At 34.1% G+C, this 72089-nt stretch overlaps 1 protein-coding gene across 1 annotated transcript; it reads right to left on the reverse strand.

The window, feature by feature from the left end:
- Window positions 1-16201: 16201 nt before the first annotated feature.
- Window positions 16202-49256, reverse strand: LOC125102625 (60S ribosomal protein L27-like). The gene is made up of 4 exons (XM_047733968.1): window positions 49016-49256; window positions 40191-40430; window positions 38735-38862; window positions 16202-16728 (listed from the first exon to the last, which is right to left on the reverse strand). The coding sequence occupies exon 4, from the start codon at window positions 16705-16707 to the stop codon at window positions 16375-16377; it is 333 nt and encodes a 110-aa protein (XP_047589924.1). The 5' UTR covers window positions 16708-16728; window positions 38735-38862; window positions 40191-40430; window positions 49016-49256; the 3' UTR covers window positions 16202-16374.
- Window positions 49257-72089: the final 22833 nt, after the last annotated feature.

Raw genomic sequence — 72089 nt, forward strand, 5'->3', positions numbered from 1 at the left:
ATTGTTTTGAAAAGACGTTGCTGTGTGTAGCCCACGCTTAATGGAGTGAGGAGTTATGCTTCATGCTTAATGGAGTGAGGAGTTATGCTTTGTTGTCCAAATCATCTTAAAAACCTCATCACAAATTTCCCAGGAAGCTGTACAGCAAAATGGTAGCACCTCAGCACTAGCCATGACCTTTGACACAGAGGTAACAACACGTCCGCCAACACTGTCATATTTGAGTACTCTCCCAACTCCCCTCACATGGCTTCCAAGAACAGCTGTGACCTCAGGATCTGGGTCCAAAGAGACATGAATGTGCTGAATGAATCCATAAAACATAATAATAGATGCTTTCCTTTTGCTTAGCTTGCTAAATTTCCCCCCACTTATAAATTAAGTTCTGGTCATTCTCCCTCTTTCCACCATTCTTTTCTTACTCTGCCTTATTTCATAATTGTCTTCTTGCCAAATCTCCTTCTACAGGTCATTTATAATGACCCGGCAAAAAATTTAATCTGATAAACTTATGCAGCATCATGTTGACTGAGCTTTAGTCCCACATATTGCTAATCCCACACCTATCTCATAAGCTGGAGCTGAGATACTAAATTCCCTTGAGCAAAGAGCAAAACAGCAACTATTTCCATGGTGATACCATTACATAATAATTTTACCAAATGCACATTTTAATTGACTTAATTCCAATAAAAAGAGGGATTCTAGAAACCTTGATGACATTAGGCTTTCTTTCAAAAATATTCACGAGACATATACTATCCCCATGCTCTGAACCAGATTCTGAAGACAAAAAGAAATGGTTCCTGACATCAAGAAACTTGCGGACTAGGAGCCAGCATAAACTACGTACACGGTATAACTGAAAATTATCACCAAAACATAGTTTCTCTGAATTTACTCTGGAATTCCAATCATTACTGCAACCCTTATTGTAAAGGTTATATTAAAAGTGAATTAATACTAATTATTAGAGAATTATAAATGAAATAATAATGCATCTTTTTTTAAGCCTGATACACAGTGATTTAAAAGATTGAAAATATGTAATGTTGTTAGAGTGTTGTTTGATTATGAATTGATTGCTTATGTTCTGTGATGGTTTTTAATTAGGTCATTCATCTTTTTTGTGGGAGCTCTTTATCTATTTGGTTTACAGTTCTTTTATCTATCATAGATTTCAGATGTTTTCTGATGTTTGTTTTTATATAACATTTTTTCTATTTGAAGAATTTTAATTTTACACGGCCAATCTTATTAATATTTTCCTATAGGGCTCTTCCTTTTATATTCTTTTACATGTTTAATAAAAATATTAAGTAGCAAATATTAAGTTTAACACTATATATACAATTTGGATCTCAATTTTATAAAAATAAAATAAGCAGAAAGATAAGATGTAAGGAAATTATACTTCCCCAATTTTCCAAACTTTCTTTAGTTAACATGTATTATTCTTAAAATTATAATTAAGTTATAAATGTAACATGTTTTAACATACAGATGTATCTCAAAAAGAAAATGCCTGAACCCTCTAGCCCCATAAATTCAGTATGGAAGGGCCAATATCCCAGGAAACAAAGCCTAGGATAGGCATATTTAAAACAAATGACAAGAGAGAGCTCAGTTTTCCTCTTGGGACAGACATCCCTTCACTGCCAAGATTGATAAGGCTGGCATGGTCTGGATATAAGAGAAAGGATACTGAACAGCTGGGAAGCAAAAAGAACCAAGAAGAAAAAATGAAATGTTGAGTAAATGCCATATTGCTCCCTTTATTCATATTTGAATGAAGGCCTCTGTTCAGTTAGTAACTGAAATCTGTAAATAATTTGGGAAAGGCAATAGGGATTTGGAGATTATTCCCCTTTTCCTTAACAGACATTAAATGCCCGAGTCTATAAAATGCAGCCCTTTGGACCACAGGGATCAAAGAATATGTGAGAGTTTTAAAGCAGTCATTCAGCAAAAGATTGGAACTAGCAAAATGGGAAGAAAAGTACTGTCTATAAAGAAGAAAAGAAAAAAAAAAGAGATTCAAGAGAACTCTGACCAAGAACAGATTGTACCTAGGAGGCTTAGGAATTATCTGCAGACCAAGGGACACCTATGTGTATACTAAGCATGTGACTCTCTATTCAGCCAGAGGGGTCACCACGGCAATGAAGAGTTTGGCAACGGGACAGCAGATTAGCAGTGTTTGGGCTCTGAAGCCAGTCAGAGTGTGACCTTAAGCAAGTTGCTTAGCCTCTCCAAGCCACAGTGTCCTCATTTGGAAGCTGTGGATAACATCAGTGTTAGCACACAGACGACTGGGAGGAATGTTTGAGATGATGCCTCTAAGGAGTGCGGCTCAGCTCTTGCCTCACTGGCTAGACCGATATCAGACCTGGTGGTTCTCCATGAGTTACTGAACAAAGAACAGAAATCATCCAACAATTAGCTAAGATAAGCTACTATTTTAGGAAGGAGAGTAGCAGGTAAATGGTACAGACATAAGTTTTACATTTGCTAAAGGGAAGGACTACTGCTCTGAGTAAGTGTGGGATGGGGTATTGTAGTGGAAGAGCTAGGATTTGATGTGGCCCTTGATGAATAGGATCAATTTAAACAGATAAAGAACAAGAAAGAGAAGAGATTAAAAAAATAAGATGAGTAGAAGCATTTGGATGAAACTACACAAATCATTTATGCCTCAAACAAATGGAGAGTGTCAAGAAATAAGGTGGAAAATGTAGGAATGTTGTGTGGAGTACTGGGACCTAATACAGAATTAACAACACTCTATCATTTAAAGTTAGGTGGTAGATTCAGTGTATTTTTATCATTATCATTATTATTATGCTTTATAACTTACATTATGGTATGTGTATTTATTTTTTATATTAAATATTTTTTAAAAATTTATTTATTTGAGAGAGAACACATGCGTATGTGACTCAAGAGGAGGGCAGAGGAAGAGGGAGAGAGAGAATCTCAAGCAGACTCCACATTGAGCACAGATCCTGATACATGGCTCGATCTCACAACCCAGAGATCATGACCTGAGCCAAAACAAAGACCCAGATGCTTAGCCGATTGAGCCATCCAAGAGACCCCATTTCTATATATTAAATATTAACGTAAGTGTTTAAGGGCTGGAGAGGAAAGACTGTAAATCTGCCACATGGAAGATGCTTAAATTTATGTTTGATTTGAAGAAAAAATTCTTATCTCATGTTTCTGATGTTGCTATCTCCTCTATTTCTCTAATAATATTTTGCAACTGTCTTTGTGGACTTAAAAGGTAGCATACATTTATTTTCAAATGGGTTATTAATAAAGCTGCAAAAGAAGGGTATTGCTATATTTTCTATAATTTCCTTCATCTTAGAAATTCAAGATTCCCTCTTAACCAACTCCTTAGAGTATTTCTGGACATTATTCTTTACCACATGACTGAGTGTAACATGTAATTCACAACTAAAGTTGCCGAGAAAGTTACTTCAATGCACTATATATACTCTCTTCTGGTTTCCTGCTGTTTCACTGACATAATGCATTTTTGTTGGGAAACAACTTAAACTCGGCCTATCAGCATTTCCTTTTGATAATTTTAACATGTTAACTAATTAAAATGATATGATGCATAACGTCTAATCTCAAAATAATTTTGCATAGAGTTTCTCTAGAAGAATTAGGAGTTTGCTTAAGATGGAATGGAGGCTCTAATGGCCTCAGGGGAAGAGTTGGAAGAAGGCTAAATTGTGTTGGTGGGCAGAGGACAGGGCATGGGGCGGGGTGAAGGAAGTCAACAAGGTAGAGGAGTTCATGCTGAGACCAGCAGTTTTGGACAAAAGTGAAGAGAGAAATCTTTGAGTGGGCCTGGGGCCAATATTTGGGGAAGGGAAGGAAGAGCACTGCAGAGGCAGTTACAGGAAAGGCCAGAAAATTTTTAAACAAGAAACAGATTCACATTAAAGCAAAATGTGAACATTTGTGCCCACTAAGTGAAGGAAATTTGGATATGAGAGCTGACACAGATCCACCCTTCCTAAGTGCTGGCAAATCCACAGCAAACTGATATCAGGGCCATTAGTGCCTGGTCATTAAAACATAACAATAGCAATAATATCAACAAAAAATACTAGCTATGGTTTTTTTATTGCGAGGTTTCTGTGAGCCAAGACTGTGCTGACTGCATTACATACACTCCCTTCTTCTTCCAGCCACCTGTATGGTGGATGTGATTATACCCACTTTGTAGGTGAGGCAAGGGAGACCCAGAAAAGTTAAGTAACTTACCCAAATTCACAGGATGAGTGAGTCCCCTGGGAAGGTAGAAACTGCCAGGGACATCGGAGTTTTCTGTTTATATTTAGGGCACTCCCTACCACATCCTACAACTTTTACAAAGCCGTCTTCAAAATTTTGGCTTGCATTTCTCCTAAAGGAATTCTGAAAACACTTCTACCCCCTGGAACATTTATAAGTGAACAAAGTTTCCAAAGTTTAAGTGGTCATAAATGTGGTGATTTCTGATGCAGTTTAAATTAGAGATTTGAAAATAAAACACCATCACTTTAATTTATCCAATGTAACATATATTGTAGTGTTTTAATACTCATCTTTATACATTTTTTAAAAAACATGAGCAGGAGTGTCTGGGTGGCTCAGGGGGTTAAGTGTCTTGGTGTTGGCTCTAGTCATGATCTGAGAGGGTCGTGAGATGGAGTTCTGTGTCAGGCTCTGCTCACTGTGGAGTCAGCTTGAGATCTTCAGCTCTCAGCTCCCTTTGCCCCTCCCCCCAGCTCATTCATATACTCTCTCTCTCTCCCTTTCTCTAAAATAAATAAATAAATAAAATACATGAGCAAATTGTTTTCAGTTAGTTTGACTTCTTTCCTTTTCTCTTTGAATTTATATTTCCATTCTATTTCCCCTACATAATTATGTCCTATTTTGATAAATTGTTATCCTTAATATCACCTTAATGTACTTAGCTATATCAAATATCTATAAATCTATTTGAATGCTTTCTTTTTTTTTTTTAAGATTTTATTTATTTATTTGACAGAGAGAAATCACAAGTAGGCAGAGAGGCAGGCAGAGAGAGAGGAGGAAGCAGGCTCCCTGCTGAGCAGAGAGCCCGATGTGGGGCTTGAACCCAGGACCTGGGATCATGACCTGAGCCGAAGGCAGCGGCTTAACCCACTGAGCCACCCAGGCGCCCCTTGAATGCTTTCTATTTAACTTTTTTTTTCTATTTTAACTTTCTGTCACTGTAGGGTCTAAGCATAAAAACCGTTTCTTCAAACAGTATTTGTATATAATTGACCAAAACAATATAAATGTAATCCAAATGTTGATACTTACTACAATAAAATTATATTTTGAGAAATACATTGTTTAGTAACGTGGATGGAGCTTTTTCCCAACTGGTTGATGCACTTATGCATAGATAATACTTGGTGCTAGAATGGGTAAAGACTTTGTGAAAATAGCAAAAAGAAGATAAAGTATTCAAACACCTCAGAGTGTGGCTTACCAAAGGTGTTAGTCACTATTACTGAGCCTTACATGGCACACACTGTATTAAATTAATCAAAATGTAATATGAAAAAACAAAAAAAGTGGTGAGGAGTGATAGTGACAGAAGAATTTTGCCCTGTTAAGAAAAAATGGTAAAGAAATAGTTTTGCCTACAAGTGGAAAAAATATTAAAGAAAATATAGAATATTATTCTATGTTACAAATTTTAACTTTTATAAATTATTAATTTAACTAGTTTTTCTTTTACTTATAGATTTAACACTGGTACATCAGAATTAAATTTGAAACTTCTTTTTTAAGATTTTATTTATTTGACAGACAGAGATTACAAGTAGGCAGAGAGGCAGGCAGAGAGAGGGGGGAAGCAGGCTCCCTGCTGAGCAGAGAGCCCGATGTGGGGCTCAATCCCAGGACCCTGAGATCATGACCTGAACCGAAGGCAGAGGCTTTAACCCACTGAGCCACCCAGGCACCCTAAATTTGAAACGTTTTAATTCTCTTCCATGAAATATATATAACTGAGATACAGATGGTACCCTGGTAAAGAACACTTCCCAGACACTGATATTTTGAACTATTTCTTGGTCACCATAAAGTTGCCTTTTTTTTTTTTCTTCTTTAGCTCTCTGGGACAATATTCCATGGCAACATTAGGGATTAGGATATCTTTCTTTTTAAAGTGGAAGAATGGTAGATGTGAAAGGTAGAAAGTAGAACCCATATAATATCCCAACAAGAAAATGAGTACCTAAAACTCTCTATGCCAGTGAATTCCTTGGAAAGTCTTTGGAGACCTCAGGAGTACTCATTCCCAAGTTGGAAGGCTGCTGACATATGATATTAAACATTATGAAAAAAGGAGTAAAAAGAACACCGACTTTAGAATCAGTCAAATGTGGGCTTGACTCTTACTGTGGCTGCTCACAACTTGTACAATCTTAAGCACATTAAACTGTATCTTGAGTTTCTAATAGTAAAAATGAAAATCATAATTCTGAATACCTAGGATTGTTCAGAGGATAAATGAAACAGTGCATGCTAATCCCATAATGTAATGCCTGCAAAAATGCACTCAAGAAATATTAATTTATTCTTAATAAGTTTCTTCACTCCCTAATTAAAGGAAATAATGGTACTTACTCCACAGGACCTGTTGAGGATTTTAAAAAGATCATTTCAGTTTTGTTTTATTTTCCAGAGTGTCAGAAAATTTTTACCAAGAAGTTTGAATATTTAATTCAATAAATATTTGTTAAGTGTTTATCACTTACCAAATACTGTTCTAGGTGTGTGAGCTGCAAAACTAAGAAAAGGCATAGTTCCCGGACTCAAGCAGTTCACAACTGGCCACTGAAATGAATGTGCCTATTAGCTATATTATAATAAGTTAACTAAGTTATTATATGTAGGTTATCTTACTGACCTCTGAGAGAACAATTTCAGTAAGAAGATGAGAAAATATATTACATTTCTAATGGCATGAAGTATAAATAAGAAGTAAAAAAGTGGAGACAGAGTTTATGTACCACTTTACCAAGGTATTTAAATCAAAATGGAAGAGAATGATGAAGGTAATTGAGCAGATGGCAAAGTGAAGAAATGTGAGAGATGTTAGTACATTCACAGATCTAGCAAGGACTGTGCCTGAGATAATCTATACCATGGAGGAGGCAAAAGTGAAGGTGAATGATGTGTAGGTCCCAGAAGCGGTTGGAAACAAGGGCATTAAAGCAGAATCAGAAGACAGGAAGGAGGCTTGTGCTCATGTACTCTCTCTCTCTGTCAAATAAATAAAGTATATATAAAAAATAACAATAATAATCAAAATAACCTTTATTTAGATGGTGATGTCTGGATTGTAAGAAAAATGGAGATAACCCTGTCACTGAATTCTCACTTTTGATGTTGTGCATTAATTATGTAAAGGTAAGCTAAATGGAGGGAAATGACTTTATATTTAATAATAAAACAATAACTTGATATTAATTTCTGATGATTCTATAATTTGCACTAGACTAAATATTTAATATAAACCATACTATTTAATCTTCCCAACCATCCTGTTATGATCTCTACTTTATAGGGAAAAGGATTCTTAGAAAATACAAGTGATTTGTGCACAGTCAAAAGCTAGTAAGTGGCAGAACTAATTTTGACCCTCTGCAGCCTGAACTAGAGTCCAAACTCCATCACACTAAGCATTATTTTTTTAAATGTCCAGGAGGAAAGAATTACAGTTCATATATAGAACTCATCCATGGCGTGCACCAAAAAAACAATAATAATGTATAACAACAAGAACATGAATGTAGCAGCAACCACTTGATAAACTGATAGTACCTATTATATAGTTTGTGCTGCATAAAACCTCAGTTAAAACATTCTCACTGTGAGCCATAAAAACACTTTAGGTTGTACTCTGCAGCCAAATGGGTCATCATCAGCCTGTTTACAAAGAGCAGCCTCAGATTTGATGTAGCCTCATTAGGTTTCAGTAAATAAAGAGGTCAGGAGGAGACCGTTTCCATATAAGCAAAGAGGATTTGTTTCTAGAGTATGTCAATACCTTTCTTGGGAGTCTATAGGGTTTTTCATAAATTTTCAAAACTTTGAGGGGGAGAATGAAATAAATGCTAAAGAATACCCCAAAATCTCCAACTTTACACGGAACCTCTTGATTCACACATTCTTCGCAAAAGGACCTATTATTTGCTAAAAGCATGTCTTTTAGGGTTCCAGTGACCTGAATTGGACAGTTACACACAACTTTAAGAGATCAGAAAGCTAACATCCTGTGTTAATAGTTGAAATGGTATTTAATCCCCAAACTGACTATGCTCATCTACTACACCAGTTCCAGCCTGTGGGACACTCAGGAGGTACTTGTAGAAGAAGGGACTCTCTGGATAATATTAAAAGACAAGTAATCAAGAAAAAAAAAAATCACTACTACCAGTGATAAGGCAGAGCAGAGCAGAGTTAAATATACGTATGTGACTCATTCAAAGATTTGCAAAAAGCTGTAAAGGAGTTAGTGCTCACTTAACAGAGTAAAATGAAAGAAATGAGAGTGTAGTGAGAAGTGGGGACCTGGTCCTGAAGAGCTTTCCTTGTTGGCATATGCAGTTGTAATCTTGTCCTATGGACAGTGGGAAGCCATTGAAAGATTTCAAAGCAAATGAGTAGCATTATTAAATTTGCGTATTGGAAAGACTACTTTAAAAGCTAGTAGGGCTTCCCATGGCGTGCAGACAGGAAGGGAACCATAGTGAACATTCCAGGTTACAAATATCCCTCTCTCCCCCAAATTATCTGAAATGTATTCCAATCATATCCATGGGACTGATTTTTAAATATCACTTTCCTTCACATTCTTTTGCACTGAAAAATTTTTAGTCATCATAAATTGTCTTCAAGATTGAAATAATGAATATGAATGCTTTTTATCCACCATTTCATGGCTGACACAATCTTGTACTGAATTCTTATACAACATGAGCCCCGTAATAGAGACTATCAGTTCATCACGGGGTTGCTGCTTCCATTCTAGGTGCTCTAAGAACATGGTAGAAAGATGTTATAATTTGGAAATTATATTGTAGGATTAGAAAGGGAGGGCATTAAGTTGATATATCCTGTTGCTTACTCTACCATAGAGGGATTAAATAAAGAAGAAACTAAAGGTAGGAGACATGTAAGGAGTCCACTGAAGAAATTCAAATGAGAGATAATGAGGTCCTGAACCAAGGCAGGAGAAGAAATGGAGATGAAGTCTTGGCAAGTATGATGAAAAGTTAAGAAGTTATATATGTGGTCCTTAGATTTCTTTTTTTTTTTTAAGATTTTATTTATTTATTTGACAGAGATCACAAGTAGGCAAAGAGGCAGGTGGGGGCGGGGAGAAGCAGGCTCCCCAACTGAGTGGAGAACCCGATGCGGGGCTCGATCCCAGGATCCTGGGATCATGACCTGAGCTGAAAGCAGAGGCTTTAATCCACTGAACCACTCAGGTGCTCCAGTTCTTAGACTTCTTGTTTGTGTGTCAAGGACAATATACAAAACCGGAGAAAAAACAGGTTTGTGGGAGTAGAGGTTTCAAGGAGCAATGAGAAATGATCTTTGAGCAGTATATTTTCAAGTATCCTGTGCACTGTTGTGGGAATGTAAAATGATACAGCCACTGTGGAAAAAAGTATGGTGGTTCTTCAAAAAATTAAAAACAAAATAACCATATGATCCAGCAATTCTACTTCTGAGTATATATATCCAAAAGAACTACAAGCAGAATCTTAAAGAGATATTTGTAATCCTGTGTTCATAGAAGCATTATTCACAATAACTAAAACATAGAAACAATGCCAAGTGTCCATTGACAGAATGGGTAAGCAAAATGTGATATATACACACAACAGAATATTCTTTAGCCTTAGAAAGAAAGGAAATTGAAATAAACCATTACAAAAAGATGAATACTGTATGATTCCACTTATATGAGTTACCTAAAATAGTCAAAATTATGAAGACAGAAAGCAAGTTGGTTGTTATTAGGGGCTGTAGGGAGAGGAAACTCATAGTTGTAAAATATCAGTATGTCAAAAGTATTATAAAGTAGTAAAAAAAATTAAGAAAACATTTCCAAAAATATTGTAGAACAAGTTAAAGTTCATCTACTAATATCGAGATGTTAGACTATAGAGCATCATAATAAATTAAAAGACAAAATGGGTATTAAAGCACATCTTCCTGTTGATAGAGACAGAGAGAAAGAAATACAGAGACAAAGACAGAGACAGAAAGAGATAGAGACAAAGACAGGGATAGCTGTAGCTATGGCTGGGAAAAAGCATTACAAATTTAAAAAGAAAAACCCTTATATACGAAACTCAACATCTTTCTGGAGGATATACATATAAATGAGATTTCTATGTGCCAAATGAATGGTACTTACATTTTGTTTCAATGTATTATAATAAGCATAAGCAAAAACAAATTCTAAATAGCACTTCCAGTATGTTACATACTGTTTTAAGGGTTTTATATGTATTAACTCATTTAATCTTCATGACTACCTTCTAGTGTAAGCCAGGTAGTTATCTCATGTATAGAGAGGTTTAATAACTGTCCCAAATCCTCAGCTGATACCTGGTAGAACCAGAACTAGAACCCAAGAAGCCTGGCTCCAGCACCTGGGCCTTAACCACTAGACTGTACTGACTCTGTTTATGATTAAATTCATAACACAGGCTATTACTCTATTCTAGTGAAAGTATTAATCTGTTTTGTCATTCTGCAACATGAAAATACATTTTAAAACATTTTATTGGAAATTTTTTATTTTGTGTTTTCTGCAAAAAACAAAGCCATGGTATTTTGCCATGGGGTAAGTACATGCTTAAAGCCCACCCACTCAGGAGATTATGTCCATATTATAGTTATACAGAGCCCATTTATTTTGTTATTTTGAAAGAGTTTTCACTTCCATAATTTTCTAAATCATGCTTCATATGAAGATAAATTATTATATTCTAGAATTGCTTCAAAGAAAGCTTTAAAAGTCATAAAAATAAAGCATTTCCCTTATATTTGGATTTTCCATTTCTTGACACTTTTAATATGGTATGGATTAAAATAAAAGTATTTCACTAATATACAGAGCTTAATTAGCATAAGGCTAAAATCTCATAATCTAAGCTTTTTGTGGTGACATTTTCACTTCTTATGGTATGTCATAAAGAATTATTTTTAATAAGCCTTAATGATTATGTCATTCATTTACTTATTTTTAGCTATAAAATGAAATACTTTATTTTTTAATATGAATTTATTTATTTATTTTAGACCGAGAAAGAGGGAGAATGTGTGTGCATGTGGGAGATGGGGGAGAGGGAGAGAGAGTATCCCAATCAGACTCCCTGCTGAGCATGAAGCCTGAGGTGGGGCTTGACCCCAGGACCCATGAGATTGTGACCTGAACCAAATCACCAGTCTGTCACTTAACTGACAGCCACGCAGGGAGCAGTCCTTCCCCCCTTTTTTTCCCAAGATTTATTTATTGAAATAGATATTTTTTAAAAAGAGATTTCATTTATGTATATAAAGTATTTATCATCCAACAGTTAAGTATATTTGTGTGGAGGGAAGTGAATAATCTGTGCATAAATTTACAAAATTGATTTAGAAGAAATCTTTGCCTGTCCCTCTTATGAGGGTTGTGGGTTTTTGGGGGGTTTGTTTGTTTGTTTGTTTGTTTTGGTAATAAAACTGTGTTGTTATGAATTGTTGAAATAATGTTAAGAAAAGTGTTGAAAGAGATAAAAAGATCCAGTCCGGAAAAAGACAAAATACTCAAAAGAGATTCAAGGAAAAGAATAGGATACTTCGACATAGCCAACTGAAATGCAGTTTCTCACGGATAATAATCATTGGCTATTCAAGGGTATTATCCTAGCACCCAAGAGAGCACCTGTCAATATTCTAGAGAGGTTCATTCATCCTTCCATCAACCTTTGTTTATTTGTGTGCTTATTGGGCGGTTGTGTCCGCGCTAAGGAAAAAAATAAATGATATAAACTGTGAAAAAAAGGTGCTGAGGAGGCTCAAAATAGAGGCTCAGTTTAGAGGGAGAGGAAAATTATTCTGTTACCTACCCTGGAAGAGAACTGTAAGCCTCTGATCTTGGGCTGTGTAATTTGAATTACCATTGAATAATTGTTTCAAGTATATTTATTGACCCATTATTCCTATTCCTGATACTAAAATCCTATACTACTCGTATAATAAAGCATTCACATACACTGAAAATGTCATGTACTATATATTCTCTCTTTATGACATTGTGCCCTAAATATTCTGTGCTTGTTCTACTTTCTAAACTTCCTTCACAAAAACAATTCATTTTTCAAATCATTAGGGCATTCTTTCGCCTTTCTCTCCCTGTGGTCTGGGCTTGCTCACAGCATGGTAATACAAGAATAAGTATTCCAACAGGAACTATGAAGAGGCCTTATCAGACTTTATGACATAACCATGGAAGTCCCAAAGTGTCATTTCAACCATAGTCACAGACCTACCCAGATTAAAGGGGTAATAATGTAGACGCTTCCTCCTCAATATTGATGAGAAGAATATCAATATCACTCCATGAGAAGGTCTTGTTTATTAGGATATAACATCACATCACAGTATAACACAATATAATGTAATATCGCATCTCATCACAATGTAGTGCATTATAATATAATACAATATATGACATATAATACAAAATGTGTCCATTCGGAGAAACTACAGCTTGCCACAGTACACTCTCTAGCAACAGTCTACATCTCTCCCACATGGAAAAATACTCATCCCTTTTCCCAAGACCCAGAAACCTCATCTCATTACAACAAGCTCAAAATCCGGGGTCTTGTCAAGGTAAATCAAGCTGAAGTATGAAGGATGCTCAGATACAATTAATCCTTGAATACACTTCCTTGTACAACTCCTTGAATACACTTCCACTCAAATAAGGATTTTTGAAATAAAGAGACAAATTATCTACCCTATCCTCATATCCAACATGTAATGGTTAGATAGGTATAGGATAATCATTAGTCACATTTCCCATCAAAAAGGATAGAAGCCTGAGACTCACAGGAATTAATGATCCACAGCAATTCTGAAATTGAGCCTGTACATATTGCCAGCTCCCTGACTGGAGCTCAGTCCACTGTCTGGGAGGTATTTACTGTGGCTCTTGGCTTTGCCATCAAGGCTTTCATATTTACCCTTTCTTTTCTAAATTTAAATTTAAAATTAAAATTAAAGTTTAGCCCATATATGCAGTAGAATAAGGTTTTGGGTTTTAGGGTTTTAGGTCCATTTCCTACCCATGGAAGTTAAGGAACCCAAAGCTTTCCCCTTTTATACTCTCCCTGTTCTTTCAGTCTAAGCTGGCATAATTCTTAAAAACAAAATAAACAAAACAAAAAAAAATACTTCACAGGTTTTTGTGTGTGCATTTGTAATGGACTCCATTATAATCCACTCATTATCTCACAGTCTCTTCGAATAAATAATCTCTTTCAGAGATCTCTGTGAGCTTGCAGGAAGAACATCTCTAACACTCTCAGAAGCCCTAATGTTTACCAGCGAGGGTGTGCAAGGTGTTTCCTTAAGACACTTACAGGACCTTGTACTTATTTGGAAGGATCTGTGAGATGGTATCTCAAATCTCTCTGTCTTTACAACATGTTTTCTGTTTGGTTCTTTGAATTTGATCTTTGAACAGAAGCCCATTTCCTAATTTTGGAATCATTCACTATCTGAAGACGCTGAGAAAAAGAAACCAGTTTTAATTTTTCTTTTAATTTACAAGACTTGGCACCTTTATATTAAATTGTGTGTTTGTTACATTTATTTTCTGTCCATCTAGCTTTTTATTATGGAAAACAAGGAGTCAGATGATACTTTTAATATTCCTCATATTACTATGATATTCTCATTTATGTTAATTTCCATAGTCTCCTTTCTTTGATTAAATAGGCATACAAAAGTGATTCCTTTTTTCTATTTCATTCGTCCTTTTGAAAGCACATATTGGTTATTGAGTAAATGTAATTTCCCTGATTTTCTAAGTTATAATGAATATTTACTTATTTATTAATGATCATTTTACTTTTAATTTACTATCATATATATTTAACTGTTATTTTTCTAGTCAATTCAATTCTTTACCTTTGAGCAGTTAGAGTTGTAACATTTTAATTGAGAACCATTTTTGGCATATTCATTTTTATTTATTTTTAAATAGTTTGTAAATAGTTTTTTTTAATTTTTAAATTGCTTATGGCAGGTTTGAACTTTTATTTTTTTATGAGTATAGTTGACATGAAATGTTACATTAGTTTCAGTGACCAGCTTGGTGATTTGACAGGTTTATACATTATGCTATGTTCACCACAAAGGTAGCTACCATCTGCCGCCTCAGCATCATTCACTGTATTGCTTATGCTGTACCTTTTATTCCCATGACTTATTCATTCCATAACTGAAGACTTCTTTCTCCCTTCCCCCTTTACTTGTTTTGCTCAAGACCCTACTTCTCTCCCTAATGGCAACCACCAGTTTGTTCTCTGTATTTATAGGTTTAATTCTGCTTTTTGTTTATTCATTTTTTTTAGATTCCACTTATGAGTGGAATCATATGGTATTTGTCTTTCTCAGTCTCACTTATTTCGCTTAGCATAATACTCTCTACCCTCCATGTTGTTCTCAAATATCAGAATCTCATTCTATTTATGGCTGCATAATATTCTATTATGTATGTATGTATACATATTATATCTTCTTTATTCATTCATATATTGATGAATAAACATAGTGGTGTATATATCTTTTCAAATTACTGTTTTCACTTTCTTTGGGAAAATACCCAGTAGTGGAATTATTAATGTGGTATTTCTATTTTTAACTTTTTGAGGAAACTCCATACTGTATTCCACAGTGTCTATACCAATTTACATTCCCACCAACAGTGCAAGAGGATTCCCTTTTCTCCACATCCTTGTCAACACTTGTTAGTTCTTGTCATTTTGAATTTAGTATTTCTAACTGGTGTAAGATGATATATCATTGTGGTTTTGATTTGCATTTCCCTGATAATGAGTGATGTTGAGCATCTTTTCATGTGTCTGCTGGCCATCTGGATGTCTTTGGAAAAATGTCTATTCAGGTCCTCCACCCATTTTTTAATTGAATTGTTGGGGTTTTTTGGTGTTGTATAAGTTTTTTACATATTTTTATATTAACCCCTTATTGGATGTATCGTTTGCAAATATCTTCTCCCATTTAGTAGGGGTTTTTTGTTTGTTTTGTTGATGATTTCCTTTGATGTGCAAAAGCTTTTTATTTTGAGGTAGTTCCAATAGTTTATTTTTGCTTTCATTTCCTTTGGCTTAGGAGCCATATCTAGAACAATACTGCTATAGCTGATGTCAGAGAAATCACTGCCTGTGTTGTCTTCTAGGATTTTTATGGTTTCAAGTCTCATGTTTAGGTGTTTAACCCATTTTGAGTTTATTTCTGTGTATGGTGTTAGAAGGTAGTCCAGTTTCCTAAGAGTCAGTCAGCAGACACAGATTTCCCTTACCTTAGAGGCCATATCTAGAAAAATTTCCCTACTTTTATATATCATTTTTTATTGCATTGTTGTCAGAGAATGTGATCTGTATAAAATCTTACTTTTTCTCCTTAAAACTTCTTAAATTATCTTTTCAGTCTAATACTCTCAAAGACTATTCTATGTGTCTTTGAAAAAAAAAGTATGTTTACTACTTATGTATATATTTACATATATACAGTATATTACATCAAGCTCCTTAAGTGTAATATGCAGTATTTTCTAGTTTTGTTTTTTATTTATTATTTAGTCTCTTTAGTGTGTCTTTATGGGATATATTTTTTAATGTTCTCCCAATATGGAGCATGAACTCACAACCCTGAGATCAATACTTGAGCTGAAATCAAGAGTCAGAAGCTTAACCACCTGAGCCATGCAGGAGCCCCCTTTATTGAATATTTTTAAATCCAATCTAAGATTTTGTTTTTTTTTCCAAAAGGAGAATTTACCTCTTCAAACTTGTCCCCTACCACCCTCCCTGTGATCATATATATTAATTTTCTCTTTAAATTTACACAGTAATTTTTTTATTATGTACCATTATTCATTTTATTTTTTGAAACTTTTATATTTTTGGTATTTTTAAATTACTGAAACCAAGGAGAGCTAAAACCACAGCTTCTGGAAGAAGCACTTGCTCTTGCCAGTCTTGTACTCTCCTTGAACTTGAACTTTTCTTGTCAGGCCTTGGATTTAAGAGCAAGTTCTCTGAAGACATCCTTGTTGATGACAGTTTTGTCCAAGGGGATATTCACAGAGTACCTTGTGGGCATGAGGTGATTATAGTTATAAATTTTCACAAAAAACTTGATCTTTGACCTCTTGGCAATTTTCTTCTTGCCCATGGCAGCTGTCACTTTGCAGAGATAGTGGTCAATTCCAGCAACCACAGCATAGCTGTAGGGATGGTCTGAAATGCCATCATCAATGTTCTTCACAATGATCACTTTGCATCTGGAGCAGTGTCTGGCCAGGACCAGCACCACCTTCCCAGGTTCTGTGAACTTGCCCATCTCAACATCAGCCACTAGAGTCTACAGCAGAAAGGAAGAAACCACCTTTACTCATTTTAACTTGACACATTCTACTGATCCCTTTGCTTAGCACAGCTTCTTATTTCTTCCATATTTTTCTCTTTTAGATTTGTTTGCTGGATTATATTTTTTCCTTTTGCTGGATTATAACCTAGGGTACTTCTCTTATCCTCCAATCTACCTACCCATCTAATTCTAAATCCCGGTTTATTTCTTAGGGTAGTTTAGCTATTTATTTGTCCCATACCATATAAGAGGCAAATGAACAACAGCTTTATATTATTTAACATATGTGCCCATTTGAGTTCATTTGTAAACAAAGGTTTTTCTCTATTTGAGGAGAATTCAGTGGACAACTCTACAATTATCTTTTTTCCTTGTTTCATTTCTTTTAAAGCAAAATTATTAAAGACCACAAACAGCCAAAGCAATCTTGAGAAAGAACAAAGGTGGAGGCATCATGCATCCTGACTTCAAGCTATATTACAAAGCTATAGTAATTAAAAATTAAATTAATTAGTTTAAAAATTGAAACATTATTTTATTGGCATAAGAACAGAATGTAGATGAACGGAACAGAAGAGAACCCAGAAATAAAGCCATGCATATATGATCAATTAATTTATGACAAAACAGCCAAGAATATACAAGGGAAGTTAAGACAATCTCTTCATAAATGGTGCTGGGAAAACTGGACAGCCTATGCAAAACAAACAAACAAAAATGAAAAGAAAATAAAGAAATAAGAAAGAAAGCAGATCTTACACCGTACACAAAAACCAACTCAAAATGGATTAAAGACTTGAACATAGGATCTAGAATCATAAAACTCATAGCAGAAATCAGGAAGTGAGTTTCTTGACATCAATGTTGGTGATTATATTTTGGATCTGACTCCAAAATCAAAGGAAATAAAAGCAAAAGTAAACGAGCGAGACTACATCAAACTAAAAGGCTTCTGCACAGCAAACATCAACAAAATGAAAATGCAACATTCTGAATAGGAGAAAATATTTGCAAATCATATATACAATAAGGGGTTAATATCCATAATATCCAAGAACTCGTACAATTCATGAGTTTTTATTTTTAACAAAAACTAAAAAACAAAAAAATAAGCAATTCCATTAAGAGATGGGCAGAGGATTCGAATAGGTATTTTTCCAAAGAAGATATACAAATGGCAAACAGGTACATGAAAAGTTGCTCGACATCACTAATCATCACTGAACGTAAATCAAAACCATAATGAGATATCACTTCATAGCTGTCAGAATAGTTATTATCAAAAGACAAGGGGAAAAAAAAAAAAGAAAGAAATAACTAGTGTTGGCAAAGAAGTAAAGACAAGGAAAACTTTGTGCTCTCCTGCCATGCAAGCTAAGGGCTGTAAACTGGTGCAGCCAGTATAGAAAACCGTTGTGGAGATTCCTTAAAAAATTAAAATAGAGCTGTCATATGATTCAGCAATTTCACTTCTAGATATTTATCCAAATCCAAAGGAAGACAAAAACACTAACTCAAAAAGATATATGCACTCTCATTTTCTATGCAGCATTTTTAACAATAACCAAGACATGGAAGAAGCAAGTGTCTACAATGCTTGAATGGATAAAGACAACGTGGTATGTAAATACAACGGAATATTCAGCCACAAAAAGAAGAAAATTTGTCATTTGTGACATGGATGGACTTTGAAGGCATTATATTAAGTGAAGTAAGTCAGACAGAGAAAGACAAATATCATATGATTCCATATGGTATTATGAAAAGTATGTAAAGCACATGTAAAACCTGAAAACAAACAAACTATGAAGCTCATAGATACAGAGAACAGACTGGTGGTTGTCAGAAGCATGGGGTAGGAAGTGGACCAGATGCATGAGGTACAAAAGGTACAAACTTCCCGCTATAAAATAAATGTCATGGGGATGAAATGTATAGTATGGTGTATATAGTTAATAATACTATATTATACATTTGAGAGTTGCTAAGAGAGTAGTTCTCAAATGTTCTCATCACAAGAAAAAAATTAATATGGTGAACAATGTTAACTAGACTTACTGTGATAAGCTTTTCTAAATAGATACAAATATTGAATTGTATTGTACACCTGAAATTAATGTCATGTTACATGTTAATCATATTTCAATTAAAAATTAACCATAGAAGATATTATATGGTTCTATTTCTTTGAATAATTTAAAATACACACAAAAAATGCTAAACACATGGAAGACACATAAAAATTGATAGATTTGTTTAATGAGTTGCACTGAATTAAATTCTAGATAATGTCTCTTAAAAGCATGCAAATTTGAGTTCAGTCAGTAGTAGTTAAATTTCATTTCGACTTTTGTTAAATGAAAGCTTACATGAAAAATAAATAGGTAAGGGATAAAGGTGGAATTGTTCCAGTTGAAGCAGAGGATCCATATCATGAATGCCCACTGTGTCTCCACCTCTTAACCCAAATACCCCTCCACCACAAGAATCACTGGAGAAGTTCTATGAATGCCCTGAGGTTTATCGGAACACTTAAACATGAGTTTAGTCTCATTATGTACCTGAATAATTCTTTGTAAATGGAAGTCTTTGTGGCTTCTTAATTAACCAATGTTTTAATGGCCCTTCTCTTTGGGCTTTTATAAAGGAAAAATATGAATAATTCAATCTATAGATTCTAAAATCAGGAGCCATATGATAGCACAAAAACATTTCTCAAAATGTGATGAAAAATGCGCTCCGCATGATCAAAATGAATCAAAATCAAAACAACAAATAAAACCAAGAAAATTCTCTTCTCATCCAGACTTCTTAGGAGTCATGTAAATAACCAGCTATATACCCAAAGAGAAAAATCACCTTTGATCGGCATAATCACATGTCCCCGAATAATCTCTGCTCACTGATTCCGTCACTAGGAATGTTTGTATCATAATTCCACGTGGATATTATTTTTCTTCAGAAGCCTAGTTATGTGTCTCTGAATCAGACACACACCCATACTTCACACTAAATTTCCATGAAACAATTCTGTCTGCATTTACTCAGAATGTGACCTGAACAAGAAACTATTCAGGACTTGATTATAAATAGATTCTTCTGTTAGTTAAAAATCTGATTCCTTTCCTAACTGCTAAAATGCCTTTCGGAGATTCTAAATATTTATTTTACAAAGTCACCTAATCCCTAAAATAGTAGATTTGCCTTTTATAAATCATAAATTAAAGAATGGTCTAAAACCTAAATGTAATTATTTTGTAAAACAAAGTGTTGTGGAACTTATTTAAACCCAGACTTTAAAATACTGATTTTTTTTTACTTTTAATAATATATAACCATTCTAAATAATACTTATTTTCTCTAATGGCATATCCACATTGTGATTTAAGTAACAGTAGGAAGAATTTTACATAGCTGTCAAATCTCTCAGTCAACTAGATTTTATTTTTTTTAATTTTTTTTAAAGATTTTATTTATTTATTTGACAGAGAGAGATCACGAGTAGACGGAGAGGCAGGCAGAGAGAGAGAGAGAGAGGGAAGCAGGCTCCCCACTGAGCAGAGAGCCCGATGTGGGACTCGATCCCAGGACCCTGAGATCATGACCCGAGCCAAAGGCAGTGGCTTAACCCACTGAGCCACCCAGGCGCCCTCAGTCAACTAGATTTTAGATACACTTTCTCAGTTGTTTGAATAACCTATAATTTATAATGAGGTACATAAAATTTGTAAGTAAAGGTAAAATAGATTGTGAAAAATCTTAGATTATTTCTTCATAGACAATGTAAAATTTATGAAATACCAAGAGGTGCTTTAATATTCCATCTTCAAAATTCATTTTATACTTCTTTTATTGCTTGTATGGATTTACATTTGGTTTAAATGTACATATATTTCTGAGGGAAAGAAAACGGTATGTCCAAAGGAATATACAACAACATGTGATGCAGCAGTTTGAACATTATTTTGACATCTCTAATAAAACTTAGGACATACTTGAAAGTATACATCAAGAACTACTACTCATAAACCAGAGCAAATGAAATGGAAAATAATATTCTCAGCAATTTAATTTGGATTACATTTATCCTTGTTTACTTACTTCTGTACACTTAGACACACTAACACTAAAAAAAAAATGTTGGCAAGAGGAGCTATGCTAAAAACTTTTCCTAAGACATTAATTCCCTCTTATTTTTTTGGAATGCATAATCTGTAAATTTTACTGACACTGTGTATCAATCAAAAGTGCTTAGAATACCAATGAGTGTGTGCTTCATAGTTAATCCCATATGATAATGGGAAAGATGAAAAACATTACTGCATCACTGGTGTTGGTGGGAATGCTTATCTAATTACACAGTTCATCAGCTCCTGCCAACTAAAAGGGCAACAGCCAGGTGGAGCATCTTGATTTGCCATGCAGTTCTTTAACAGGAATGTTCAAAAATATTTTATTAAATTTAAAAGAGGTAAGCATCAAAAGATCACTTATTAAACCACTCCAAAAAATGTACTCTTTCATCCTTGTTTTTGGAGCAGTAACTTCAGCCATCAAATATGAAAACTTTTTTTTATGACAAACTGTTACTACTCAAGGGTAAACTTGAGCTATAATCTTTGACATTTGCAATAATTCTGAGTCTTTTCTTGTATGGCATAGTTTTTAATAAACCCAACTCTTACAGCATTGTATAATCAGTGGCACACCCAAAAGGGTACAGGTCCTCTTCACAAAAGAACAACTAATAAAGTTTTCAAAATAAAAATAAAATAAACAAAGCATATCTCCTTTATCAGTAACTGCAATTTATCAAGATCCATGAATGATAAGGCTACACCCTCACAAAGAATAGGCACCTACAGATTTAATTAAGCATAATTTCTGCAGTTCTAAAGTACCAATTTTCTTCATTAGAGTAAACCTTCGATAGAAGTCACCAGGAAATATGCCTTGTTGTTGTTCTGTTGTCTCCTGTTTTTGCTCATTTAGTTACCAGTAGGTCCTTCTCTTGTCCCATGGTTCCTCACCCTCCATGTTAGATTGTTTCCACACTCTGTGAGACATACCAGCCTCTGCAGATGTTAGGTATACATACTTTAAAATACAATACAATGTCTCAAACAACCATGTCCACATCAGTAGCTGTTAGTGTTTGTACTTTCTACTGAACAAATGATAGTTAATTATAGTAGCATCATGTAGTATTATTGTCCTCATTTCACTTTTTATAAAATGCTGTCTTCTCTGTTCCTTAGTATGAGAATAGGTTTTGTGGAACACTTTGGGTAAGCAGAACAATGGAGAAAAAGGAAAATAAAACCATTATTGAATATCCACCACATGCCAGACTGTTTGCTATACCATATAAATATTACACCTTCTCTGATCTAATTCTTAACTCCTTAAGGTAGATATTTTTATACTTAAATTAAAATTAAAGACATCAAGAAAGACTTCAGGGGCCAAAGATACATGCCCAGATCATACACTAGTTACTGATAAACCCAAATACGAATAATCTTTGGGCCTCAGTCTGTTTTATATTATGTTTCTAGACTCCAGGGAACCTAAAAAAAATTGCTGTCATTACTAGCGAGACCTGTGCTCTGTGGTTATTCTCTGCTTTGTACTATCACATTTCTTCCTAGTCTCTTCTCCTGCCTCATCTTATAAAGTAGTTGAGGTACAAACAATTGCTTGTAGTTCCAATGGAATTTTCTTTTTGACTATTTAATTACAGATGTATCAACAGAAGATTTAGCATTGACTATGCAAATGCCAAGATATTTACAATTGGTGATTCTCAAGTCATATTGTTCTAATATTGCTTAATATTATCTTTAGGAACTCAAAGATAGGAACAGAAGACATGTTTCTTCACTTTACAAGTGGGCAGCCTTGTATGCATGTTAACACAAATGTAATAGAGATCACTGCTCAGAACTCTTATAGATTAAAAACAATTCAAAGTTTGAGGTGAACTCAGTAAACTAAAAAGAAAAATAGATTAAATTTAATAAAATATATCTGCTCTCATAGTTTTTATTCTACATAGTGCTGGAAGTTGTAGCTATTCAATAACACAGAAAAGGAAATAAAAATAAGACAACTTGGAAAGAAAGAAATAAAATAGACCACATAGGCTGATGACATCACTGTTTACACAGAAAATTCCAATAACACACAAAACACCTTCTAGAATTAACAAATGAGTTGTGTAAGATTTCAAGATACAATATAAGCACACAAAAATCAATTGTATTTCTACATAGTAGAAATTTCTACATAGTACTAATAAACATATGGACACTAAAATATTAAATGCAATACCACTAATAATCATTCAAAAATTTAAATGCCTAAGTATAAATCTAACAAAAAATATAGGATGTATATGCTGAAAACTAAAACCAATGATGAAATAAAGTCAAAGAAGTTTATAACTTTTGATTGATCACCGTCATCCATTTCACCCATCAATAAAAGGATAACTTTTCAATAAATGGTGCCAAACAAGCAGAAAAAAAAAACCAAAATCCTCTAAGTGTCACACTAATTCCAAAAAGCAAAAAGTGATAAGTTGGCCTTCATCAAATTCAAAGATATTTGATCTGTGAAATACCCTGTTAATATTATAAAAAGCTAGCTATTGAGTGGGACAAAATATTTGCAAACCACATATCTAACAAGACTAGTATCTGTAATACACAAAGAGCCTTCAAAATCCAGCAGATAAAATATAAATAATTGAAATAGAAACTGGACCAAAAAAATTAAACAGACATGTCACTAAAAAATATATTTAGTGAATAAATACATTAAAAGATGTTCAGTATCATTACCCTTTAGGGAAATGCAAATTAAAACCAAAAAGAGATATCACTACACACTTATCAAAATGGCCAAAATTTTAAAATAGTGGTAACACCAAATGTTGACAAATATGTAGAGAAACTGAATTAGTGTACATTGCTATTAGAAATGTAAAACAGTACAACTACTCTGAAAAGAAGCTTGAAAGGTTTTTTTGAAAAGGTTTTAAGAACTAAATATGCAACTACCAGTCAACTTAGCAATTGTACTCCTGGTTATTTATCTTAGAAAAATGAAAACTCAGGTTCATGTTCCTAGAATGTTCCTAGAAGCTTAATATGTAATAACCAACAACTAGAAATTGTCCAAATATGGTTTGGTTAAATTAAGGGTTAATGGTTAAAGATTAATGGTTAAAGGAGTTATGGTACATGAAACATAGAATACTACCCAGCTATAAAAAGAACTTTCTTTTAAAATGCCAGAAGAGGGACGCCTGGGTGGCTCAGTTGGTTGGACGACTGCCTTTGGCTCAGGTCATGATCCCGGAGTCCCGGGATCGAGTCCCACATCGGGCTCCCAGCTCCATGGGGAGTCTGCTTCTCACTCTGACCTTCTCCTAGCTCGTGCTCTCTCTCACTGTCTCTCTCTCTCAAATAAATAAATAAAATCTTTTAAAAAAATGCCAGAAGAGTTAACATACAGTGTTATATTAGTTTCAGGTGTACAATATACTGATTCAGCAATTCCATACATTACTCAGTGCTCATCAAAATAGGTGTACTCCTTAAACCCTTCACCTATTTCACCCATCACCTCTGGTAACAGTTTGTTCTGTACAGTTAAGAGGCTGTGTTTTTTTTTTTTTGTTTTATGTATTTTTTTCTGTTTTGTTTCTTAAATTTCATATATAAGTGAAATAATATGGTATTTCTCTGATTTATTTCACATAGCATTATACTTTCTAAATCCATCCATGTTGTTGCAAATGACAAGACTTCACTCTTTTTTTTTAATGGCTGAGTAACATTCCATTATACATATATACCACATCTTCTTTACCCATTCATCTATTGATGAACACTTGAGCTGCTTCCATAACTTGGCTACTGTAATAATGCTGCAATAACCATAGGGGTGCATATATTTTTTGAATTAGTGCTTTCATATTCTTTGGGTAAATGTCTAGTAGTGGAATTACTGGAACATACAGTAGTTCTATTTTTAATTCTTTGAGGAAACTTCATACCATTTTCCACAGTGCCTACACCAGTTTGCATTCCTACCAACAGTGCATGAGGGTTCCTTTTTCTCCACATCCTCACCAACACATACTGTTTCTTTTGTTTTGGATTTTAGCCATTCCAAAAGGTGTAAGTGATATCTCATTGCAGTTTTGATTTGCACAAAAAGAACTTTTGATAAATACAAGAACCTAGATGAATATTCAGAGAACTTAATGAATAGGAAAAGCCAATTTCAAAAATGTGACAGTCATAAAATGACAAAATTGTAGATTTAGAGAGGGATTAGTGGGTACAGGGATTAAGGAACAAAAAGAGAAGTGAATGTGGCTATAAAAGGGCAACATAAGGAATCTTTTTGATGCCATGTTTTGTATCTTGACTGTATTAATATCAATATCTTGGTTATGAAATGGTACTATAGTTTTGTAGTATGTTACTACTGGAAAAAACAGTAAAGAGTACATGGGATCTCTCTTTATTTTTAAGATTTACTGATGTATTTAAGAGAGAGAGAGAAATGGAGAAAGAGAGAGCAGGGGGAAGGGCAGAAGGAGAAGCAGACTCTCCACTGAGCAGGGAGCCTGACATGGGGCTCCATCCCAGGACCCTGAAATTATGACCTGAGCCAAAATCAAGAGTCAGAAGCTTAACTGACGAGCCACTAGGCGCCCCCATGGGATCTCTTTGTATAATTTCTTATAACTGTATATGCATCTATAATTATCTCAAAATCAACAGTTAAATTAAAAATATTTGAAGATTGAAGTAAACTTAATGAACTACAGAGAGAAACAATTAAATAAAATAAAGTATAAATTCATCCTTAAAGAAATTGGACCAGAAACAATTTAAAATTATTTTTTCATTAATTTATTAAAAGCATTTAAGGAAATGTCATTCATTCTTGTTTTGTTCAAGAATAAATAAATGTACTTCATTTATTTATTCAACTGAATATTTTCAAATATTAACTATGAACTTTGAAGACACTGTCCTTTTCAAAACACTTACAATTGTGTACTTCATTGATTATGTGATTTTTCATGGACCTTAAACATTGACTTAAAATATCTCTCTAATACTACTTTATTGTATACAAACACATAACTACGGATTAGGTTTGCATACTTATAGTTCTCTTTTATCAATAAAATAAGTGCTGAAATCTGGCAGTGCCTGGTTTTAATCAGATCCAGATGATCCTAATGATCCAGAAAGTGCCTAATATACATATGAAAATACAAAATGTTCAAATATTAAAACACAAACATAACATTTTTAGGGGTAATATGTAGACTTTCAGGGTCCATAGGCTTTGTGTGGGAAAGATTTTAGGAGTTTATATGCAAACAAATTAAAACTAAAATCTAATAGGGCAATAACCAAAATCAAAATGACTTAATTTCAGAGTTTAAAAGGGATCACATAATAGTGCACATACACATTCACTATATTAAATATATAGTAAATACAAAATATATATTAAACACAAAATATAATACATATCTATAAATATGTATTTTATATGTTATATATTATATATATATAAGATATTATTTTATTATCTATAATATATATGTGTATATATATATTTTTAAATCTGGTCCACAAAGAAGTGTTTGTGACAAGAAGTGATGTAGGAAATATCAATTTTTTACCCAAAAGTAAACTAAAAATAGAATTTTAAAACTGAAAAATAAATGAAAAAGAGAAAGCTGAATTGCACTAAACTACTTGGGTTAAAAACAAAAGATCCTGAGTAGTGACTCAATAAGTTTCCAAGGGCAGATTCTATACTTAAACAGAAGCATAGAGAGTTTAAATTTCAGTTTGAAATAATGCAAGAATGATATGACCTGTCATTGTGTTGTGAGATTTTCTAGATACACTTTTTTTTATTGTATATATGTATTTTTAAATTTTCTTTTATTTTTTCAGTGTTCCAAGATTCATTGTTTATACACCACACCCAGTGCTCCATGAAATACGTGCCTTCCTTAGTATCCACCATGAGGCTCACCTACTCCCCTACCCCCTCCCATTCAAAACCCTCAGTTTGTTTCTCAGAGTCCACAGTCTCTCATGTTTCATCTCCCCTCCGATTTCCCCCAATTCGCTTTTCCTTTCCTTCTCCTAATGTCCTCATGCTCCATTAGTAAGTGAAACCATATGATAATTGACTCTCTCTGCTTGACTTATTTCACTCAGCATAATCTCCTTCAGTCTTGTCCATGTTGATACACAAGTTGGGTATTCATCATTTCTGATGGAGGCATAATACTCCATTGTATATATGGAGCATATCTTCTTTATACATTCATCCATTGAAGGGCATCTTGGTTCTTTCCAGTTTGGCGACTGTGGCCATTGTTGCTATGAAACTGGGGTACAGATGGCCCTTCTTTTCACTACATCTGTATCTTTGTGCTAAATACCCAGTAGTGCAATGGCAGGGTCATAGGGATGCTCTATTTTTAACTTTTTGAGGAATCTCCATACTGTTTTCCAGAGTGGCTGCACCAGCATGCATTCCCAACAATGTAAAAGGGTTGCCCTTTCTCCACATCTTCTCCAACTCCTGTTGTCTACTGTCTTGTTAATTTTGGCCATTCTAACTGGTGTAAAGTGGTATCTCAGTGTGGTTTTAATTTGAATCTCCCTGATGGCTAATGATGATGAACATTTTTTCATGTGTCTGTTAGTCATTTGTATGTCTTCCTTGGAGAAGTGTCCGTTTACATCTTCTGCCCATTTTTTTTTTAATTTTATTTTTTTTATAAACATATATTTTTATCCCCAGGGGTACAGGTCTGTGAATCGCCAGGTTTACACACTTCACAGCATTCACCATAGCACATACCCTCCCCAATATCCATAACCCCATCCCCCCTCTCCCAACCCCCTCCCCCCATCAACCCTCAATTTGTTTTGTGAGATTAAGAGTCACTTATGGTTTGTCTCCCTCCCAATCCCATCTTGTTACATTTATTCTTCTCCTACCCCCTTAACCCCCCATGTTGCATCTCCTCTCCCTCATATCAGGGAGATCATATGATAGTTGTCTTTCTCCGATTGACTTATTTCGCTAAGCATGATACCCTCTAGTTCCATCCACGTGGTCGCAAATTTCTGCCCATTTTTTTGACATGATTATCTGTTTTGTGTGTGTTGAGTTTGAGGAGCTTTTTAGAGATTGGATATCAGCCCTTTGTAGTGTCATTTGCAAATATCTTTTAGATAAACTTATAAACCTTTACAAATTGCTCACTTTAACAAAAGGTTAAGAGAGTGATTATTATTTCAGCTAAATTTAAAGTCAGTTAGTGTAATTTTGTATTTCCATGCATGTTAATTCATATAATAGTACAAAATATTCACTTCAGTACTTACCAAAGGAGAGTAAAAAAGTGTTTTGGCACTGTGATTTTGAAGAAATCTAAGTTTAGTCAGATCTCTCCATGAACTCATATTTAGAAAACTTACATGTAAATAATCTATCAAGTAGACTTTAATATGCAATTTATTTGAAGATATTCAGCAAGATATAAAACAAAAATGTCAGTGACTGAGGCACTTGCTTTCTAGTAATTGTTTAGAAACAAAGGCATATCAAAATTTTTCCACTTCTTGTTTCATTTTAAGTATTAGAGCAAGAATTGGACATGGTTAAGAAGAAAGGCATGTGATATCAACTCTTGCAAAAGCCATCATAAAAGTTTTACTGAGTAAGGGGCTTGAATAAATTTCAGGTGTTAATATACTTATTATCATCTTTAAAGGACTATATGTCTCTTGGACTATTCTGATGAAATATTTGTATATTTCTTCTCAAGTTAACTTCTTAAATTTCTTTTAAGTCTGGAAATTCAACCATCTCAAGAAATATTTACCTAAAAGGGAATCTTGGTGTTTGAAATAGTAAAATTATAATGCAAATACTAAATTTAAGTATAAATATGTTCTTCAAAGGACAAGTAATTTGGCAATAGATACCTTTGAGAAAAATATCATTAACATTCCTACTACTGGTAATCAAACTAATTCACCCTTCTAATGAACTTGGCTTCTTCATTTACTTGAATGTGTTGATGTTCTTAATTAAGCAACAAAATGGATCTGGCCCAGTTACTTAACATAAGATGGAACATACTGGAAACTATCAGGGCTGTTCAAGGCCTACTTAACACGGCTGGGGCAAGCAAGAGCAAAGAAAGAGGATAGACACAGCCACAGATGAAATGTAAGGAACCAAAGTCCAATGTGATAGCGTTGGTGACCAGGAATTAAGTAATAGGTTTTATTTTGGCAAGTGGGCAAGATAGAAGTTTAGTTGTTCTAAACAGGTAAGAGGTAATAACAATAGGGAATTTAATTGAGACAGAGGATTACATCTCCTAAGTCCAAGCAGGATGTAAAACGGTGACATCAGGAAGTCTGACAAATGGTAATGAGAACTTAGTCCACTTAGCTGAGGTTCTAGAGCAAAGTAGTAACAACATCTGACACATATTTTAAGAGGGAACTCCAGATGCTGACAAGGTCAGTTAGGAGACTATTACAATCACCCAGATAACAGATGATGCTGTCTTGAATCAGTATGAAACAACAGATATGTGAAGAGTGGTTTAATTCTGTATATTTTTTACAGTGAGGCCCATGGGATTTGCTGATAAACTACAGGTAAGATTTGGAAGAAAGAAAGGCAGTATAGACATCCCTTGGGAGACTTAAAGAAGGTATTTTGAAAGTTCAAGAGAATGCTATTAATAATTATTCTGAGAAAAGGAAAACAGGGGTATCTGGATATAATGAGTTGGAAGACTATAGGAGGAGCTGAATTAGGGATGAGGAGTGTTGAATATTAGGAACTAAGTTCTGGATATATTGAGTTTAATAGACCTATGAGATAGCTTAAGGAGCAATTGTATATAGGTCACTGGACATATGTTTCTGGGTTCAGAAGAGAGATCTGGATAGGAGATAAAAATGTTGGTGTCATCAGCACATTAATACTATTTTATGTCTTGAGACTAGGTAAGAAAAGAGACCACTGGAGACTGAATCTTGAGCCACTGATATTTAGAAGACAGAAGCATGGAGATGAGCCAAGAAATAAAGAATGCAGGAAGAACTTTGACTCATTTCAGGATAAATTTCTGCCTTATATAGGTTTAACTCATAAGAATATTCCTCTAACTTGTTTTTAAAAGTTAATAGTTGAGGGGTTTTTTTTAATAGTAAAATATTGGTTGACTTCTCAAATACAGAAGAAAATGGTAAATCTTAAACCACTTTTTGAAATCTAATCAAATTCTATTTACTCACACAGCTAAAGGAACTCCTACCTTCCATTAAACAGTCTTACAATACTCTCATAAACTTTCTGCTAATGTCTCACAAATGAATTTTTAAATAGAATACTTCACAGCCTGTGTGCTGACTCAACTCAAGCTAAATATTCTAATCACTAACAGAGGGTTGCCAAAACCAAGTTCCCATGGGAGGTGGTAAGAAACAAAGTAAACCTTTGTAAAATTATTTGTATAAAATTCACCAGGACAATGTCAAGATGGATCACTAGCCAGAGTATGGACAGTATCATTATCCATCAAGCAGCTTCTTGGTAAAGCAAAAATAGAAATCTTTTGGCACAAAATCAAAGACCATATTTTGAAATAAAAAAGATCAACAGAAGAACAATAAAGTCTTTGCATTTTAAATTCCCAACTTAAAATCTCCTTCAAAAGAAATTTCATTGTTTCTTTAACTTTTCCTCTTTTACAATTAAGAATAATTATTACTCCCACTAAATATCTACCAGATTTTTATCACTTTGTCCTGTGATAGAAAGCATTTCACAACAGACAAGAGAAAAGCCAAACTGAAAGTATTTAAAACTTAGTTTTGAAGAAATTGGGAGAGACTCATTTTTCCTCAAGTCACTAATGTCCAAAGGTTTTTATAAGATGCATAAAATTTAAAAAAATTAAATGCTACCATTAAACTTCAGAATTTTTTATAGCTAATCTGAGAATAACCAAAAGAGAAAAGTCTTTCAATCTAAGACCAAACTGCATCTCTAAAATCTAATTGCTTACAAGACATTTTGTTTTAAATATGTAAAAAGACAATTTTTCCACAATAAAGAACAAATTTGCCATCTTCTACCTCAGAGTGACAACTATTGCCAGTATTTCCAGCTTTATAATAAACCCCTCTGCTCCAGGCTCTAGTTTAAAATATTTATTAAAATACCCAATCTTTTTTCATCATCCTTTATCTAAGCAAACAGTATTATTTTGAAAATATTTTTTCACAGTGTAACTCTGCATATGAAACTCTATTTAAAATACTGCGTTCTCCAGGGCCTGGGTAGCTGAGCTGGTCAGGCAAATGCCTTTGGCTCAGGTCATGATCCTGGAGTCCCAGAATATACTCCACATCAGGCTCCCACATCAGGCTCCTTCATGCTCTCTCTCACTCAAAGAAATAAAATCTAAAAAAATAAATAAAATACTGTGTTTTCTTTTCAAGAATCCTAGAGAACCATGTCATTAATACCAATGGACAAGCTCATTAAATTTTTTCTTTTTTTTTTCATCCTATTAGCAGTGAACAAAACGTACGAAAGCCACACCTACATGAAGCTTGTATTCTGTTTGGAGAGACAAGAAACACCTCAGAAAATTATAGTAGATTAGAAGTACTAACTTCTGAAAAGAAAAATAAAGAGCAAGGGCTACTGAGTGTTGGGGAAGGGAAGAAATTTTAAACAAGGTGGGTCTCAGAGGGTTTGATATGTCAGCTAAGGTCTGAAAAAGGTGAGAGAGAAGCTGTGATGATACCTGGGGGAGGAGATTCCAGGTAAAAAAAATAGCTAATCCAAAGACCCAGACTTCTGAACAACAGAGAAGAGACCAGCATGGCTACAAGCAGAGTGAGTAAGAAAATAAGGATGAGATAAGAAAGTAATGGGCCAGGGGGAAGGGGTGGGGGTGCAGAACTAGCCAAACCTTGTGGGAACTTTTAAGAATTTTGGATTTTACTCTGAGGGGATGGACAGGCATGGAAGATTCTCACCAAAGAATGACAAGATCTGGTTTACTTCTGGCCACTATGCTGAATACGGCTCAAGGATGCAAGCAGGAGACCAGTAATCTAGGAGAGGGATGATGATAAGGGCTCGGAATATAATGAGAGCAATAAAGGTGGTGAGAAGTGAAGCAATTTTAGATCCATCCTAAGAGTAGAGCCGACAGGATTTAACACTAATAGATGACATGGATGTGACAAAAAGAGGAAGGGTAGAACCATTAACTGAGATGGGGACGTTTGAGAGTACAACAGAAAGGAATAAGATCTGGTTCAGATGTGGACATATTAAATTTGAGATTTCTATTAATTATTTAAATTCAGGTGTTGAAGGAATCTGAGGTTTAGGTTAGAGAGGTCATTAAGACCATGAGATGTCAGATCTGAAACAGTAAAACTCCAAACAGAAAACACAGGGAGTAAACTCTTGGACATTGAGCTTAACAAAATTTTCCTAGATATGTCTCTTCAGGCAAGAGAAACAAAAACAAATTGGAAATACACCAAAATAAAAAAGGTTTCCACAGCAAAGAAAACCATCAACAAAACAAAAGGTCAGTCTACTGAATGGGAGAAGATATTTGCAAGCCACATATATAATAAGGAGTCAATATCCAAAGTATATAAAGAACTTACACAACTCAACACCAAACAACACAACACAAAACAAACAAACAATAAAAAAAAACTAAATAATCTGATTAAAGATGGGCAGAGGACCTGAACAGACATTTTTCCAAAGACATGCAGATGAAAAACAAGACACATGGAAAGGTGTTCAACATCACTCATCATCAGGGAAATGCAAATCAAAACTATAGTGAGATATCACCTCACACCTATCAGAGAGGCTAGTATCAAAAAGACATGAAACAACAAATGTTGGAGAGGATGTGGAGAAAAGGGAACACTTGTGCACTGTTGTTGAGAATGTAAACTGGCACAGCCACTGGGGAAAACATATGGAGTTTCCTCAAGAAATAATAAAATAGAAATACCATATGAGCTAGTAATTCCACCACTGGGTATTTACCTAAAGAAAATGAAAACACTAATTTGAAAAGATATATGCACCCTATGTTTACTTCAACATTATTTACAGTAGTCAAGATATAGAAGCAACCTAAGTGTGTATCAATATACAAATGAATAAAGATGTGGTATATAATATGTACAATAGGATATTACTCGGCCATAAAAAAAGAATGAAGTCTTGTCATTTATGACAATATGGATGTACCTAGAGGGTTATGTACTAAGTAAGATAAGTTGGAGAAAGACAATTACCATATGATTTCACTCATATGTAGAATTAAAAAAAAATTCAAATGAGCAAACAAAACCAGAAAGACTCATAAATAGAGAGAACAGACTGGTGGTTACCAGAGGAGGGGGAATGGAGGATGAGCAAAATTGGTAAAGGGGCTAGAAAGATATAAAATTCCAGTTATAAAATAAGTAAGTCATAGAGATAAAAAGTACAGCATAGGAAATATAGTCAATAATACTTTAGTAACAATATATGGTGACAGACACTTACTGTGATAAGTACTTTTTAATGTATAGAATTGTTGAATCACTCCGTTATACACCTGAAATAATATAACATTGCATGTAAACTATAATAATAATTTCTTAAAAAGAGCATGAGGGAATACAGAAGAGAACTGAGGGCTAAGCCTTGAGGGTCTCTAATATTAAGACATCTCTGGGAAACAAAGGAAACATTTTTAGAATTTCTATTTTATTCTTTGTCAAATGAGTCTGTTCTTCATGCTTGCTGTTGTTCACTCTTTATGTTTTGATCCTTATATTCTGATGTTGAGTCACTCTAAAAATATATTTTTATATTATCTTGCACCTAATTTTCCTAATATCAAAAGTTCCTGAAAATAGTAGAGCTAAGCAGCTCTACAATGGCAGAGTCCTTCCAAAATGGGTAGGATATTTGCTTCTGCCAAATGGCCCAAACAAATTTTTTTTTAAGTTGATTTCTCTTTTGGGGGATCTCAAACCTCAAATTCATAGGTAAAATAGTCCAGGATTTTTATTTTCCTCAGGGAAGGCTCCTGAGCCCAGACAGAAACATACAAGACTCCTATGAAATTGTTTTATTTTTGAATTTTATCTGTTAACATAAAACCTTTGTAGAAACTAGGCTTTTCTCCTCAGTTTTATTGAGGCATGATTGACATAAATTATATACATTTAAGGTGAACAACATAAAGTTCTGATATGTGTATATATTGCAAAATGATTACCACAATCAATGTAATTAACATAGTCATATATCCATCTCCTCACATAGTTACGCTTCCCTCCACCCCACCAGCATGATGGGAACTCTCTTAGCAAATTTCAAGCGTACAACACACTACTATTAATTATAGCTAATATGCTGTACGTTGGGTCTCCAGAACTTACTCATCTTATATTAAAAGTATGTACTCTTTGACCAACATCTCTCCAATAGGCCCACTCCAACCCCTGTAACCAGAATTCTACTCTGGTTGAGTTTGGCTTTTTTTAGATTTTAGATGTAAGTGAAATCTTATGGTATGTGTCTTTCTTGTCTAGCTTTTTTCACTTGACGTATTTCCTCCAAGTTCTTGCAAATGCATGTTCTTGCAAATGACATGATATCCTCTTTTTAAAAGGCTGAATGGGGGCGCCTGGGTGGCTCAGTGGGTTAAGCCTCTGCCTTCAGCTCAGGTCATGATCTCAGGGTCCTGGGATCGAGTCCCACATTGGGCTCTCTGCTCAGCAAGAAGCCTGCTTCCCTCTCTCTCTCTCTGCCTTCCTCTCCGTCTACTTGTGATCTCTCTCTGTCAAATAAATAAATAAAATCTTTAAAAAAAATAAATAAAATAAAAAAATTTTAAAAAAGGCTGAATGATATTTCATTACACACACACACACACACACACACTTACCATTTTCTTTAACCACTCTTCCATCAACATTTAGGTTGTTTCTGAATCTTGGCTAAGATGAATAATGCTTCAATGAACTCTGAGATAATGATTTTATTTCCTTTCGATATACACCCAGAAATGGACTTACTGGATCATATGGTAGTTTTACTTTCTTGAGGAAGCTCTATGCTATTTTCCATAATGACTGTACTCATTTACATTCCCACCAACAGTATAAAAAAATTCCCATTTCTTCATATCTTTGCTAACACCTGCTGTTTTTTGACTTTTTGATAACAACCATCCTAATACACTTGAGGTGAATATTTCATAGTGGCTTTGATTTGCATTTCCCTCATGATTTGCATTGTTGAGCAACTTTTCACTATGTCTTCTTTGGAAAAAATATCTATTCAAGTCTTTGCCCACTTTTTAATCAGGTCATTTGGTTTTTTACTACTGAGTTGAACGAGTCCTTTATATATTTGGATATTAATCCCTATTAGATATGTGATTTGCAAATATTTTCTCCCATTCTATGGTTTGCCTTTTCATTTTGTTCATTGTTTCCTTTGCTGTGCAGAAATTTTTTTTAGTTTGATGTATATAATCTATGCTTTAGTAGATTTTTATTCAAATATCTTGTTTCCTAGGAAGATTCAAAGCCTGATCTCCAATCCTCCCATGGACATTTAATACAATCCCCATATCAGTGGAATCTCCCACCACTCCAGGGCAATAGCACATGACTATCTCTGAATAGTGGAAAAAAGGGGCTTGTAAGTGATTTTTACATTCTTCTTCTCTATGTGCTGAATTTTTATGATAAAAATAAAATTTTTAGGGGCGCCTGGGTGGCTCAGTGGGTTAAGCCGCTGCCTTTGGCTCAGGTCATGATCTTGGAGTTCTGGGATCGAGTCCCGTATCGGCTCTCTGCTCGGCGGGGAGCCTGCTTCCTCCTGTCTCTCTGCCTGCCTCTCTGCCTGCTTGTGATCTCTCTCTGTCAAATAAATAAATAAAATCTTTAAAAAAATAAAAAATAAATAAAAAATAAAAAAAATAAAATTTTTATAATTATAAGAAAGACAAAGCAAATATGAATTTGTAAGTATTCCCTGCAAATAAGATACAAATAATATGCATGTTTTACTCTATATGACACAAAACCACCCATATGTCTGAAAGAAATAAAAGATGTATTTTCTGTTTGGATAAGAATTGGAAATATAGACATGACTTGTTCTCAGTGGTATAGAAATTTCTCTGGGAATATGAAAGAAACCTAACGGATCTTTCAATTTTACCTTTCTACCCAATTGTCTGAATAATAAGTTATGTCCCAATTTTATTTCAATATGATGCTAAATATATTAATAATAATGGAGTATTTCTTAGCCATCTGAATCTTTGGTCTACATGACACAAACTTGCAGATTTTTAAAAAGTAGCTGGGTTGATTAGATTTTCTCAATCTGTTTGTTGAATGTAGCCATCCTACAAAGAATATTTCCCTTCTTCCATTCCATTTTTAAGGTGTCTGAGAACTTATTAGACCAAAAAAAAAAAAAAATGGAAATAAAGGAAGCTGTTGTAAGAATGTTTCCACTTAAAGAGGTCTTCCTAGTTGATATATATTTCTGTGTAAAGCTGGGGGTCTTTCATCTCTGTCATATCTTTGTTCCTGACAAAAAGAAACATGCCAGAAGAGGCCATGAAAGGAACACTTTTAGGAAGTTCTCTTTTTTGAAGATGGTTAAATGTTGATAACTTGCCCCTCCATTATACCTGTCCTTGAATCTTAATATGGTTTACTCCACACTTACCAAAATAAAAATACAGGTAAATAAGACCTATGTAGGTTGCCTGGGTAGCTTAGTTGGTCAAGCAACTGTGTTTGGCCCAGGGTGCTGGAATTAGTCTTTGCATAAGCTTCCTTCTTTAGCGGGGGTCTGCTTCTCCCTCTTTCTATCTGTCCCACCCCTGCTCATGCTCTCTCTCTCTCTCAAATAAATAAATAAAATCTTTAAAAAATATAAGACCTATGTATTAAGTTGAGTAAATTCAATGTAAAATAAAATTTCAAATTGCTACATTCAGAAATGCAGCTACAGAAAAATGAAAATTTCATTCTATTCCATTTCATTCCAGAGGGGAGAAAGAGGAGAAAGGAGAAGAAGAAAAGCTTGCTAAGGCTATATTTCCAAAGGCAAAATAAATTAGAAAGTTAAAATACTCTCTGGGGAAACTGGTTTCTCTGAAATGGTACAGCAGCCATGCAATTCCTTCCTCCCCTCTCCACCCTACCCCCAGGGTCCTTTTTTCCTTTATACTCATCTCTTTCATGTCAGTGACATGTCAAAGGTTATTTTCATGCAGACATGCCCAATATCCATTTTTACAGTTTCCAAAGAAACTTGAACAGAATCACATAAATGTTATTAATTCCCAACTATAATTTCTCTATATAGACTCAGAGAAAGGGTGTGAAACCCTGTCCTTCAGCTTCTGTCAGCAGATGACAAGTTCTATTCTTTTCAGAAAAGACTAGTCTGTTTGGAATTCATCCTGGTATATGTTAGAAAAGTCTAGAAAAATAAACTTAGATGGTCTTAATTCTCCCAAGATTTGTTTAAAAACAACTTTAATTTCTTGAATCACTACAGACACAGAAGGAGGTGGTATGATTCAAACTGTGCTTCTCAGAGTTATATTCTCGAAGGGTGGGGGTGTGTATAGCTACAGATGGTGTGAGAAATCAGCACATCACATTCCTGTCTTCTCTCAGGTCTCCTCTACCAGTAAAGAAAAATATTTCAAACTTTCTTAAAAAGTAACAAACACAGAAGTTTCCAATTGGACCTTAATTATTACTCATCTGGTCCTGAGTTTGCTTTCCTTTGGGGTCAGAACTGAAAAAGAGTTTACTAGTAAAACTAATGTAACCCTGTAATTATGAAGTGCATTAAATATTTCCATTTCCATTTTTTTCTATATTTCTATTTTCCCTCTGTATGCTATACTTTCCAGGAAAGAGACATAGCATTTGTATGTGGGGGCAAAGGGAAGATAGACAGTATTTCATGTGTGCATCAGTAATTGGTTTTAAAAGTTCCTTGGTAAAAAATTATTTTTGGTTTCCACAATAAATAAAATTATGCTAAGGAATTAAAATATACTCCCTACTAAACTACAAAGAAGACAAAATTTTCTTGCACATTTCTGATTACTGATCTCTATTGTTCTTTTATAAATTCAACAGATATATTTTAAGAAGAAAAGTGATTAGTAGTGGAAATTGTCAACACATTTTTTTAAATGAAGCACTTTAGAAACTTAAATTTCTAAAGATCTAATTTAAACAGAAAAAAGTTAACTGCTAGAATTGACAAACTACAATGATTTAGTGGGAAGATACCATACATTTGTAGAGAACTTTTCCTAAGATGCTTAAGATTTTTAAAAAATTTTTAAATTATGATTTCCTGTAAAGAAAGTAGGAGTTGTGCATTCTATTTTACAGGTTACAGTCCAGAATTCTAAAGCAAAGAGAGATTTAATAAACTGATAAAGGTCGTTGGCAAGTTCTTTACACCATGGAAACTGACACATTTTGTTTTCATTAGAGTATGTATGATTAATTTCGATATGGACAAATCTTGGACTCAAACTATATTTATAGAAACAATTAATAGACTTGACCTTAAATGTTCACAAAGTAAGAAAAATAGCATCTGTTAGACAAATATGGTAGTGGCTAGGTGGGTGTGCTACTGATTTTACCAACAGACTCTTCCCTGAAACATTGCATCACCATTCTGGAACACATGCTTTTGCCCTCTTTAATTATGTGTTTGGATGGCAAGCTACTTTCTGGAATTAGAGAAATAGCAGTTCAGCATGTAGCCTCTGAATTGAACTGGATGACCTTACCTTATAAAGGAAAGGCAAAAAAGGCACTGACCACAGGCCTGTCTGCTGGGTCCAAAGATATGTTTGTGGGCAACAGTGCTGGATACTCTTGAGAAATATGTGTCCTTTATAATCATCTTTTTAAAGTTCTGAAAATAGGAGAAGAGGAGAGAATAAATAAAAGGCATGGATTGATGTTGTCGATTGTGAGAATGATGATTTTATCTTTGGAAATTCATCAAGCTACAGTGAGGGCCTGGTAATAAATGAAGAGAAGAGAGGCAAGATGGCTCTCAGGAGAGATTCAGAAACGCAGATTAGCCAGACACTCCTATTGAGGTCAGTCTAATCAAGCCTGTAATTTGTCAAGTATGTAAATTTTAAAGTGTATTAAATACATTCAAATAGCATGCACCTGTGTCCCATGTTGGAGAATCTTAATAGATTAAATTGTAACCATATTGTTTTTTATTTTGTGCCAACATAACTGAATCTCAAAACAATGCAATAGGAAATTGCTAATATGATCAAAAGTCATTAATATGGCATATAGTTATCTTTCTTGTCAAGATTGATATAGGGTTTCTATATTTTTCCAAAACCAGTTTCAGCCTCACTTCCCTTAGTGGTTTTGAAAATGCAAACAGAGCAAGCTGAGATGGTGTATTGCCTCCAACTCTATTCCCACAGGTGAACTTAAGTTAGTGCTACACAGTCCAAACTGTTAAAAAAAAATTGGCAGCTGTAATACTGCAGTCTGAAGTTCATTCCAGCAATTTTAAGAGAGAGCAACATAGCAAGATTTTTTTTAAGAATGTGGATTCCTTTATTAATAGTTCAGAGTTGTATGTGTAGGAAGGATCTTACACAATCATTTCACCTGATAAGGGAGCTGTGTGCCAATGGGTTGTCTGATTTGTCCAAGGACACATAGTTAATATGCAGAGTTAGAAGGCCAAGAACTCTGGTTTCTTGGCTAATAGGTGTCTGTAATGGTAGCTTTGTGTAGTTGTTGTTTTGCTTTATGATGTGTTTAGTTGTGATATTCTTTCCCTGGTAACTACATAAAGTTCATCTCAATGTTCTTGGTGGGAAGTAAAAAGAGGACATGGGCTTTGGAAATATTAGAGTGCAAATGTCGACAGGCTTAAAACAGAAGTGGACTAACTAAGCAGTCTCAGAAAACTTAGAGATTTTGTCCTTCTTTCAGCTCTTTCTTAATAGTTGTGGACTGCAGTTTGCTTCACCTCTTAGAGTCTATTTTCTCGTTTTAAAAGTAAGAACCACAATCTTTGCCTTGTCTACCTTAATGGGTGGTGAGAAACCTGAAAATCAATCATTTCAATTAAAACATTTATAAACTATAAAGTGCCTCAAGTGTAGGGCATCATCACAGAATGCCATTCAGCTTTTTGAAGATCTCCAAACTGGCTCTTAATTGATTAGATATAATAACACTAGATAGAGAGAGGCTTACCATGAAGCCACTGGTTAGAAGCAGCAAATTTGACCCAAAGTGCTGTATGCCCAGGAGTTGCAGAATCCAAATGGTTAACACACCCAGGCAGGACCTTCACGCAAGCATATTCTTTTACAAATGGAGAACTTTTTGCCTTTTTCAGCCTAAAGTGAAGCGTTGATTGAGATAACTGCTATTATTCACTTGACCATCAATTTCCAAAATAGTGAAGGCATTATTTCTGGCGACCTTCATTACCTGAGAGAAAAAGAGGTGGTGTTACATCTTATACTATAAAATATTATTTGGGCCTCAAGCCCAAAAAAGTAACATTTTTATAATGTAATATTTTATTTTATTATTTTTTTAAAGATTTTATTTATTTGACAGAGAGAGACATAGCGAGAGAGAGAACACAAGCAGGGGGAGTGGGAGAGGGAAAAGCAGGCTCCCCTCCTCCAGCAGGAAGCCAGATGCAGGGCTGGATCCCAGGACCCTGGGATCATGACCTGAGCCTAAGGCAGACACTTAACGACTGAGCCACCCAGGCACCCCTAATGCGATATTTTAAAATAGCATTTATTTTATACTCTTTACAAGTTCTATAATGTTGTCTAAACAATGATAATATTTAGTGTTTAAAATCCTTTAAAAGGAATAATAATTTTCAGTTGTTATTCTACTTCAAATTCTATACCTTTTCTTGATAAACTTTTTATATTAATGAAGATATTTTCAAAGTCTGGTATGAGATTTAGATTCAGTTTTTCTATGCCAGATGAGTTTTTTTTGGAGTGACAGATTAAATTAATTATGGAAAGAAAGAAAAGAAGGAAGGAAGGAAGGGAGGGAAGGAGGGAGGAAGGAAGGAAGGAAGAAGACAAGAAACTCTTAGAATGAAGTTTTCAGGGGCACCTAGGTGGCTTATATGGTTAAGTGTCTACCTTTGGCTCAGGTCATGACCCCAGGGTCCTGGGATCAAGTCCCCAGTCTGGCTCCCTGCTTGGTGGGGAGTCTCTTCTCTCCCCCTCACTCTCCCCCTGCTTGTGATCTATCTTTCTCTCTCTCTGTGTCAAATGAATAAATAAAATCTTTTTAAAAAGGAAAGAAATATTCAATAGCTATTCATTTGTTCATGTTTTTTAAAATTATTTTAAATATACTTTTAATATTTTGTAGTTTTTTGGATACAACTTACAGTGGTTTATCAGTACTGTTTGAGAATTGAAATATTTAGAGAGGAAGTAATATTTATATATAATGAAAATAACATTTATCCTCTTTTACTCCAAAGTATCTGCACCTTCTAAGGGCATCATATCTTCTTTGCCTGGTAAATATTATTGTTCATTCTATTCCTACATTATTTCCATCTCTTCAGTTTGTATCTAGTAGAGTATAACATTTATAACCTTTTACAAACTTACAATTCAAGAGAACTTTGCCTAATTTACCTAATTACTCCCATTTTATTGCTTTAGAACAGAGGCCAATAAAGTATTGCCTGGGGGTCTAATCCAGCCCTCCACTTTTTATTTGTAAATAAAGTTTTATTGGAACACAACTATGCTCATTTCTTTCTATTTTGCCCATGGCTACTTTTGCTCTGACTGGCAGAACCAAATGGTTGTGACAGAAACTGTGTGGCACACAAATCCTAAAATATTCATTATCTGGCCCTTCACAGAAAAAAAGTTTGGTAATCTCTGCTCTATAGGATCATTGTCTACTCAGTCTTATTAATTGTGAGGGCCTGAGTACTTCCTTTCCCAGCCCTTTCTTCTTCTAGATCCCTAGAAAATAACATGCCCCTCAGAAATTCCACAATAAGCAATGTAACTGTATCCATGTCCACACTGCTCTTTTCTTCTCAGTGGAATTCCACATGGCACCCTGGTGATTAGAAAGTAGCTATTCATCCTTATGTCACTGCACATCATTAATACTGAGTTAGTGATTCATGATGTACAAAGTTACCATTAAAATGTCACTATCTTCCTTTCTAGACATCTCACCTTCCATGCTATTACATCCTGACTCAATTTTCAAGATAAGTGCCAAAGTGTCTTCTTTGTCCATTATTTAATGAGATCACCCTATTTTTAGAATTCTGCTCTAAAACCTTTTTCTAAAGTGGTTCATAATCTCTCACTTCCCTTTCTCTTCCTATTCATATGTCCCTTTATATCCATATACTCTTATATCATATTGGCCCAGTCTTTATTCCCATTCTCACCTCCAAGTGTTTGTTCTCTTAGACCACACACTCTGTCTAGAACACACTTAGATATGAGCCAGCTTCTACCACATGGGTAAGGCCAACATGATAGAAAGTGATAGAGCAAGATAAAAAACAAAACAAAACAAAACTGGGTTCCTGGATGATCCACTGGGGCAGAACCAACTACCTATTGTTTCTTCCACCTAGCTTTGAACGATTAAGTGAGGATGAACTAAATCTCCCTTGTGTCTGAGCCACTATATTATTTGCATATTTGTTATATCAGATTAGTCTGTTTTCTAACTAATACAAAACTAATTTCATTTATATAGTCCCAGATTCCGAGTAAGTATGTTTTTGGTGTAGTTTTACTGGCAATAGTAAGTAAGGTATAGAAGTCAGAATAAAGAATAACTTCTTTTGTCTTTTCCCATTTATTTCCTTAGTCCTCATGTAACTTTAAAACATAAAATTAAAACATTTCTTCCATTTTGGATTAATTTAATTCCTGTTTAGAATAGCTATACATATTATATTTTTGGTTAAAGTCCAGAGGTCTTCCTGTACGGTGAAATGAATCTTTGATGCATTTTCTAAGGCAAGTGAAAGCTCTGTATCTTAATGATTCTGATTCACTAACTAGAGATTGGAGAACTATCTGTGCCCTGATGGCTGTTTAAGTTCAGACAAAAAGATGCTACTAAAATAACTTGGGTTATATTTAAGTTGAGTTGCATTACATATCTTGATGAATGTTGATAAACAAATATTCTCCAGGCTAAGAATTTTTTTTCATTTATTTTGAATATACTTGCTTTCACACTACATTAGCCATACTGACTCCTTATGCCTAATATCAAAGTGAAATGCAGAATGAGGGTGTTTATTTACACAGTAGAGAAAAGTTGACTTGGATAGGGTCAATTAAATGGTTGTAGACTTTTAAATTCTGGCCATGTATTTAACCTTCTGATTAAAAAATATATATACTGAAGCACATAAAGGGAAAAATCTTAACACAATTATAAAACTCTAGGAAGTATATGTATCAAACATGGAAATCTTTTGAGAAAACAGTTCCTGTAGAAAATAAAAACATATTATAAAATATAAAAATAAAGCCTCTCCCACAAAGGCCCACTGATGACCTTAGAAGAAATTAAATAGTGACCAGTAGGGAGTGTAGGATCAGCATGAGCAACTTTGATAAACAGATTGAAAATCTGTAAATTAGAGTTGTTTTAATTCATCATTAAGCCAATTTTCCTTTAAAAAACTAATAATCCTGAAAAAGCAAACCTGTTTAAAATGCTTGGGTTTGATTTATGTTCACATTGATTTTACTTATAAGTTTTAAATTTTCCAAAAGGATGACAACTGTAAGATAAATCTTATATACATCAGGGATTTTTTCTTTTTTTTTGGCTGACACGTGAAAACAATATACTCCTCAATGGCAAATAGGAATGTGATCAATCACAAGGAAGGAAATACAATTCTTTATATTCAAAGTGCTAAGGATTTTAATGCCTTCTTGGTGAAGAATACTTAGAATAAGCTATGCCATAAACTTCAGAATTTTGTCAGCCTTTAATACCCCCACGCATGAGGACTGTAATACTGTTTTAAGACAGGTAATGTCTGTAGTAATCCATTTCAGAAGGGGAAAGAAGAGTAAAGGAAAATACCTTAAAAAATAATGGGGTCAAAATAACAAGAAACAGACTTAAGCTACCAGAAGCTTTCATGGGCCAGTAAAAAATGTCACTTTTTCTCTGATGGGCTCAAAAGTACCACATTTTTCAGACTTCAAACAACTTTTATGTGACTTCTTCCTAATTTATTTCCCAACAATGAACTATATTTTTAGCTTGTTAAATATCATAGTAAAGATGTGCTGGAAAAACACTTAAACCTTAAGTCTTTGTGAAGCCTCGGTCAAGGAAATTGAACTAGTATTTTTTTTAATTGAAATAGGAACCAGCCAAATGCCAAAGTTAGGTATTCAGGAATGTTGGAGTATCACTAGTTTTAGTAGTTTGAATTTTCAATCACATTATCATATTATATTTCAAATAAATTTCAGACTACTGAGAGATATAAGGATTTCAAGCTTTATGTTCTCTTCTTTGAGAATTGTGCTCTTTTATTTGGGGAGGAGTATTTCTTTGTAACTGTCTTGGACTTTGATCAGAAGAAAGAAGAAAAGATAAAGTACTTATTAAAGTGTGTGGGGTTTTTTTCCCCCACATGGAAAAGGAGAAGAGGAAAAAAAAATATATATATTACTAAAGGGTTTTCGGGTTTTTAGGATAAAACCTTATTTTTATCAGCATGTTTTGAGTAATTTCTCCCTATGAACCTTAAGTACTCCAAAAGTCAAAACAATTTTTTTTCAATTTTTTCAAAGAGTTTATTTAACAGACAGAGATCACAAGTAGGCAGAGAGGCAGGCAGGGTGGGGGATGAGGGCAAGCAGGCTCCCTGCTGAACAGAGAGCCTGATGTGGGCTCCATCCCAGGACCCTGAGATCATGACCTGAGCCAAAGGCAGAGGCTTTAGCCCACTGAGCCACCCACGCATCCTGTCAAAACAATTTTAGGGGCACCTGGGTGGCTCAGTTGGTTAAGCCTCTGCCTTTGGCTCAGGTCATGATCTCAGAGTCCTGGGATCCAGCCCCACATCAGGCACTCTGCTCAGTGGGGAGACTGCTTCTTCCTCTCTCTCTGCCTGCCTCTCTGCCTACTTGTGTTCTCTCTCTCTCTCTCTGTCAAATATATAAATAAAATCTTAAAAAAAAATTTTTTAATGGCATTTCCCCCCAACACTAGCAAGTATGTTTAGGCCTCTGACAAAAACATTTTCTAAATCTATTCTAAACGTCCTTCACTGGTGTTGACAGTATCTGGGAAAGTTTCGAAAAGCCCAGCACAAAGTATCGATAAGCTAATAGAAGGGGAAAAAAAGGGAAAGATTAATAAAAATTTTTGCAATGAACTTCTAGTTATAAAAATAAAAATTTAAAAATCCTTAATCATTTTTATTAAACATATTTACTAAGCCACATAATCAGTTGGGATGATTAGAGAAGTAAGCTGGAAGGTGCGCTGATATAGTTATTAAAGGAAATTTTTTTCTATCTGGGGTTATGTCATGGATACATTGGCTTACATTGGTTTGGGACCCTTACAGAAGAAAGGGTTTTTCAGATGACAACTACTCAGATAGCTTCTCTACCTCAAAAACAGACAAACAAAAAACAAACAATAACAACAAAACTTCACAACAACACACACACACGTAAACCTAACCAAAACGAAACAAGAATTAAATTCCAGAACTAATTAGCTAAGTTGATTGATGTAAATATAGAACATTTGTTCAATCAGGATACCTAAGAGAATTCCATAAGTAACAAGAGTAGGCTTCATAGAGAGCCAGATTTGAGTCTTGGCTCTGTTTATTGAGTGGTGGTAGGGAGGCGATTGTAGGTGAGAGGAAACTTAGACAAGTGAGTTCATGCATTCAGCATATTTTTGCTGAGGAGTTACCATGCATTTATCTATGAGAGAGAGAGAACAATTCCCACATCATAACATTATTGTGAGGGTCAAATGAACTAGTGAATATAAAATACTTAACAGAGTGCAGGTATACATTAATAGCATAATGTAGGGCAGTGACTGTCATTATAATAAGTGTAAAATAACTAATAAGAAGCTTACCTTCAGGGATCTATTGTCCAAAATACATATGTAAACAACAATAGACAAAAAGTTAGTTTACACAGAGATTTTACTTTAAGGTTTATAAGAAAAGCTTCTTAAATTATCTCTAGATATTTGTTGCTTGCTCATATTGTATCCCCAAAGTAATATCTAACAAATAAAATAATATGCTATTTATTAAAGAATTAATTTTTAGTAGAAAAGGCATTATTAAATGTGTACATATGTACCTATTCTTATTGCTGTAGGCCAGAGATTGTCAAAGTATGGTCCATGGAAACCTGGGATCATCCAAGACACTTTAAGAAAACTACTTCCATAATAATGCTATGCTATTATTTGTCTTTTTCAATTTGTTGACATTTGCACCAATGGTGCAAAAGAAATAGTGGGGAAAATTGCTGGTGTCTTAGCATGACCAAACCCCAGTAGTGGCCATCATATTCTGCACCATCACTAACAGCAAAGGGAAAAAAATGCCAGTGTCATTTAAGAATATCATTAATAAAGCAGTAGAAATATTAATTTTATTAAATCTAAACCCAGCTACACACAGCTTTTCACTGTTCTGTGTGACAGATAAAGCAATTCAGCTACATACCAAAGTATAATGGTAGTCTAGAGGAAAAGCACCTGTGCAGTTGTTTGAGTTGTAAGAAGACCTAGCCACATTTTTCATGGGACTGTTCATATTTGAAATAATGACTGACAGACAAGGGATGGTTAATCAAACTTGGGTGTTTGGAAGGCATGTTGTCAAATACAAATAAAATGAGCTTGTAATTTTAAGGAAAACAACTGACACTATGTATTACCAGTAATAAAGAATTTAAGCTTTCATACAAAATTGAGAATGTTGAGAAACCAGTTGCATGCCACAGTGAATTTCATGAATTCCAAATAGCAGATGTTGAAAGACTTATCTGAAATCAGTGATAATATTAATAAGTGGGTTTTTTACATAATATAATGAAATGTATTAATCTTTGGAAGATTTGTATAACTCCATGAATTGAGTCTTCTGATTACCAAAGCATGATGTTACCACTATATACATATATATACTATATATGTACACACACACACACACATACACACACACACACACACACATAAAAGATCTAAATATCCATTCAAATTCAAGGTATGTCAGTAGATTTTAATATGAGAGAATATTAAAAGTTAATAGACATGGTTTCAGATTCTACACAATTAACTCTTAAAAAACTTCACTTGTTGAGTTTTGGGGTAGTATTAAAGGAGAATGACCACATTTATCTGAAGAAGCTTTTAAAATAAATCCTTTTTTTTCCAACTATACATTTGTGTGAGGCTGAATTTTCTTCATAAACTCCAATAAAAACAGTATATTTCAATAGACTGAATACAAAAACAGGAAAGAGAATCCAGTTGTTTTCTATAAAGCTAGACACTATATGTTAAGAGTTTTGTAGAAATTTAAAGTAATGCCACTTCTCATTAATATTTTTGATTTGAAAGTTATTTTTCATAAATATTACCTTGTTAACATGTAATAGGTTTATTATTGCCATTTGACATAAAACATTTGCTTTAACTTTTATATGATATATAACATTAATTGTTATAATTCACAAAAACTCTTTGGGGTTTTCCATAGTTTTTTAAAAATGCAAATTAGTCTTGAGAACAAAAGGTTTAAGACTCTCTAAAAATCAATGTTCTGAGATTCCTTAAGAAGTCAGGGAAAAAAAAAAAAGAACAAGGTAAACCCCAAATAGGTTGACATAAGGCAATAATATAGATAATAAAAACAAACAGCAGGAAAATTAATAAGGCCGAAAGATAGTTCTTTGTAAAGGTCAACAGAATTAATAAGCCCCTAGCTCGAGTGATCAACAAAAAAGGTGGAAGAACATAAATTACCAGAATCAAGGATGAAAAGGATTCATCACAACAGATTCTATAAACCCTAAAAGAAAGGGAAATTTCATAGATCTGTAAGGTAGTATTGAATGCCCATCTGAAAGATACTGTGAATTTAAAGTGAAACCAGTTACCTAAGTGGTGTATTTCTTTTCTAGTAATGTTCAATTATTTTAACTTACTTAGGAGTAATTGGATAGTTAATCAGGGTTGTGGGGAGTGTCAGAACAAACAAATTTGAGACCATGAAAGAGAGCAGGGGAGTTACGGGGTTTGTACAACCATCCACTCTCCCTAACAACATAATCAGAGTGAAACAATTCCCAGGGAGCTTTCCCTTCAAATCTGCTGCTAAACATCATATGAAGAGGACTCATTTTTCTAGCAGTCCTGGCCATTTGTTCATGACCTCCATGGTGTTCAGTGGAAGAAGGAAATAGTAGAGGCCCACTGCTCTGATAACTCTACCTGGCATTTTTTAAAAATTTATGATTTTTTTTCAAGTATAATTAACAGACAGTCTTAGATTAGCTTCAAGTATACAATATTTAACAATTCCATACATTTCTCAGTGCTCATCAAGAAAAGTATACTCCTTTAATCCCCTTCACCTATTTCACCCATTCCCATACCTCTCTCCCTCCTGGTAACCACCAGTTTGTTCTCTGTATTTAAGCAAAATTAAACTGCTCGGACTACACCAAAATAAAAAGCTTTTGCACAATGAAGGAAATCATCAAGAAAACCTACTGAATAAAAGAAGATACTTGCAAATGATATATCTAATAAGGAGTTAATATTGAAAATATATAAAAAAAAACTTCTACAGCTCAATAACAATAAAGCAAGTAATCCATTTAAAAATGAGCAGAGGGCCTGAAAAGATATTTTTCAAAGCAAACATACAGATGAAAAACAGACACATGAAAACATGCCCAACATCAATAATCATCAGGGAAATGCAATTTAAAGTTTTAATGAGATCTCACTTTACATCTGCCCAGCTTTCAGCTTCTGCCTCCCTGTATTTTCAGCAGTCATTCAACCATGAATGCTCCTAGTTCAGGTATCTCATCCTTAGTGGGATATTGAAAACTTCTCTCTCATTCTGTTCAAATGAAAACTTGGTTATTACGTATGTCTTGAGCCTCACACGGTTCTTTACGTGAGAGTAGGCCCCTTTTTCCTGGTGACAGGAATCAGTGTGACAAAATTTCAGACACCAAAGATTTGATAGAAGTTAGAACATCATTTCCAACAAAGTCAGTAACATTGTCCTCATGCAATCTTACTTATCCTCAAAAGGCTCACTGTAGGGTCATTACACTTTTGATCTGTAAGCCAGCAAGAGATCAATTCTACACAGGCTGATGATCTATCTTTAGAGCTTGCTGGAGTTCTTGGCTCTTCTAAAGTTCATCATGTGAAATGTTTCAGCATCTTTGACAATGTTATCATCCAACAAGCACATGAGCTTACTCAACACTACTGGTCTGTCCTAAAATATAGTACTGGGCTCTGTTGCTCTAGACAGAAAATCTACTTAAAAAAAAAAAAACAACACAGATGTGCATATCTAATTCATTTCCTTCACAGTGTCATTTGGTATTAATAATTATAAGTAACTGTATTTATAATAGCTAACATTGGTTGAGTGTAATTCAAAATGTATTGTGTGGATTAACTCATTTAATCCTCCCAGCATTTTTATGAGATGAGTACTATTAACATTCCTGTTTTAAAGGTAAGGCAACTGAGTCACGATGGAGTAAGTAACCTGCTCAAGGTGAAAGTAATGTGCATCAGAGCTGAACCCTTTGAACCCTTCCCTCCTGGCTCTAAATGCTAGTAATAACCTGATATTGCCCCTATAATTAACTGGGTTTAAATAAAAGAGATATTTTTAAATAGATTTTTCATCCTGTTTCTCCTAAAATTTTATTTTAGATTACCCTATATTTAAAATATTATAGATATGATCATTTAGCTTGAGGGAGTTATGTTTGCATGAAAAAGAATCCAATGGCCTGAATAATGGAATTCTCTAAATCCTCCTTCCTGTATTATAGTCAGAAAAACAAAATGTAAGTTTAATCCATATGAAATTGCTACCATTTAACCTTTTCAACTAAAAAAATAGCAACTTTGTGTGGCTCAGTTTAATATAATGGGGAAGCTACAAGTCCATATTTAGTCTAACTCTCTGCTTTATTTCAGTACTATGATGATTTTCACTGTCATTCATAATCTTTTTTATGGCCTCCCTTCTGTTGGGAATAAACACTATTTCTTGGTGAGAGAGCAAGTCAGGGCCAGAGGCATGGATTATAACTGAGGGAGAGAATAATTTCTTACAAAATGGCACTTGGCCCATGATGTCTGAAGCCTGCTGACCTTGGCCTCATTTGCCCTATGAGCTCCTCAGTCCTAGTGCCCAGTAATGTGAGATGTGATTTGCCTCAGAAAGTAGATTCAATCTAAGCTTTTATTATTTTACTATTTTTCCAAAGAAACTCCTCTTGAAATCCAACAGCAAAATCACTTTTTCTGATTAAAAAATTAATTATAATGGTTCTGAGAATAGTATCACATGCTCAGGAATCATAATACCTACAATGTGCTAAATTCCTCATTTCTCCCACAGGATTTTTCAATGCTAAAAACAGCATTGATGCCCATTTTCCTGGCAGAGGCACTGCTAATTGACAATCAGACGAACCCAGCTAATGTGTTTACTGAGTGTGAACAAGAAAGGATGTCATATCCAGAAGTTCCAAAATAGTTTTCTTTCTTTAGAAAATGCATATCTCCCAGGACAAGCAGCAGTTCTCACGTGTTTTAGTCCGTCATTGGCCACCACTAAATCAGAACAGAGGCGACTTCTGGGCTTTTGCAAGTGCCATTTTCTGTACTTGACAAGTGTAGCAGTCTGGATATCCTCACCACATGAGAAAATTGACACAATGGTCATTTTTAGATTTCCACAGCAAGGCTGCAGAAGGTATGAGGGTATGAGAGGTGGCACCCAGAAGATAAATAGTGGGGTCAGGGAAGAAGAACATTGTTGTTACTGCTGACATAGACCATTCTTCCTGTCAGCAAGATATCACCAACATGTCTTTCACTGTGAGGTGATATGTTTCAGAGATACAAATAAGAGAATATAATTTCTTGCCACTTCAGAAAGAGATAAGTATGAACACCTAAAAATGACACATCAATATAAAGCGCACTGTAGAATAACTGATGACTCTTGGTTTTAAAATCTCCTCCCCCAAAATTTCTAAAAACAGCTAACAAACTGACTGCCATTAGATAGGAAGATGTATAATCTTATAAGTATTTTGGAAGCCACCTCAATTAGCCATCACATATTAATGTACCATGCTGGAAAGTTGTCTACAATAAGAGTGATGAAAAGGAAGAAGAATACAAGCTACTAATAGCTGGGGGGGTGGATATATAAGAATTTTATTCATAATAGAGAAATAATCCTGCTCTTGGCAGGAACTTAGATACCGTATAATCCAATTGTCTTCTCTTTACAAATAAGGAAACTAAACCCAGAAAAGCTAAGCAATATGTATTTTTAAAAAGAATTTTATTAAAACTCAGTATAACCTTCAACTTTCCTTTATAAATTTTTTTTAATTTTATTTCTGTCAAGATTACAGAATGTCTGAGCTACTAAAGATTGACTGAAAATTGAAGACTGCCAGCTTTGTTTCATACTTGGAAACCAGTGAGGTATATTCTGTGCTATTCTTAGGAAAAGAGAGAATATGTTTATCCTTTATGTCTCCTTCTTCAGATATCCCAATTAACAAAGCTCTCAACAAAAAGATAGACATTAAGGTATTTTATTATGGAAAAATAAGTGATTTTGAGGCTAAAAGAATTAGATTACAAACAGTTAAGGCTGTTTGTTATGGGGTACAATTCTGCCTAAGCCCTACTTTGCTATATTATAAAATATATTTAATACTTTCTGACCTGTTTCAAAGTCCTTTGAGACCAGAGTTAAGTCTTGAACTGAATTATTCCCAATTTAAGACTGCACACATTTACTTTATTTTGGTCAAATTTTATTTCATTTTATTTTATTTTTTTAATGCAGATTCTGACTCTGTGGGTCTGGGCTAAGCCTGGGATTCTGTGGTTTTTGTTTTTTGTTTCTTTAAGATTTTTATTTATTTATTTGAGAGAGAGAGCAAGAGAGACAGAGCATGATTAGGGTGAAGGGCAGAGGGAGAAGCAGACTCCCCAGAGAGTAGGGAACCCAACATGAGGCTTGATCCCAGGATTCTGGGATCATGACCTGGGCCAAAGGCAGATGATTAACTGACTAAGCCACCAAGCACCCCCAAAATTCTATTTTAAATAGTAAAATTACTTTATACAAAGATTAAATATAAAGAATAATAGTTCAGTTATTTAGGACATTAAATGGGACACTATACATTAGAGCACAAAATATTACATAACATATATACTAAGTATTTGTATCCCTTATTCATTAATTAATATAGTCAGTAAATATTGAGTATTCTATGTAAAGCTCTATTATGGTGGGTTTTTTTGAGTAAGAGAGCAATTAACTTTACCCACATCTCTCTTGAGGGTATATTACTACAAATGTCTGTAATAATATGGAAAAGAGGGGCTATATAAATGAAGGGCCAAGCTACCCTCTGTTGGGGTTTATGGAAAATAGCTCATGACAGCAGGTATATAAGAAAAGACTAATGAAAACTATTATTGTCCCAACTGGACATAGGTTAGAATAGAGAGGGGGGTGACAGGGAAAAGGGGAAAAAAAGAGAAGAGAGAGAGAGAGAGAAGGAGGAAGGGAGAGAGGAAAGAATAAATTGGCTAATGTTTTTGTGACATTTCTTTCTTATCAAATCCCTCCCAAATCACCCGGACTTCTCATCCACCTACCTCAACACATTATTGTTCCCGTTTCTATTGACTTATCACTGTGGCCTCCTTCTAGATACCATGAGTACACAAGCTATATCTGGATTCCTTCCAAGCTTACTGTCATCACAGTGTTTTCACATAATGGGCACTCTAAAAATACTGTTATATTGATGAAGTGGTGAATGAGTGAATAAATAAATGGAATGAGTTCAAAGTCAGGTTTTAACTTTTTTGGTGATCTATATAAATCTGATCAAGTTGCTCTCTATCAGGAACAATTCCCCTGGAAAATAAGTGCGGTCTCTCCTCTTGGCTGGAAGACAACTGTGTGCCCACACTATTTAAATCTTCCTTGTACTATGTTCTGGTCCTTTCTGGGACGACAGTAGGATTATTAACAATCATTTCACACAACCAAATCTCTGCAGTTAAGAAATTTCTCTCAGAACACTTTTGAGAAATTACCAACTAGTCTCTTCTTAGACACATAGGATAAAACTTAACTTCTGTCAATGCATAACAATCTACTGCTGGTCAACTCAGATTAATAGATCACACCTCTTCTTATATTGAGCCAAACCTTTTTTTCTCTTTAATATTAACCTGATAGCACTCATTCTGTAGCCTTGAGCAGCATATAACAAATCAACTCTTCCTCCTTCAGATTTATATCATTTGCAGTTAACTATCATTTCTCCATTTAGTCTTTACTCCTATATACTAAGTAACCCAATGCATCTAAAACCATCCAGTTTCTATCTCAAATATGACAATTAACTGAATACCAAAGGGAAAGTTGACCCCATCAATGCCAAGCTCTTAGCAGTCATAGAGGAAAGTTATTTACTAAACTAATTTCATTGCAGAAATGTAAATAGTGATAATTCATTACATTTTTAGTCCAAATATTTTTAGATAGTTGTTCAGAGATCTGTTATACTATACTATCTATCTCAATATGACAATTAACTGAATACCAAAGGGAAAGTTGACCCCCATCAATGCTGAGCTCTTAGCATTTTTAATATATTTATTTTTTTTATTTCAGAAAACCCTGTGTAGGCATGGCTGACATTATTTCAAATCATAGTTGATATTATTTGAGAAAGTTTTGACATTGAAAGTGATAATCTGATTTCCAGGTTGTGTGATTAATAGTTGAGACAGAGGTGTGTGTGTGGTGGGAGGTATATCTTTTTAAGGAAATTCTTGGTAAAAATATGTTTATGTGCCCCTCAAATCTTTCCCATAGGTAGCATATTATCATGAAGCTAGATTTTATAACACCAAAGACTTATCTTTTATTTATTGAAAAATTGAAATAACTAATTGTTCAGAGATCTGTTATACTAAACAGTCATTTTAGACACCTAGAAGCATCACTAAGGAACATGGTAAAAGGTAGATAAAATTGTAGGTTATTTCCATATATATACTATACAGCCAGAAATAACTGGAGTCTTGGGAACCTGACTTTACTCACTGCAGAATGATCCAAATTACATTGAATTGTAAAAGTAACAATGAAACTTAAAACACTCTTTTGATTTTACTATGAGGTAAACATTAAAAATAGTATTTGATCACTAAAAATGTAAAACTAAAAATGTGGTTCCTTTATTAGTCTTTGAATTTTAGTACATCATATACAAATGTTACCTCTTTATAGGTTTTACCAAGGCATTTAATGTCATGAAGTCCTATTCTAATAATGACACTCCTGTTCAGCAAAGACATTTTTTACAAGTTTTTTTTTTTTTTTTAAATCTTTGTTCTATTAGGGAAAGGGATTTATTAAAACTCTTATCTTCCATCATAAAATTCATTACCAAATCTGTTGAATTCTCTGTCAGTTTGTTTTTTAATGTATTTAGCATACAATTTGCTACTTTACTCTTGGAACCATGGAAAACACTGTAATCTTTCTGAATTCAGATTATTTTGACCAGACAATAAATATTTTAGGAAAAGATTATCTCTTTCCTCATTTGAATTGCCTTGATTTTCCATTGTCTTGTGATTTTGACCTTTATAACATCACAATCTTGAAGCTTGGCTCTGTCACTAAATTGGTAACTTTGGTTAACTTATTTAATGTCCCTGAACATGGGTATCATCTGTAAAATGGGGATGAGATCAAAGGTTCTTTAGGAAAATTAAATGAAGTCATGTATGTTGATGGCTCAGCATAGTTCCTGGCATCCCTTACACACTCAATGACAGTTTTTATTGTTTTATTAATTATTCATTTCGGTATCATACTTAATGAGATCATTGTTGTTATCCTCTTTAAAACTCTTTTTCTCAGTAATTTTGGATATAATAAAAGGAGAAATATACTGTCAGAGTGGCCTCCTGATGATTTTCATATTCATTAAAGTGAGTCCAGCTATAAGAACCCCACACACCTTTCCTTAATGATTTTATAAATCATTCCTAATAACCTGTTTTGGCTTTTCAAGTATGAGAAAACCTTGCTTATTCAATGCTCTGTCACAACCAAGAAACTTTTTCACGGGCCCAAGCTTGTCCAAGCTGAAGTATTACGCCTATACATACAAGACAGCCCAAATTTGGAATATTTTTTCAGAAGACAGCAAGGTCCTTTCAAAATCTATGATCTTTACCAAAGTTGTTATTTTAGACATGGGTAAGATATTCATTAAGATGTCACTGAGAATGTAGTTCCTTATGTACTAAAACTTGTACTATGTTTAGCCTTTAGCCTCAAATGTGATCATCTATCTTGGGTTCCTAACCTGATCGAAAGACTAAATGATCAATAACTGAGAGAATTCCATTCAGTTCTTCTATCCAAATATGTCATTCTACCTTCCCAAGTCACACAGGGACCTGGAAAGACTAGGCCATTTATTCAGCAAATCAACAAGTATATGAGAGCCAGAATAAACCAAGAGCAAGAACACAGCAATGAACAAGACAGAGATCATTCTTGCCTCTTGAACCTATGTTCTAGCAGTAACAGAAAACCAAACACCAGCTTAAAAAAGCAAAATTGTGGTACCTGTAATGAGTAAAATGAATGATGTAACAAACATTGAGATGAAATGGAGAATAATGTTGAAGGGTGGTAGGGATGAATGATAATGGTAAGGAACCACCTTCAGGTAGGAAAAGTGTTGAAAATGGGGTATGAAACCTGTATTTTAAAGTTGAAAAAAGGGTCAGTCATACAGAATCTTGTGTAGAAGTTTTAGATCTTATTCTAAGTGTAAACAGATATCATTGAAATGTTTTATATTTGGAGTGATGTTATTTATGTTTTAAGATCACTCTAAGATTTTCTCTATATAAAACCTTATTTAAACAAAAATGCCTTTTTTGATAAATTTGATTTTTTTTTCATTTTGGAAATAATGACATTGTTCAGAGTCAGTCTGATAAATATATATTGTACTTCTGTCATGTAACCTGTCATGTGTCACTTACACATAGGTGGTGTAAAGATGAGTGAAATAGTCCATATGTTTGTCTAGTAGCTTATTCTAATTGTTGAAAACCTCAATGTGTTGCTCTTTTGCTATGTCTATAAAGTCATTTAAATTTCAAAACCAAATAGCATACTAGAATTATACTACTTCTTCCTAGGTCCAGTGCCCTAACCCCTGTGCCATTCAAAGATAACTGTTGTTAGCACCAAAATCAAGTGTATTTTCTTTTCTAATACTCTGCACATTCTAGTTTATTTTGTATTTTAGCCATGACAGACTCATACAATTTTTTTTTTCTCCCAAAGTTTCAGCTCTTTTCCCACTTGGTGAAAGAATAATCTGTCTTCACAATATTCTGGAGTTTTCTATCATTTTAATCTGGTAATACATTGCATGGAAACTCTTTTTATTTCATTTTATTTTTCCTGGAGACAGACTGTCCCTGACCCCACCAGTCTCCTTCTCCAACCCGAACTAGATTGGCTGCCCAGCTTATATGCAAACACTTCCCCTTCCCTGGTTTCTAAGTTCAATTCTCTTGGATCTTAGATCTTCTACTTTCATGTTTTTCTCCCACAATTTACTAAAATAACATCTTAAACAATTTTTCAAGAAGTGCATAGACAGTAAGCTTCTCTATCTTTATATGTCTGAAAATATTTCTTTAGCTTTCACACTGAGTTGACAATTTTGGCTGAGTATAGAATCAGAAACTCAAAATCTTTTCTCCTCAGAACTTCAGAGGCATCCCTCCACCACTCCCACTGACTCAAAGCAGAGTTCGTCATTTTCGTTTTTTGGACCTCTATTTTCTCCTTCTATTCTTTCTATCCTCATCATCTATCTGGTAAATTTCAGAATTTTGTATTTATTCTTTTTGTGTGGAAAGTTCATGATGATGTGATTTTCATATATCCTGGCCAGCCTAGGGTTAGCATTTTTAGTCACAAGAAATTTTGTTTCTTCAGCTCTGGGAAATTTCATTATATTATTTTTAGATTATTTGCTCCCTTTTACATTTTTTTTTTCTCTTTTGGGACTCCTATCTAGTGAGATGTTCAGTAATCCTCTATTTCTCTTTCTCTCTTTTTTTTTTCATATGTCCTCTTTGATTTCTTATATATTGGAAGACTTCACCAATTTTGTCTTCTAGCTCTTCATTGTACCATATTTTGGCAATCTTTCTGTTCTTTAAATTTCCACAGGTTTCTTTTGTTTTCTCTAGTCATTCTTTTTTATTCTTCTTCTGGTTATATAAGTATCTTTTGGATTTCTCTAAAAATAAAAATTAATATAAATTTTAATATTCTCTTCTGTTCCCCAAATTATTTCTGCTTGCTCTGGGTTTTGTTTCATTAATTATAACCTTTCTCTTACATGCTGCTGGTTTTACTCACATGCCTAATGATCTCTACATGTCTCTTTATTTTTAATAACGAGTGACTACACTGATGATTCAAAGTAGCTGGGTGGCTTCCTCTGCTGCTGAACTTATACATCTATTTTTGAAAAGGAAGGAAGAAAGAGCTCTCAGTCACTAGGCAGAGCCTGTCAAAGAGCACACTTGAAATTAGAGAGGACAGATGAGAAGTCTGCCTGGAGGTCTGGGTCCCCTAATATCAACATAAAGAGGGCTTTAAAATAGATACCAAAATCTACCTCAGGCAACCTCAGTGGCTCCTCAGAAAATTTGTTCAATTGCTCTAGAGAAAGACTTTTGCTGTAATTTTTGCATGTGAGTAAATCCCAATTTACTGTCATTAGCATTATAGGCATGAGCAGGTGGAAGGGGAAGGACCAGAAGGAAAGTAACCTTAATGGTTCTGATTTCAACTCCACTCCTCACCCCCAAGTTTTTCACTAGAATATTAGCTTCTTCCTCCCTTGTAGCCCTGACACAGAGTGCTCTGGACCATATTTTCTTTTGTTCTGTTTAATCAGCCCTTCACATCCATCTGCCTTCTGCTGCCTAGAAATGTGTTCCATTGTTGCCTTGCTGAAGAGCATATGTGATGGGAAATACTGTTGCAGCCATCTTTGGAATACACAATCTGCCAAACTAGTAAATACTACAGAAATAGCTACTAGTCAATTTCAGCAGAGCATGAAATGGGGCAGGTGTTGGGTAAGGTGGGAGGCACAGAAAGAAACAATTCATTTTACCTCTATATTCCCAGCTCAAGAATTGAGTTAAAACATTATTCAGAAGACATTTATTCAGAACATAAGCTTTCCTAATGTTTAATTTTTGTCCATGTATGTGCTATCCTTTATTATCTGCTCTTTATATTCATTAAGACATTTAAGATCTTGGAAAACAGTGTTAGCTCCTCTATTCAATTCAACCTAAAGAATATTTACTGATACTGACTCTGTTTCAAATGTGTTCATAAATTTTATATTATCTTTTCTTCCACTCAAAAATATATTATTCCCTGATTTAAACACAACCCATTTTGAAGTTTTTTATGTGCTTATAATATTATAATATTATAACATATAATAATATGTTCTATGATTTGATTGTAAGGTCTATGAAGTAAGGTTTCCCTTTTTTTTAATTTTTTTTTTAGGTTTCCCAATTTTATAAGTCACCTCATATCAAATATTTAATAAGTATTTGTTGGATTAATAAGTTTGTCTCAAAACCTCAGGACCTAAATATTATACCTTTAATGAGAGAAGAATTCCTCAGGTATATTTACCTTTGTTTTACTAAAATTCTTAAAAAATGTGGTTATATGATTTCTCAACCTACAGAATATAAGTGCAGTGAAATAAAAGCACTCTCCTGGACTATGAAGGGGGAAATGACTTAAGGAGACAGCAGTAAAATAATAAGACTGAAAAATGGTCAAGAAAAATAGCCTGAACTTGTAAATGCACATTCGTATGCATGTAATTAGAATATTCAGTGTAGGACAAACAAGCAATTTGAGACTTGAAATACATAACCATGGCATTATGGCATCAGGACTAAGTATGGGAATTAGGGGGTCCAAATGCTCCGTTTCAAATCCCCGTTCCTCCATTTAATGACCACATGGCTTTGCAGATCCTGTTTTTCCTATTTGAGCTTTTGTTTCCCCATATTTAAGAACAGAATAATAATAAATATGAGTCTTATAAAACTGTAAAACTCAGTAAATGCTATTACCATAACATCAAAATTACTTTAGATACTTTCACTTTAAGAAAAGTGTGCATAGTACTCTAGAAAGATTTCCATCTAAAATGAATCTAAAAGAAAAAAAGCAGGAAGTATAAGAAGTAACTGATGTTCATATAACCCCTACCATTTTTAAGCAGCTGTTGTATTCCAGGCACTACTACAGGAATTATGCATAAATTTCCTCATTAAAAACAACACTATCCTTCTATATAAGAGAAAGCTATGATTCAGAGATAATCCCCATCTATTTTTTAATCATTCAACTAATATTTATTGAGATTATACTGTCTTCCAAATGCTAGCATATGAAGCAGAGCCTACAGACATGGATCATCTTCTAGCCACCATCATTTATTTCACAAACTTATTTAACTGAAATTAGTTTATAATTTATTATTATTATTATTATTTATTAGTTTATAATTTTATATAAACATCAAATACAAATTTTCAATGTGATACACTGATGTACTTAATAGTTACTAAAACATGGCACATCAATATTCAACGAACATCTACAGATAAAAAAAAAACATGGAAAAGGGAAAAGATAAAACATATAAATCTAAACTTTTCAAATACAAGTGTTTTAATTTATTTGATTTATTTTTGAAAGAGTGAGATCTCGAGCAGTGGGGAGGGGCAGAGAGAGAAAGAGAGAGAGAATCTTAAGTAGGTTCCATATTCCATGCAGAGCCCGATTCAGGGCTCGATCTCATGACCCTGAGATCATGATCTGAGCCTAGACCAAAAATCACTTAACCGAATTAGTTACTCAGGCACCCCTTGAATACGGGCGCCCTTTGAAAACAAGCATTTTAATATGCAGGTCAAAGCACATACAACACTCTCCAGAGGTATCCAAATTATTCTACTAAACCATGATTTTATGGCATTAAACATTTCGTAAAATAGAAAACTTGAAATTTGTCATTATCTAAAGATTTTCTTCATAATATTTCCCTAATAGGATTTAACAGTATAAATAAATCACAGTTTCTCAGGGAAAGGATGGTCCACCCCTTTTTTTGTTCTTCCTAGATGTTCTGGGTATTTTGCTATTTGTTACCTCTTTATCATCTTTAAGTTTGGCAACTTTGGAATCATTTAGGCAAAGAGCTAGATCTTAATGTTGTTTTAATGGGACATTTAATAAATACCATGATATATTGGCTTACTTGCATGGACTCTCAAAACTGTGGTTACTTGTTAGCTCTTGAAGGTCACTTTCACTGGGCTGAATGTTTAAGATGTGATTCAAGTGGTTTCTTCCTCTAATTCCCACTGTGAGAGGAGTTTCCTGGCTTCAGAGCTCTCTTGGCAGGAAACGATATATTCAAAAAAAAACATATTTGGTCTAGGCATTTTTTTCCATATTCATTAATTTATCATCTAAAATCCAAACCATTACTGACAATGTGGCAAAAACCACTCTACCTTAGAAGATAAAGTCTAAGGATCTGATGCTAGCCCTGACATTTATTAGCTTTGTAACCTTGACTAAGCCGTTTAACCACTAGGTCTTTCAGTCTCTTCACCTGTTATTTGGGTTATAACATACCCACCTTGCAAAGACTGAGCAAATTAAATTAAGTCATGTTTATGCAAGCACTCTGCAATATTTAAGGTACATGACTATACCGGTATAAATCAAGGACTAACCCTACAGGTATCCCATTATAACCAATCCTGTCTGCTTTGAACAGGTCCCTATTCTTTCACCATACCCTCTTCACAGTACAACAAGCTTTAGAGTCATGATTCTCTTTACCAGAGGTTACAGACCAAACCTATAGTCTGTCACTCAACATTCTCCAGTTACCCTTTTTGTTATTAAAAATAGTATTTGTTTAGCGCTTTATAGTTCATAAAGATCTATACTGTTCAATTTATTCATTCAACAAGCCAGTAAGCTATCTATGGAAAGGTTATCTTGCTATTATGGCTGTTGCACTATAGCTTATGTACTACCTCTTTTTAAAAACACTTGAAGTAAGAGAAACTCTAAGCTTCATTTTGTAGGTAGGAAAACTAAGACTCAGAAAGGCAAATTGAAAAAAGATATTAGTTGTAAATCCATGGGTAAATCCAGGTCTCTTCACTATATATTCTAAATTTTTCTAGCTGGGTTATCACCTCTTTTCTTTGTAATGGTTCTTATTGAATCATTATCCTCAACTATATTTACTTGTCTACATTTAGACAGCTGTTGAGTTGCTAAACTGTATGTCTTAAAAATTATAATGTCTCACTTATTCATTTATTTCTGCAGTCCCAGAGAAACACAATACGATGAGATAAGATGAGCAAATAGCCAATGTTTTATATTAATTAAGGTGACAAAGGCAACCAATTTGAGTATTCCCCATAAAATTATAGATAATAAGATACTGAATTGAAAATTAAGCTGCTTCCTAATACATCTTGAGACAAACCTTCTGTCTCACCCATTATTTTGTTGGAATTACTTTAGTTCATAGAATATCAATTATGATGTTGTTAACTCTAAGCATAGAACATAATCCAAAACTAAATGCATTTTTTCTTTTTTAATGTAATTTTTTCTGTATTACTGTGTCATTGCTTCTCTGTATTTTACTATTATTTCTATTCATGTGTAATCTTATCTCAAGGTTTCAAATGTTCATAATATTTTAAAAACCCAATCTTCTTTGAGAAGAAATAAATCAGATTTCTGTAAAAAATAGTTATCAAAATATGTAGCAATTATTAAATGCCAGAAATGTAGTATGCATATTTCAAGACAGTACAAAAACCAGTTAAACATGAGGAAAAATTATTTTCTCCTCACTTGTACCTTGGTGAATAAAATTCAGGTTTAAGCATTGCATCAGCTAAGGAGTAAATAAAGTTGCATCTTAAAAAGGGTAATTTTAATATATAGTAAAATTCAAGAAAGACTGAAGATCTTAGAAATTCTTTTAATTACAAAGCTTTAACTTAAAAAAATAATGTCCAAGTAAATGACAAAATGTATTTAACATTATTATTAATACTAAAGATGCAATAATTTACATTTCTGTGAAACATTTCTCATAACTTTTCTCATATCAGTTCATGTTTACTGCCTATAATTTCTGGCACTCAAATCTTGTTGCCATTGATAATTCCTAGTAAGTATCAAAAATTTTAACTATAATACTCATAGCCACAAAGAAATCCAAAGTAAAAAAAAAATCTAGATTTCCTTGAAAAAAAAGACACCCAAAAGGAAATAACAGAAAATGACATTTGGACAAAATGAGAAGACTCCTCTTCCTTTGTCGTTTTATATAGAAAATGAAATGAGTTTGTTTCAATACTTTGTTTTCATCTCATTTTTATACATACTTTTGGCACATTATATTCTTTTTCTCATCATAATTTCCACAAAGAAAGGGGAAATATTAAAGTGCCCAGCTTTCAGGATGTGCTAAATCAACACCATGAAGAATTTAAGTGATTATCACCTATTGTCCTTGCTTTTGATATTTTTTCCTTTCTCTTTCTGCATGTCCTTCAACACCTAGTACATTTCCCCACATCTGCTAAGGTCTCTTAGTTGGACAAATAGTAGTGAGTCAAACAAAACCAAAACTGCAAATTCATCAGCCATTTGCCATTCATTATGTACTAAATCTGCTGATAATTAAAATGTGGATAAAGTTTTTTCCCACATTTTTAAAAGGACAAATATATTACTGCCAAATAGACATTTTGCTAATAAGGAAACTGGCTCAGAAAAGAAGGAAATTATAAAGAGATTATATAATTGGGTAGAAAATTATATGGAAAGTCAAATCTCACCAAGTGTGGTATTTTGTGGTTCTGCTATAATGGAACAAGACAAAATGACCTTCAATTGAGTTTCCACTAAACATTTTACTACTTATTACTAAGACATTGGATCTGTATATAGGAAAATTCAGAACTAGAAAACAAAGAACTAGATCAGTATCCAAACCTAAATACTGATTTGAATTATCCTCATTAATCCAAATGTGGATAAAGAAGGGAAAGCCTGAAAAACTATATAATTGTATGGCATTAAACACTGGTAGGCTTGAAAATAGACCATAAAAAATATATATACTAATTCTTCACAATTTAAAATTTTGTATCATTCATTCTATTTTAAATATTCAATCATGTCTCCTTGTTATTTATGATTTATATAAAATTGTTCTTTCTTCTCTATAGATAAAAGAAGTGTCCTTTCTTTAATAAGTCCGAATCAGGAAAGAGCTGATTCTCCCTGATATTTCTTATTTTACTTGGACAAAAATATTGCTGTAAAGAGTCAAATAATAATTTCATCACTGGAAGACACTTTATTGATATCACCAGTTTCCCTATTGAAGATGAATTCTTCAAAGTGAAGTCTAAACCTGAAGAGATCCACTTTGATGGAGAAGAATTTGACAAATCAAAGTTCAACCATTTGATTGTCAAGTTCAAACTCAGTGAAGCTTCAAGTTCAGCACCCAAAGAACATCAGGAATGGCAAGAAGAGTAAATTTACCTCCATAAAGTTTATATATTTTGCATGCAAATTAGCCTTTTCCAACATTCATTCCAGTATAAATTGACTTGTTTCATAAAGGAATTGTCTTGTATACTTCCATCCATCCTGGAACCAATGGAAAAGGTCTTTGGACATGCCAAACAAGGGGAGACACAACTCTGACATCAACTTTTTGGTGGTACTAATTTTATCCTCTGAATTCAAAAATACGTAAAGGATTTTTCTTAACTGCAGTAAGTCAAACGAGATCATAAATTCCTTTCAGTATCTTTATTATAGCATACAGATTCCTGTCTAGTTTGTATGACTGTATATTGGAAAAATCCAGGATTTGCTCCCCTTGGATGTCACACTTAGTTAATGTTCTCTGATACTGGAATTGATGGCAAAGTAATAACTGCTAGATTAGGCATAAAATACCAATTCCCTACAACCCCCAACACACATAAATATATATTACTTACTAAGTTAACCAGCCTAATGTCTTTGTTCAAATTTATGAATGTAATAAGGCAATAACCACAGATAACAACTTGTTGACAAACTTGAGTTCATGGACATACAAATTAATTTGATATTAATCTTAATAACATTCTTCAAACATTTTTAATAACATTCGTAAAACATGAAAACTACATTTCACATGTACCACTGTAAAAATTACAAGTGACAATATTAAAATAATCTTTAATGAAAGAAGATATTAAATATCTTTATTTGGTTCAAGCTAAGAAATACAAAGCAGGGAGTTCAGGGTGTCTTCAAGAAACTTACATAGATCCTTCTACAATAAGACCATGCTGTCTTATTGTAAGAGAATGAGAATCTGCTGCTATAATCAATAAGAAAGACAAAAAGATTATTCTAATCCAACTGGCTGGTTAAAAATTAGACTCCTAAGTAAGAGGAGAGCACCAACAGAAAGAGATGAAGGTTGTATATAATGCTATCATTATTATGCTGTAAGGAGGCAGGGGTGAGCTAAGCAATGACTTGTGGTTCTCACGGGTGAAGTACCCCTACCTGGAGGCATCTCTTGTAGACCCAAAATCAAATAGGATGCCAAAGCAGATCATAAATGCATATTCTATTAAGACTGCCAGAGAATATGAAGGACATACATTTGTAGCAAAGTTGATAGAGTGGCAGTTTAAGAATATTGTTTGAGATCCATTTCTAAGTATTCTGAAGTCTTTAATATAAGTTTTATCAGCATATTTAATTAGCAGAAAACATATTACATGTTCTTTAAAATAAAGACATTTAAAACTGGTGCCATTAAATACTTCATGATTGACAGAAACTGCTTATTTTTAGGGGACTTTTATTTAAGTTCAGTGTTCTCCTAACAGAGGTAATGAATCCTTTTTTTTTTCATCCCATAGTCTATCCTGTTGCCCAGTATCCAGGAAGAAGCACAAAGCATGCTTTGGCTGAGTTTGGGGCTCTCTAACGTGGTAAAAATTGGGGTGTTTCCTAGGGAGAAGGATAAGTGGCATTACATAATTAGATGTACCAAATTTTCTGCTTAGCAACAAATTTGTTTAAGCAAAAAAATGTATTCAGCTTGAGTTACTCTGATGAATGCTATAGAGGCCCTTGGAAGCCTGGAAAAATCTTTTAGCCACTTAGGGATGCTAATTTACAAGGGACAAAAAAGCAATATGCTAATTTTTGTAAACAGCTATTCTTTGGACAAACATTCTGGAATACTACGAAAGGACAAGAAAAGGGAGTACATCTCCATTATTCTCAGAGAAACAAAATAGCCTGATCCTAATATTCTAATTAAATAGGGTTCTACGGAAATTTTCCTTCATTGACAGGACTGAGATTTCTCAAAATGCTTGTTTGGACACAAAGTTCTTGTGCCTCTTTAGTCTGACAGAGATTTAAAGTTTTCTGTCTCCAAGGTAGTGTTTTCTCCCTTCTAAAAATATTTTTGGTGACCTACTTCAATAGGCTCTTTTTGGGCGGGGAGCCTTAGAAATCACTTTTTCACAAAATCCCACCAGTTCAGAAATTTTACTGAAAGTATCCCTGATACATGTCCTTTCTAACTCTGCCTGATACTATCAATAAGAGGGAGTTCATTACCTTAAAAAATAGGTTATCCTACAAATGAAACAAGATGGGATCGGGAGGGAGACAAAGCATAAGAGACTCTTAATCTCACAAAACAAACTGAGGGTTGCCGGGGGAAGGGGGTAAGGAGAGGGTAGTGAGGTTATGGGCACTGGGGAAGGTATGTGCTATGAAGTGTGTAAACCTGGCGATTCACAGACATGTATGCTTGGGGCTAATAATACATCATATGTTAATTAAAAATTTTAAAAATTTAAAAAATGGGTTATTCTATTTTGTACAGCTCTAATTGTTCTAAAGTTCTTCCTTACACTGGCTATTTAAATCTTCCTTTCCTAATATTTCTGCCCATTACTCTTAGTTTTGCCATTCGAATATAACAAAACTAATGTACTCCTTATCCTATGCAGCAATCCTCTCAATATTTAAAAACAATCATTAGAAAAAAAGACCCAGTTTTTCCAACATTTTCTCCTTTGACTTTTATCATTTTCATTGCATGTAACATTTTTTTTGTGATTACTTATGTACTTCTTTCATCCCTGAAGAAAATGTATGTTTCTGATATGTTATTTAACTTTGCATGATTACCAGAACTTCTCTGCATGTACTGAGTATCAGCTTATTATGGTAAATCATAACTAGACCTTGAATGGTAGGCTCAGTTGTGCAGCACAACGTCAACCACAGAATAAATTAAGATATGTACCCTACTGAAGCAATTAAAATAACCCAGATGTAGACATCAGGACCAGATGACATGAAGTGAATTGAAATAGTACCCTCTCAGACAACCTCCAAGATAAAAAATAATAAAAGACAGGAATCACCCCATGATTATGGACTCTCTATCTACCCTGGCTGCTGGGACCACTGAACTGAGAGTATGCTTTTTTATGCAAGTAAGTTTGTGGGGGAAGTGTACTTCCTTGGGCTGTCGCTGTCCTTGAAATCTGGCATATCTTTCAAGTGGTTTATTTCTTGATTTTCTAAAAAAATCAAATTAAGGCAACCTCAGCTCAGACTGACATCCTTACATCAGACTTTGAGGTCTGGCCTATTTGGCCCATTATCACTGTGGTGCAATGACCTCCAAAACCATTGAGAACCTGGGAGTCGCAGTCAGTTAAGTGTCAGACTCTTTATTTTGGCTTAGATCATGATTTCAGGACTGTGGGATCTATCTAGCTCCTCATTGGCCTCTATGCTCAGCAGGGGGTCTGTTTGAGATTCTCTTTCCCTTTGCTGCTCCCCCTGAACTCTCCCTCTCTCTAAAATAAATAAATAAATCTATAAAAAATAATAAAATAAAAGCTCTAGTCCGATTTGAAAATTAGCTAATGTAATTCCCCATACCCATAAGTTACTGCAAGATTGTGGGATATAAGAGCAATATACACAAATTAATTATATTTCATCGAAAAATTAGAAATTAAAGTGTTTAAGACAAATGTCATTTATAACAGCACCAGACACATGAATAATTATCTATAAATATGTGAAAGATACGGATTAGAAATTTAAAAATTAAACCGATTAAGAAATTAAAGAGTACTTAAATAAATGGAGAGTTATAATTTTCCTTCTACATGAAGAACTTCTAAAGATATGTTCTTAGTGTGAGTCCGCTGATATTAAAGTCTCAGATCTTATACATATAAAAAAAGTCACCTTTTTTGAAAGATATTTCATTTGGTATAGTATTCTAGTTTTAGAGGGTTTTTTTTTTTCTCTCTCAGTACTTTAAAGATGTTTTATTGTCTTCTTACATTCTTTTTGAAGAAAAATGTCCTCACATATTTGACTTTTTTCCTCTCTATGTAATGTATCTTTTTTCTTCAGATTCTTTTAAGATTTTTCTCTATATCACAGATGTTTAGCACTTTAATTGTTGTATGTATTGCTTACATTTATTCATGTTTCCTGTACTTGGGGTTTGTTGAGCTTTTTGGAACTGTGGATTTATAGATTTTCTTAAAATTTGGAAAATTTTCAGACATGATTTCAAAAAAATTTTGTTTGTTTCTCCTCTCTTTTTTCTCCTTTGGGGTCTCCATTATGCATATAGTGGGTCTCTTGAAGTTGTCTTATTAATCACTGATATTCTGAATGTCTTTCCTTTTTCTTTCCAGAAATTTTTTACTGTTATATATTAAAATTCAATCTTAATTTTTATTTCTTCAAAATCTAATTTGCTATTAATCCTACCCAGTGTATTCTTTTTTGTTTTTATTTTATATTTATTTATTTATTTTATTATTTTGTTTGATTAGCCAGCATACAGTACATCATTGTTTTTGATGTAGTGTTCAATGATTCATTAGTTGTGTATAATACTTAGTGCTCATCACCACATGTGCCCTCCTTAATACCCATCACCCGGTTACCCCACCCTAACCCCACACCCCTTTCTCTCACCCTCAGTTTGGTTTCTGGATCCAGAGTCTCTCATGGTTTGTCTCCCTTTCTGATTTCTTCCCATTCAGTTTTCCTTTCCTTCTCCTGTGGTCCTCTGTGCTATTCCTTATATTCCACATATGAGTGAAATCATATAATAATTGTCTTTCTCTGCTTGATTTCTCTGCTTGATTTTCTCTGCTCTGATCTTAACATAATCTCCTCTAATAACATCGATGTTGATGTAAATGGTGGATATAGTGGATATTCATCCTTTCTGATGGCTAAGTAATATTCCTTTGTGTATATGAATCACATCTTCTTTATCCATTCATCTGTTCAAGGGCATCTCATCTCCTTCCACAGCTTGGCTATTGTGGACATTGCTGTTATGAACATTTCATCCAGTGTGTTCTTATCTAAGACACTGTAATTTTCATTTGGGGGAGATTTATTTGAATCTCTTTAAAGCTTTTACATTTCTGCATAACATTTTGAACATACAGAATATAGGTATACCTTTTGATGTCCTTGTCTGCTAATTCTAATATCTGCTTAGATTTTAGGTATATTTTAATTGATTCTTTTTCTACTTATGGGTCACATTTTCCAGCTTCTTTGAACATCTGCTAATTTTCAGTTGGATGCTAGATATTACAAATCTTACCTTATTGAGTGCCAAAAATTTTTGTGTTATGATAAATATTCTTGAATTTTTTTTTCTGAGATACAAGTTATTTATAAACAGATCCTATTGTGCCTTGCTTTTAAGCTTTGTTAGAAAGGACTAGAGCAGCTTTTAGTTTGTGGCTAATTATTTCCCACTAATGAATCAAAACCCCTGGATGCCCTACCCAGAGCCTCATATATGGTAAGTTTTCTAGTGGGGCCAGTAGGCACAGGAACTATTTAGGGTTCTGTATGAATATTAGACACTGTTCTCTCTAATCCTTATGGATTATTCAGATAGTTTCCTTACATGCACAAGCTGGTAAGTACTTGGCTGAGTACTAAAAGGTGACTTTCTGCATAACTCTGAAGTTTTCTCTCCATGTAGCTACTTTCTCTCCAGTGCTTTGTCCTGTAAACTCTACCTGTCTTGGTGTCCCCAAATGGTCAGCTCCATCTTGGCAACTTAAGGAGTCTGCAGTGCTCTACCTGTATTCTTGCCTACACAGGTCTTGGACTTGCTGTCAAGGAGTTAATTTGTGACATTCTAGCTCTCACTGTATTTGTCTCCCATCTCTCAGGAATCACTGTTATGTATCACCTGTTATACAATGACTTAAAAAACCATTATCTTGCATATTGTGCCTGTGATTTGGTTGAATCGCCATGAAACAAAATATGGCCCCGATAATTCCATCTTTTCCAGAAGCAAAATCTCAAGGAAACTATTGAAACAGCTTCATAACTAGAAGTTTCCCACTTCCAGATTCATTCTTCTTAAATTTTACTCTCACTTTCTCACTTAAGATATTTTGGTAACTCTAAATTAATGCAGCAATGGTGCCTAAATGGTCGTCTTTAGACAGTGAGTGGCCAGGTCTGTGGTAAAGTTCTCACCAAAAAAATGAGAAAAATAAGAATGGTATAATGAGCTTTAAATATAATTGAACTGTGAAATATAGCATCATCAGTTTACAGTTTGTGTAAAAATAATTTACACTTCAACAAATTATCTCTAAGCAAAAATTCATTTAGGAGTGCCTGGGTGGCTAAGTGGGTTAAAGCCTCTACCTTCAGCTTGGGTTGTGATCCCAGGGTCCTGGGATCAAGCCCACATCAGGCTCTCTACTCAGGGGGGAGCCTGCTTCCCCCTCTCTCTCTGCCTGCCTCTCTGCCTACTTGTGATCTGTATCTGTCAAATAAATAAATAAATAAATAAATATTCATTTAACATCACCAAATTAAGAAATAAAAAGTTGCCTGCTCCCCAGAAATCCCACACAGTCCTCTTCCAAACCACATATATATGTAGATACTATGTTTTATCTTGTTTCTTATTTGTTTGTTTTTTTTCCAATAAGTGTTTATAGTTAACTAAAGTTAACAATAAAGATAAGATACCATGGAATGCTCCACAAATAAGTGAAACCATATGATAATTGACTCTCTCTGCTTGACTTATTTCACTCAGCATAATCTCTTCCAGTCCCGTCCATGTTGCTACAAAAGTTGGGTATTCATCCTTTCTGATGGAGGCATAATACTCCATAGTGTATATGGACCACATCTTCCTTATCCATTCGTCTGTTGAAGGGCATCTTGGTTCTTTCCACAGTTTGGCAACTGTGGCCATTGCCACTATGAACATTGGGGTACAGATGGCCCTTCTTTTCACTACATCTGTATCTTTGGGGTAAATACCCAGTAGTGTAATTGCAGGGTCATAGGGAAGTTCTACAAATAGCATGGAGGACAAGGGGAGTTAGAGAGGAGAAGGGAGTTGGGGGAAATTGGAAGGAGAGGTGAACAATGAGAGACTATGGACTCTGAAAAACAATCTGAAGGGTTTGAAGAGGTGGGGGTGTGGGAGGTTGGGGGAACCAGGTGGTGGGTATTGGAGAGGGCATGGATTGCATGGAGCACTGGGTGTGGTACAAAAAACAATGAATACTGTTATGCTGAAAATAAATTTTAAAAAATGATTAAAAAAAAAAAAAGATACCATGGAATGCAGTTGAAATCTCATTGAACTGAAACAATCAGAGTGACCTCCTGAAGGAAGTTCTATTTAAACTGAGTCAAAAAGGAGGTATCCGGTCAAGAAAAAGAGAGAGGTAATATGAGAAAAACTGGTTTTTCCAGGCAGAATTAACTTTTGACTAATCTAAACTATCAAACACACACATACACAACTGGGAATAAGAAGGGAATAAGACTACAGAAGATATATATTAAAACTATCATAAAATTATATGTCTTTGCTATTAAACTTGAAACTTCCAATGGAATTAATATTTTTCTAGGGAAAAAAAATGAAATGTTATTGAAAATAAGAAATCAACTACCTGGCTGCTCTCTTAATAATGAAAAGATTTTAAAAGCCATAAAACAATTATTCAAGTAACTAATCTTGTTTTAATAATTTCATGGATGATTTTTTTTCATATTTATAAGGAAGAGATAATATTCCTTCTATAGAATGCTGAGGCATAAGAAAAGGTGGAAGGTTGCAGTTCATTTTAAAAAGCTTTTAGGAATAACACAAAAATCTATAGATTAGTCTCATCTTATCAATAAAAATACTAGAAAAAATTATCAAACACCAAACTAATTGAAGCATGATCAAGAAGGGTTTAGTCGAGGAATAAGTGGATAATAACAAATCTATTAATAAACTAATTATGCCAACAGATAAAATATAAAATTGACAATTTCATGTAATACTAATATTGGTTTATTAAACAAAATTTTTTTAGCATATATTATGTGTCAGGCACTGTTTAAGTTCTGGAGATACAAGATGAGCAATACAACATCCATACCATCATTTAACTTACATT

This window comes from Lutra lutra, chromosome 6 (genome assembly GCF_902655055.1).
Source record: "Lutra lutra chromosome 6, mLutLut1.2, whole genome shotgun sequence".
Classification (NCBI taxonomy): domain Eukaryota; kingdom Metazoa; phylum Chordata; class Mammalia; order Carnivora; family Mustelidae; genus Lutra; species Lutra lutra.

What these genes read in the sequence shown, in the direction of transcription:
- LOC125102625 (XM_047733968.1), bottom strand. Translation starts at nt 16,707, where the DNA reads ATGGGCAAGTTCACAGAACCTGGGAAGGTGGTGCTGGTCCTGGCCAGA.